Raw genomic sequence first — 72,089 nt, forward strand, 5'->3', positions numbered from 1 at the left:
CCCGCCACACTCAACTGGATCAAGAGTTCGTGGGGCATCATCAAGCTGAACGTGTGCTAAACACGGAGGTGTCGTACGTTCGGTGCTAGGATCGGTTGGATCGCAAAGACATTCGACTACATCAACCGCGTTAATAAACGCTTCCACTTCCGGTCTACGAGGGTACGTGGACACACTCTCCCGCTTGTTGCTATGCTTCTCCTAGATAGATCTTGCGTGATCATAGAATTTTTTGAAATACTACATCCCCAACAGTGGCATCAGAGCTAGGTCTATGCGTAGATGATATGCACAAGTAGAACACAATGAGTTGTGGGCGATAATCGTCATACTGCTTACCAGCATGTCATACTTTGATTCGGCGGTATTGTGAGATGAAGCAGCCCGGACCGACATTACGCGTACGCTTACGCGAGACTGGTTTCACCGTTACGAGCACTCGTTGCTTAAAGGTGACCGGCGGGTGTCTCTCTCTCTCTCTCAGTTTAGTTGAATCGAGTGTGGCTACGCCCGGTCCTTGTGAAGGTTAAAACAACACACTTGACGAAAAATCGTTGTGGTTTTGTATGCGTAGGTAAGAACGGTTCTTGCTAAGCTCGTAGCAGCCATGTAAAACTTGCAACAACAAGGTAGAGGATGTCTAACTTGTTTTTGTAGGGCATGTTGTGATGTGATATGGTCAAGACATGATGAGATATACGTTATTGTATGAGATGATCATGTTTTGTAACTTATCGGCAACCGGCAGGAGCCTTATGGTTGTCTCTTTATTGTATGAACTGCGAAGGCCATCTAATTGCTTTACTTTATCACTATGAGTTAGCGATAGCAGTAGTAGCAATAGTTGGCGAGACGACCACGACGCTACGATGAAGATCACGGTGTCAAGCCGGTGACGATGGAGATCATGACGATGCTTTGGAGATGGAGATCAAAAGCACAAGATGATGATGGCCATATCATGTCACATATTTTGATTGCATGCGATGTTTATCTTATTATGCTTCTTATTTTGCTTAGTACGATGGTAGCATTATAAGATGATCCTTTACAAAAATTACAAGGTACAAGTATTCTCCCTGAGTATGCACCGTTGCGAAAGTTCGTCGTGCCGAGACACCACGTGATGATCGGGTGTGATAAGCTCTACGTTCAAATACAACAGGTGTAAGACAGTTTTGCACATGCAGAATACTCGGGTTAAACTTGACGAACCGAGCATGTACAGACATGGCCTCGGAACACTAGAGACCAAAAGGTCGAGCGTGAATCATATACTAGATGTGATCAACATAAGATGTTCACCATTGAAAACTACTCCATCTCACGTGATGATCGGACATGGTTTAGTTGATTTGGATCACGTGATCATTTAGATGACCAAAGGGATGTCTATCTATGTGGGAGTTCTTTATTAATATGATTAATTGAACTTTAATTTATCATGAACTTAGTCCTGATAGTTTTTGCATATCTATGTTGTTGTAGATAAATGGCCCGTGCTACCGTTCCCTTGAATTTTAATGCGTTCCTAGAGAAAGCTAAGTTGAAAGATGATGGTAGCAACTACACGGACTGGGTCCGTAACTTGAGGGTTATCCTCATTGCTGCACAGAAGAATTATGTCCTGGAAGCACCACTAGGTGACAGGCCTGCTGCAGGAGCAACTCCGGACGTTATGAACGTCTGGCAAGCTCGTTCTGATGACTATTCGATAGTTTAGTGTGCCATGCTTTACGTCTTAGAATCGGGACTTCAAAGACGTTTTGAACATCATGGATCATATGAGATGTTCCAAGAGTTGAAGTTAATATTTCAAGCAAATGCCCGAACTGAGAGATATGAAGTCTCCAATAAGTTCTATAGCTGCAAGATGGAGGAGAACAGTTCTATCAGTGAACACTTACTCAGAATGTCTGGGTACTACAATCACATGACTCAACTTGGTTGCAAAGTTGACGAAGATAGTGTTATTAATAGAGTTCTTCAATCACTGCCACCAAGCTATAAAGGCTTCGTGATGAACTATAATATGCAAGGGATGCTAAAGACAATTCCCAAGCTCTTTGCTATGCTCAAAGCTGCGGAGGTAGAAATCAAAAAGGAGCATCAAGTGTTGATGGTTAACAAGACCACTAGTTTCAAGAAAAGGGGCAAGGGAAAGAAGGGGAACTTCAAGAAGAATAGCAAGCCAGTTGCTAATCCCGCGAAGAAACCCAAGTCCGGAGCCAAGCTTGAAACTGAGTGCTTCTATTGCAAAGGGACTGGACACTGGAAGCAAAACTGCCCCAAGTATTTGGCGAATAAGAAGGATGGCAAAGTGAACAAAGGTATATCTGATATAAATGTTATTGATGTGTACCATACTAATGCTCATAGTAGCACCTGGGTATTTGATACTGGTTCGGTTGCTAATATTTGTAACTCAAAACAGGGGCTACGTATTAAACGAAGATTAGCTAGGGACGAGGTGACGATGTGCGTGGGAAATGGTTCCAAAGTCGATGTGATCGCCGTCGGCACGCTACCTCTACATCTACCTTCGGGATTAGTTTTAGAACTAAATAATTTTTATTTGGTGCCAGCTTGAGCATGAACGTTATATCTGGATCTTGTTTGTTGCGAGACGGTTATTCATTTAAATCAGAGAATAATGGTTGTTCTATTTATATGAGTAATATCTTTTATGGTCATGCACCCTTGAAGAGTGGTCTATTCTTGTTGGATCTCAATCGTAGTGATACACATATTCATAATATTGAAGCCAAAAGATGCAAAGTTGATAATGATAGTGCAAATTTGTGGCACTGCCGTTTAGGTCATATTGGTGTAAAGCGCATGAAGAAACTCCATGCTGATGGACTTTTGGAATCACTTGATTATGAATCACTTGGTGCTTCCAAACCATGCCTCATGGGCAAAATGACTAAAACTCCGATCTCCGGAACAATGGAGCGAGCAACAGATTTGTTGGAAATCATACATACTGATGTATGCAGACCGATGAGTGTTGAGGCTTGATAACCCACAAGTATAGGGGATCACAACAGTTTTTGATAAGTAAGAGTGTCGAACCCAACGAGGAGATAAAGGTAGAACAAATATTCCCTCAAGTTCTATCGACCACCGATAAACTCTATGCACGCTTGACGTTCGCTTTTCCTAGAACAAGTATGAAACTAGAAGTACTTTCTAGGTGTTGTTGGATAAGTTTGCAAGAATATAAAGAGCACGAAAATAAAAGCTAGGGGCTGTTTAGGTAAAGACACAACTAAATTAGTTTTAGTAAAGAGTTCGTTGTCACGAGAAAGTTATTTGTCCCTAGGCAATCGATAACTAGACCGGTAATCATTATTGCAATTTTATTTGAGGGAGAGGCATAAGCTAACATACTTTCTCTACTTGGATCATATGCACTTATGATTGGAAGTCTAGCAAGCATCCGCAACTACTAAAGATCACTAAGGTAAAACCCAACCATAGCATTAAAGCATCAAGTCCCCTTTATCCCATACACAAACAACCTACTTACTCGGGTCTGTGCTTCTGTCACTCACGCCACCCACCATAAGCAAATCATGAACATATTGCAAACCCTACAGCGGGAATCCCTCACGCTTGCGCGACACGGAGAGCACCATAGGACAGCACCAATAATATAACATGCAACTCAAACCAATCTTGATCATCAAATAGCCCATAGGACAAAACGGATCTACTCAAACATCATAGCATAGCCATACATCATTGGGAAATAATATATAGCGTTGAGCACCATGTTTAAGTAGAGACTATAGCGGGTAAGAGAGAGGTTACACCGCTGCATAGAGGGGGGAAGAGTTGGTGATGATGGCGGTGAAGTTGTTGGTGAAGATTGCGGTGATGATGATGGCCACGGCGGCGTTCCGGCGCCACCGGAAGAGAAGGGGAGAGGGGGCCCCTTCGTCTTCTTCTTCCTTGACCTCCTCCCTAGATGGGAGAAGGGTTTCTCCTCTGGTCCTTGGCCTCCATGGCGTGGGAGGGGCGAGAGCCCCTCCGAGATTGAATCTATCTCTCCGTTTCTCTCTGTTTCTGCGTTCTATTCTGCTGCCTTTTCACCGTTTCTTTTATATCCGGAGATCCGTAACTCCGATTGGACTGAAACCTTCGCCGTGGTTTTTTTTCCCAAAAATTAGCTTTCTTGCGGCCGAAGAAGGGCATCAACCACCTTAGGGTGGCCCACGAGGGTGGGGGGCGCGCCCTCCTGGTACGGGCGCGGGCCCCTGCCTCGTGGCCACCTCGGACACCGTTTCACGTTGATCTTTCTCCCAGATTTTCCAAATATTCCAAAAATAAGCTCTATCCGTTTTTATCCCGTTTGGACTCCGTTTGATATGGATATTCTGCGAAACCAAAAACATGCAACAGACAGGAACTAGCACTGGGCACTGGATCAATATGTTAGTCCCAAAAATAGTATAAAAAGTTGCCAAAAAGTTTATGAAAGTTGAATAATATTGGCATGGAATAATAAAAAATTATAGATACAACGGAGACGTATCAACATCCCCAAGCTTAATTCCTACTCGTCCTCGAGTGGGTAAACGATAAAAAAATAATTTTTGATGTGGAATGCTACCTAGCATAATCTTGATCGTATGTCTAATCATGGCATGAATATTAAGACACGAGTGATTCAAAGCAATAGTATATCATTTGACATAAAAACAGTAATACTTCAGGCCTACTAATAAAGCAATCATGTCTTTTCAAAATAACAAGGCCAAATAAAGTTATCCCTACAAAATCATATAGTCTGGCTATGTTCCATCTTCACCACACAAAATATTCACATCATGCACAACCCCGATGACAAGACAAACAATTGTTTCATACTTTTGATGTTCTCAAACCTTTTCAACTTTCACGCAATACATGAGCGTGAGCCATGGACATGGCACTATAGGTGGAATAAAATATGATGGTGGAGGTTGTATGGAGAAGACAAAAAAAGGAGAAAGTCTCACATCAACTAGGCGTATCAACGGGTTATGGAGATGCCCATTAATAGATATCAATGTGAGTGAGTAGGGATTGCCATGCAACAGATGCACTAAGAGCTATAAGTGTATGAAAGCTCAAACTGAAACTAAGTGGGTGTGCATCCAACTTGCTTGCTCATGAAGACCTAGGGCATTTGAGGAAGCCCATCATCGGAATATACAAGCCAAGTTCTATAATGAAAATTCCCACTAGTATATGAAAGTGATAACTTGAGAGACTCTCTATATGAAGGATCATGGTGCTACTCTGAAGCACAAGTGTGGTAAAAGGATAGTAACATCGCCCCTTCTCTCTTTTTCTCTCATTATTTTATTTTATTTTTTTGGTGGGCTTCTTTGGCCTCTTTTATTTTTCATAAAGTCCGGAGTCTCATCCCGACTTATGGGGGAATCATAGTCTCCATCATTCTTTCCTCACTGGGGCAATGCTCTAATAATGATGATCATCACACTTTTATTTACTTACAACTCAATATTACAACTCAATATCTAGAACAAAGATATGACTCTATATGAATGCCTCCGGCGGTGTACCGGGATGTGCAATGATCTAGTGTAGCAATGACATCAAAAAACGGACAAGCCATGAAAACATCATGCTAGCTATCTTACGATCATGCAAAGCAATACGACAATAAATGCTCAAGTCATGTATATGATGACGATGGAAGTTGCATGGCAATATATCTCGGAATGGCTATGGAAATGCCATAATAGGTAGGTATGGTGGCTGTTTTGAGGAAGGTATATGGTGGTTTATGTGTGATAGAGCGTATCGTATCACGGGGTTTGGATGCACCGGCGAAGTTTGCACCAACTCTCGAGGTGAGAAAGGGTAATGCACGGTACCGAAGAGGCTAGCAATGATGGAAGGTTGAGAGTGTGTATAATCCATGGACTCAACATTAGTCATAAAGAACTCACATACTTATTGCAAAAATCTATTAGTCATCGAAACAAAGTACTACGCGCATGCTCCTAGGGGGATAGATTGGTAGGAAAAGACCATCACTCGTCCCCGACCGCCACTCATAAGGAAGACAATCAATAAATAAATCATGCTCCGACTTCATCACATAACGGTTCACCATACGTGCATGCTACGGGAATCACAAACTTCAACACAAGTATTTCTACAATCCACAACTACCCACTAGCGTGACTCCAATATCACCATCTTTATATCGCAAAACTATTGCAAGGAATCAAACATATCATATTCAGCGATCACAAGTTTATGTAGGATTTTATGACTAACCATGTGAATGACCAGTTCCTGTCATCTCTCTAAATAGATATAAGTGAAGCAAGAGAGTTTAATTCTTTCTACAAAAGATATTCCAAAGCTCTAACAAATATAAGTGAAGCAAAAGAGCATTCTACAAATGGCGGCTGTCTAAGTGAAGAGAAACAGGCAATCCAACTTCAAATGATATAAGTGAAGCACATGAAGCATTCTATAAAGCCATACTCAAAAGATATAAGTGAAGTGCAATGAGTATTCTATAAATCAACCAAGGACCATCTCATACCAGCATGGTTCATAAAAGAAAAATTGAAAACTAAATGCAAAAGACGCTCCAAGATTTGCACATATCACATGAACGAAACGAATCCGAAAACATACCGATACTTGTTGAAGAAAGAGGGGATGCCTTCCGGGGCATCCCCAAGCTTAGACGCTTGAGTCTCCTTGAATACTTACTTGGGGTGTCTCGGGCATCCCCAAGCTTGAGCTATTGCCTCTCTTCCTTCTTCTCACATCGAAACCTTCTCGATCATCGAACACTTCATCCACACAAAACTTCAACAGAAAACTCGGTAAGATCCGTTAGTATAATAAAGCAAATCACCACTCTAAGTACTGTTGCAAACCAATTCATATTTTATTTTTGCATTGTGTCTACTATAATATAACTTTTTCATGGCTTAATCCACTGATATAAATTGATAGTTTCATCAAAACAAGCAAACTATGCATCAAAAACAGAATCTGTCTAAAACAGAACAGTCTGTAACAATCTGAAAATTCGCCATACTTCTGATATTGTAAAAATTCTGCCACAATGAGGAAAATTAACAATTTGTACAGCAAGACAGTGCAAAAAGAATCAGAACCATTTGACGTTCCAGTAAAAAATTAAAATTCGCGCACTACAGCCAACGTTTCTGTCCTGCACCGTACAAACCAACAAGCATTGTAAACATCCTAAAGGCAAACCTTGGCACATTATTTTTATAATACAATGGAATTGTACAAGGGGATAATTATTTTTATTGAAAATTTTCTGTAATTAAGATTCACAAAGTTCCCATGGGCATGAACAAAGTTCAAGGACGTCCCCCACTTTCACAATGCTCGTCTCTCTCACTTTCACTTTTCTTTTTGAAAAAGTTTTGGGTTCCCCTCTTTATTTTTGTTGTTTTTAAACTATAAGAAAGCACTCAACAGAAATAAATGACTCTCTAAAACTTCCGGGTTGTCTCCCTGGCAGCGCTTTCTTTAAAGCCATTAAGCTAGGCATATAGTGCTCAAGTAATGAATCCACCCGGATCCCAAGGTATATCAAAGCCAATTTTAATTAGCAATGATTTATAATTTAGTAGTGAGCACAAAGCAACATATATCATGTAATGACGAAGTCTAACTCTCTTCCTATGCATCGGCATGTCATAAAAGAACAATTCATGCACATATAGTAAAGGCCAATGCATAGTATAAACAGTTTCTTGCAATTTTATCGTGTTGGAAACGTAGAGAGGTGGAGATATAGTTCCTCTCTCATAATAATTGCAAGTAGGAGCATCAAGCACATGCATATTATATCTATCAAAATCATCATGTGTAGTAGTAAAAGGCAACCCATAAATATAATCCTTAATAAGCACAAACTTCTCCGATATAGTGTAGTCGGGAGAATTAAAAAAGGTAATAGGACTATCATGCGTGGGTGCAATAGCAACAATTTCATGTTTAACATAAGGAACTATAGCAAGTTCATCTCCATAAGCATAATTCACATTGGCATCTTGGCCAAAAGCATAGCAAGCATCATCAAAAAGGGATATTTCAAAAGAATCATAGGGATCATAACAGTCATCCTTCGGTAAGCACGAAGGGAAATTAAACAATGTATGAGTTGGAGGGTTACTCTCATTAGAAGGTGGGCATGGGTAGATAATCCTCTCTTCCTCCTTTTGTTCTTCGCTCTCCTCATCATCTTTTTCATCCAATGAGCTCACAGTTTCGTCAATTTCTTCTTCCATAGACCCCTGCAAAATATTAGTCTCTTCTTGGACAGCGGAGACTTTCGCAATAAGTGCATTAATATAGGCATTATATTCATAATTATCATAGAAATATTTTAGGATAGCTAAATTTTCAGGCCTATAAACATCATCATCAAAAGCTTCATACTTTTCAAACATAGATTCAATTTCATAAGCACCCTTAAAAGCAACAAATTCTTCTATTTGTTCCACATCATAGAAATCATATATACCTCTAGCATAAGAAGCCGAGGTTTCATTATCATTAAATTTTCATAGAAAGGGAAGGTGTGGAGCATTCATCCTAGAGCAACAATTATAATCATAATTCAAGCATACTTGCCGAGCAAAACACTTCAATATATAAATTTGATCCCATAATAGTTTCCCTTTTTGTGTCAAGTGATAATCCCTAAAGTATTCACGTTGATCTAATGTTACTCCCATTATCAAATTGAATGAGGTTTTCTCAGGATTATCAAAGTGGTACATAATATTTTTCACATATTGAGCATCGAGGGTTTTAGGAGGTTCCCCATCTCCATGAGTAGCAAGTACACCTAATTTTTTTGGTATTTCGTGTTCCATATCCATAACTAAAGATAGAGAACAACTAAGAACAGAAAATAAAAATTACTTAGTGATAAAGCAAACAAGCACACACGAGAATATTCACCCCACGCTATGACTCCCTGGCAACAGCGCCAAAAAAAGGTCTTGATAACCCACAAGTATAGGGGATCACAACAGTTTTCGATAAGTAAGAGTGACGAACCCAACGAGGAGCTAAAGGTAGAACATAAATTCCCTCAAGTTCTATCGACCACCGATACAACTCTGCGCACGCTTGACGTTCGCTTTACCTAGAACAAGTATGAAACTAGAAGTACTTTGTAGGTGTTGTTAGATAAGTTTGCAAGAATATAAAGAGCACGAAAATAAAAGCTAGGGGCTGTTTAGGTAAAGAAACAACTAAATTAGTTTTAGTAAAGAGTTTGTTGTCACGAGAAAGTTATTTGTCCCTAGGCAATCGATAACTAGACTGGTAATCATTATTGAAATTTTATTTTAGGGAGAGGCATAAGGTAACATACTTTCTCTAGTTGGATCATATGCACTTATGACTGGAACTCTAGCAAGCATCCGCAACTACTAAAGATCATTAAGGTAAAACCCAACCATAGCATTAAAGCATCAAGTCCCCTTTATCCCATACGCAAACAACCTACTTACTCGGGTCTGTGCTTCTGTCACTCACGCCACCCACCATAAGCAAATCATGAACATATTGCAAACCCTACAGCGGGAATCCCTCACGCTTGCGCGACACGGAGAGCACCATAGGACCTCACCAATAATAAAACATGCAACTAAAACCAATCTTGATCATCAAATAGCCCATAGGACAAAACGGATCTACTCAAACATCATAGGATAGCCATACATCATTGGGAAATAATATATAGCGTTGAGCACCATGTTTAAGTAGAGATTACAGCGGGTAAGAGAGAGGTTACACCGCTGCATAGAGGGGGGAAGAGTTGGTGATGATGGCGGTGAAGTTGTTGGTGAAGATTGCGGTGATGATGATGGCCACGGCGGTGTTCCGGCGCCACCGGAAGAGAAGGGGAGAGGGGGCCCCTTCGTCTTCTTCTTCCTTGACCTCCTCCCTAGATGGGAGAAGGGTTTCCCCTCTGGTTCTTGGCCTCCATGGCATGGGAGGGGCGAGAGCCCCTCCGAGATTGGATCTATCTCTCTGTTTCTGCGTTCTGTTCTGCTGCCTTTTCACCGTTTCTTTTATATCCGGAGATCCGTAACTCCGATTGGACTAAAACCTTCGCCGTGATTTTTTTCTCCAAAAATTAGATTTCTTGCGGCCGAATAAGGGCATCAACCGCCTTACGGGTGGCCCACGAGGGTGGGGGGCGCGCCCTCCTGGTACGGGCGTGGGCCCCTGCCTCGTGGCCACCTCGGACACCGTTTCGCGTTGATCTTTCTCCCAGATTTTCCAAATATTCCAAAAATAAGCTCCGTTCGTTTTTATCCCGTTTGGACTCCGTTTGATATGGATATTCTGCGAAACCAAAAACATGCAACAGACAGGAACTGGCACTGAGCACTGGATCAATATGTTAGTCCCAAAAATAGTATAAAAAGTTGCCAAAAAGTATATGAAAGTTGAATAATAATGGCATGGAACAATCAAAAATTATAGATACGACGGAGATGTATCAAGGCTCGCGGCGGGTGTCGTTATTTTCTGACCTTCACTGATGATTTGAGCAGATATGGGTATATCTTCTTGATGAAGCACAAGTCTGAAACATTTGAAAAGTTCAAAGAATTTCAGAGTGAAGTAGAGAATCATCGTAACAAGAAAATAAAGTTTCTACTATGTGATCGCGGAGGTGAATATTTGAGTTACGAGTTTGGTCTTCATTTGAAACAATGTGGAATAGTTCCACAGCTCACGCCACCTGAAACACCATAGCGTAATGGCGTGTCTTAGGCCTGGGCGTTCGGTAGAAACCGAAATTTCGGTTTCTGTTGTTCGGTTTTTTCATCAATTCGGTTTACAGATATGGTAACCGAATTTGGTACTAAAATTGTGCTAACTGAAATTTTGGTTAACCAAAAGTTCGGTTCGGTTTTCGGTGTTAACCGAATTCTGTACCATGTTCAGAAATTCCAGTTTCAGTTTTATAACATTTTTTGATAGCATGCATATTGTAAAGAAAAAAATTGGCAACATATTAACACAACCAACGAAGTTCCAGCATATCTCATAAGTGCAAGAAAGGAATCAGCAAAATAGCATAACAGTAGGACAAGTTCATGCATAAAAGCATAACAGTAGGACAAAGTAGTAAGTGCATAATAGCATATATCACAAGTGCGTCTACTAAAATTCCAAGACAGGGCAAACTGATAAGTTCTCCACAATAATGAAGTGCAGCACACAACCAATCAAAATCAAAGTCTACTTATTACACTTTAAAACAAGGCAAACAACCAAATTTTGAAATGCCACCAAAAAGTGCACTGCAGATGTGCTCCAGTTCCTAAGTTGGAGTCTTCAAGAGAAGCCAGCAACCAGCCCAGCACCCAACAGGCCAACAGTAGGACTCCCACTCTCAGCAAGCCACCAAGCAACATGTCGGTCCCTGTAGCCACAGTAGGAAAAATTACAAGTTATAATTAGAAATGAACAGCCAGGAAAACAAAATTTACAGGAGCATCTTTAACTTCTAACATACATAAATATTAATATGAACAGGATATGTATTTATAATACAAAAAATGAGTACAGAGCTAAGAACATGAACAGGAGCATCCTTCTTGTAAAATGAACAGAGATGTAGTGAAACATGTGCATGATGAAGAGGATTTCTACAAAGTGAAACATGTGCAACCTAAGAGCATCTCTTGCAACTCACTCAACAACATTTAAGTAGAGGATGGAGGCGGGCAAGATGACCCAGCCCCAGATGGCTTGCAAACAGACTTGCTACTGCTTGCCTTCGACGCAAATGAATTTGTACTACCAAACTCTTCAATTAATTCTGGAAAAGAATGAAATAAACATATAATAAGCATAGGAAGTCAGAAAGAAAGAAAAATATATGGAAAACAATCACAACATGTTACCCTTTTCCAGGATTAACAATTCCTCTTCATCTTCTTCAATGTCGATAGTAATAGCACCCCTTAGCCAATCTTGGGTACAAACAAGAGCTTGGACCATGAATGGTGTAAGTGAGGTTCTAAACTCATTTAGGATGCGTCCACTTGTGCTAAATGCTGACTCGGATGCAACCATTGATACCGGAACAACTAACACATCACGGGCCATTCTTGCCAATATTGGGAATCTAGCAGCATTGTTCTTCCACCATTTTAGAGTGTCAAAATCATCCCTATTAACTTCATTCTCTTCATGCAAGTATTTCTCCAATTCAGATTTGCTCATGCTAGTTTCACCACCATCACCAATTCTCAACTTTTTATTTATCTGAGACACCAATTTCCTTCCTTCCCTTTTTTGAGTTGGTTCAGATTGTGGAGCACCCACATGCTTACTTGCATCACTTGGTGCATACTTAGCTTTGTACTCTTCAAACAAAGCATGCACAAATGTTTTCGCCGTTTCCCAAGCTTTGCCTCCATTTAACTCACCATACATTTCTTCAATTGCTAGTTTTGTGAAATTTGATAGCTTGAATCTAGGATCAAGAACAGCTGCAGCAAATACAAACATGTTCACATTCTCCTCTTCCTTCTTCTTTCCTTTCCCTTTCCCCTTCCCCTCGTCATTCTCCTTCTCCACCTCCTCATGCCAACATCCCCAATACTTATCATACTTTTCTTGCATTTTCTTGGCCATTATTTTGCACAAAATATCATCACTATCAGCCCACTCTTCCAACACAACATTAACTTCAGCAATATCCATGACAAATTGATTCACGGTCACATGGAGTGTGGCGGAAACACTAAGAGTTAGCTCATAAAAATGTCCAAGAAATTCAGCCATTTTCCTAGCATTCTCCCAATCACAATCAACAGGAATACCAGGAGCTTTCTCACTCATTAAATCCAATGTATAGAGTGGATCTTCTTCCTCATACCTTGCAAACACTTTCTCAAAGTTGATTGTAGTTTTTAACATTATGTATGTGGAATTCCATCTAGTGCATACATCCAAAAACAAGAATGCCTCGCTGTCCAACTTTTATAATGCAGCAAGCTCTTTAAATCTTGTAATTCTAGATGGCCCATGTCTTATATATCTAACCGCAGCTCGCACACGCTTAACTGATTCATCCAACTCCTTTAAACCGTCAGTGACAATCAGATTTATAATATGGGCAGCACATCTCATATGCAAATATTTACCTTCAGCTATGCTATTTCCAGTTTTGATCATTTTCTTCCTTATTTAACCTACACCACCATCATTCGCGCTAGCATTATCAACAGTTATTGTCATAACTTTGTTTATCCCCACTCCATCAAGCATTGCTCTAAGGCCTTTCCAATATCATCTCCCTTATGACCTTTTACTAAGAAAAAACTAATGATCTTCTTGTGCAAATTCCATTGAGGGTCAATAAAATGTGCCGTGACTGTCATATAACAATCTTGTGTTTGAGAAGTCCAACCATCAGTAGTGAGACACGTTCTTTGACATGATTTTTTGAAAAAAAGTTTTAGCTTTGCTCTCTGTTCAAAATAAAGCTTGACAACATCCCGAGTGCATGTTCTTCTAGAAGGCATATTGAATCGTGGACATGCAATTGACATCACTTCTCTAAAACCAGTTTTTTTAGTAAATGCAAAGGGAAGCTCATCTACTATAATCATCTTAGCAATAGCTCTCCTTAGTGCTTCAGGATCAGATTTATGCACTGTAGGACTTTCCCCTTGGATTATTTGCAAAGTACCTTGATTCTTATTCCTATCACTATGAGGATTAAACTTGCAAGTACCAAAATGACTTTTTAAGGCAGATGTACCGTTAGTCCCTGGAACAGCCTTGATATCACGATTGCAATACTTGCACTTTCCAAACTTGCGAAGACCATCAACTAGTACCTCAGAAAAGTGATCCCACATTGGTGATCTTTTTTTCATCTGCCTTCTTGTAGGCCGTTCATCCATCTCCTTCTTTCTCTTTTCCCACTCCTAAATCTTTCTTTCTTCTTCCTCATAAACTTGCATCTCCTCTTCAGTAAACTCATCACCAAGCCCACCAGGTTCAACCATCTAAAAACAATAACATAATTAGAATTCTTGTGATCAATCATCTATACTAATTACTTGCAAGAAGAATTAAACAAGATGTCCAAAATACAAGTTACCAAAATGCATCTACTAAAATCAGTATGTACAGTGTGAGTGCACTAAGTACTACTAGATGGCTGAGAATTTCCAGTTGAAAAATAGCAGGTTCAGCAACAATTTATACGAGTTCATTCCCACACTAAGATGGGAGGAATACTAATGGCAAAACAATGTCTTCATTGCAAAAACTGCAGCAGTAAGAGACTACTAGTACACAATATTTATACAAGTTCATTTCCATGCTGAATATTACAAGCAGACAGTCAGACACTAGAATTCAGACTAAAAGACACATGAATATTTCCATTTACAGTCAGACACATGCTGAATATTTCCATGCTGAATATTACAAGTTCATTTCCATGGTGAATATTTATACAAGTTCATTTACATGCTGAATATTAGTCGCATGAATCTAACAGACTAAAAGACACCGGACAACTATATGTAGCAGAATTAGGCATCTACTCACAAGATTGGAAGAATTAAACAACAATTGCATCCAAGTTTACCATCTACGCATCTACTCACAAAGAATGAAACAGAAATTGGAGACAAAAGATGGGACACTGGGCATATTACATTGACTGAATGTTCCGTTTCTCCCGTGGAAGACGTGGTGACGAACTGGAGAAGACACCCCCGAGATGCTGTCGAGGTCGATGAGGTGGACCGGCGGTCGCCGTTGAGTTGGAGAGGTGAAACGACGGATGGGCGACGCCGCGACGGCCGATCCTTGTCTCCCTGCTCCTCTGATCCTCTCCTCTCCTTCCTTCGTGCAGATGCGGCGTAGTCCCCAGCGACGGCGTCGGGGGTGGCGGGCGGGGGAGAAGATGTGGTGGCGCCGGCGACGTCTCAGCCGCTCAGATGAGTAGCGGCGGCGGCCGGCGGCTGAGTAGGTAGGGGCATAGGGCAGGGCCGCAGGGGATTAGGTTTTCAGTTTTCTAGTCGGGGGGGGGGGGGGTGGGGAGACGTGGGGATGGTTGGCTCTTGGCTACTTGGCTTGGTGGTGGGGAGACGTGGGCTACGGGGGGCTGGTGGGTGGGGTGGGCTTGTATTGGGCCAGGGGCGACGAGTGGAGTGGACTGGGATTCGGCCATCTCGGTTAACCGATAAATATACCGAACCGACCGAATTTAGTTCGGTTAGTAGCCCAGCTAACCGAATTTTCCTGTACATAATAAAAAAACCGAAAATTCGGTTTATTTGGTTTCGGTTTCGATTCAGTTTTCGGTTGGTCGGTTTTTATGCCCAGCCCTAGCGTGTCTAAATGTCGTAACCATACTTTATTAGATATGGTGCGATCTATGATGTCTCTTACCGATTTACCACTATCATTTTGGGGTTATGCTTTAGAGACAACTGCATTCACGTTAAATAGGGCACCATCTAAGTCTGTTGAGACGACACCTTATGAACTGTGGTTTGGCAAGAAACCCAAGTTGTCGTTTCTTAAAGTTTGGGGCTGCGATGCTTATGTGAAAAAGCTTCAACCTGATAAGCTCGAACCCAAGTCAGAGAAATGTGTCTTCATAGGATACCCAAAGGAAACTGTGGGGTACGCCTTCTATCACAGATCCAAAGGCAAGATATTCGTTGCTAAGAATGGGCCCTTTCTAGAGAAGGAGTTTCTCTAGAAAGAAGTGAGTGGGAGGAAAGTGGAACTTGATGAGGTAATTGTACCTTCTCCCGAATTGGAAAGTAGTACATCACTGAAACTAGTTCCAGTGATTCCTGCACCAATCAGCGAGGAAGCTAATGATGATGATCATGAGACTTCAGATCAAGTTACTACTGAACCTCGTAGGTCAACCAGAGTGTGTTTCGCACCAGAGTGGTATGGTAACCCGGTTCTGGAAGTCATGTTACTAGACCATGATGAACCTACGAACTATGAGGAAGCGATGATGAGCCCAGATTCCGCAAAATGGCTTAAGGCCATGAAATCTGAGATGGGATCCATGTATGAGAACAAAGTGTGGACTTTGGTTGACTTGCCTAATGATCGGCAAGCCATTTAAAATAAATGGGTTTTTAAGAGGAAGACTGACGCTAATGGTAATGTTACTGTCTACAAAGCTCGACTTGTTGCGAAAGGTTTTCGACAAGTTCAAGGAGTTGACTACGATGAGACTTTCTCACTCGTAGCGATGCTTAAGTCTATCCGAATCATGTTAGCAATTCCCGCATTTTATGATTATGAAATCTGGCAAATGGATGTCAAAACTGCATTCCTTAATGGATACCTCAAAGAGGAGTTGTATATGATGCAACCAGAAGGTTTTGTCGATCCTAAAGGTGCTAACAAAGTGTGCAAGCTCCAGCGATCCATCTATGGACTAGTGCAAGCATCTCAGAGTTGGAATATATGCTTTGATGAGGTATCAAAGCATATGGTTTTATACAGACTTTTGGAGAAGCCTGTATTTACAAGAAAGTGAGTGGGAGCTTTGTAGCATTTCTGATATTATATGTGGATGGCATATTGTTGATTGGAAATGATATAGAATTTCTGGATGGCATAAAAGGATACTTGAATAAGAATTTTTCAATGAAAGACCTCGGTGAAGCTGCTTATATATTGGGCATCAAGATCTATAGAGATAGATCAAGACACTTAATTGGACTTTCACAAAGCACATACCTTGATAAAGTTTTGAAGAAGTTCAAAATGGATCAGTCAAATAAAGGGTTCTTGCCTGTGTTACAGGGTGTGAAGTTGAGTAAGACTCAATGTCCGACCACTTTAGAAGATAGAGAGAAAATGAAAGTCATTCCCTATGCCTCAGCCATAGGATCTATCATGTATGCAATGTTGTGTACCAGACCTGATGTGTGCCTTGCTATAAGTTTAGCAGGGAGGTACCAAAGTAATCCAGGAATGGATCACTGGACAGCGGTCAAAAACATCCTAAAGTACCTGAAAAGGACAAAGGATATGTTTCTCGTTTATGCAGGTGACAAAGAGCTTGTCGTAAACGGTTACATCGATTCAAGCTTTGGCACTAATCCGGATGACTCTAAGTCACAAACCGTATATGTATTTTTGTTGAACGGTGGAGCTGTCAGTTGGTGCAGTTCCAAGCAGAGCGTCGTGGCGGGATCTACGTGTGAAGTGGAGTACATAGCTGCTTCGAAAGCAGCAAATGAAGGAGTCTGGATGAAGGAGTTCATATCCGATCTAGGTGTAATACCTAGTGCATCGGGTCCAATGAAAATCTTTTGTGACAACACTGGAGCAATAGCCTTGGCGAAGGAATCCAGGTTTCACAAGAGAACCAAGCACATCAAGAAACGCTTCAATTCCATCCACGATCAAGTCAAGGAGGGAGACATACAAATCTGCAAGATACATACGGATATGAATGTCGCAGACCCGTTGACTAAACCTCTTCCACGAGCAAAACATGATCAGCACCAAGACTCCATGGGTGTTAGAATAATTACTATGTAATCTAGATTATTGACTCTATTGCAAGTGGGAGACTCAAGGAAATATGCCCTAGAGGCAATAATAAAGTTGTTATTTATATTTCCTTATACATCATGATAAATGTGATTTATTCATGCTAGAATTGTATTAACCGGAAACTTGATACATGTGTGAATACATAGACGAAACAGAGTGTCCCTATTATGCCTCTACTAGACTAGCTCGTTAATCAAAGATGGTTATGTTTCCTAACCATAGACATGAGTTATCATTTGATTAACAAGATCACATCATTAGGAGAATGATGTGATGGACAAGACCCATCCGTTATCTTAGCAATATGATCGTTTAGTTTTTCTGCTATTGCTTTCTTCATGACTTATACATGTTCCTATGAGTATGAGATTATGCAACTCCCGAATACCAGAGGAACACCTTGTGTGCTATCAAACATCACAACGTAACTGGGTGATTATAAAGATGCTCTACAGGTGTCTCTGAAGGTGTTTGTGGTGTTGGCATAGATCGAGAATAGGATTTGTCACTCCGAGTGTCGGAGAGGTATCTTTGGGCCCTCTTGGTAATACACATCATATTAAGCCTTGCAAGCGAACGACTAATGAGTTAGTCACGAGATGATGTATTACAGAATGAGTAAAGAGACTTGCTGGTGATGAGATTGTACTAGGTATGATGATACCGACGATCGTATCTCGGGCAAGTAATATACCGATGACAAAGGGAACACCGTATGTTGTTATGCGGTTTGACCGATAAAGATCTTCATAGAATATGTGGGAACCAAAATGAGCATCCAGGTTCCGCAATTGGTTATTGACTGGAGATGAGTCTCGGTCATGTCTACATAGTTCTCGAACCCGTAGGGTCCGCATGCTTAATGTTCGATGACAATCGGTATTATGAGTTTATGTGTTTTGATGCAACAAAGGTAGTTCGGAGTCCCGGATGTGATCACAGACATGACAAGGAGTCTCGAAATGGTCAAGACATAAATAATGATATATTGGAAGGTTATATTCGGACACCGGAAGGATTCCGGGGGTCACCGGATAAATACCGGAGTACCGGAGGTTACCGGAACCCCTCGGGGAGTATATGGGCCTTATTGGGATTTAGGGGGGAGAGAGAGAGACTGCCTAGGGCTGGGCCGCGCGCCCCCAATCCTAGTCCGAATTGGACTAAGGGGGAGGGGCGGTGCCCCCTCCTTCCTTCTCTTTCTCTCCTTCCCTTCCCCCCTTCTCCTACTCCTACTAGGAAAGGGGAGTCCTACTCCCACTAGGAGTAGGACTCCCCCTTGGCGCGCCTCCTCCTCCTAGGCCTGCCGCATCCTCCCTCTCCCTCCTTTATATACGTGGGGAGGGCACCTCTTGGACACAGATCAATTGTTCCTAACCATGTGCAGTACCCCCCCTCCACAGTTACACACCTCGGTCATATTATTGCAGTGCTTAGGCAAAGCCCTGCGCCGGTAACTTCATCATCACCGTCACCACGCCGTCGTGCTGACGAAACTCTCCCGCAACACTCAACTGGATCAAGAGTTCATGGGATGTCATCGAGCTGAACGTGTGCTAAACGCGGAGGTGCCGTACGTTCGGTGCTAGGATCGGTTGGATCGCGAAGACGTTCGACTACATCAACCGCGTTACTAAATGCTTCCGCTTCCGGTCTACGAGGGTACGTGGACACACTCTCCCGCTCGTTGCCATGCTTCTCCTAGATAGATCTTGCGTGATCGTAGGAAAATTTTGAAATACTACGTTCCCCAACACGCACCACCGCCATCGCCCACCACCCACAAGCTCCACGCAGCCCCAAGGTTCCCAAAGCGGCACCTTCAAGAAGGGAACGACGTCGTGAGCGCCGTCGCCGCCCAACAAAGTTAGGGCTTTCACCCAAGAGACCTAGGGGAAGGGTAAGTGAGGGGATCACTCCATACCGGAGCCTCCAAGGAGGCGAACGGCGCCCTCCGGCGTCGCCGTCGACACGGCCGACCATGCCCGAACTAGATCGCCGCCACTAGGAGCGCCTCCTTGATACGTCTCCAATGTATCTATAATTTTTGATTGTTCCATGCTATTTTATTATCAATCTTGGATGTTTTATAATCATTTTATATCATTTTTTGTACTAACCTATTTACATAGTGCCAAGTGCCAGTTCTGTTTTTTGCATGCTTTTTACATCACAGGAAATCAATATCGAACGGATCCCAAACACCGCGAAACTTTTTGGAGATTTTTTTGGGCCAGAAGGAACACTATGGGCCCTGGTGGCACCTGGGGGTAGTTCCGAGGAGAGGACAACCCACCAGGGCGTGCCAGGAGGCACAGGCGCGCCCTGGTGGGTTGTGCCCACCTCGGGTGCCCCCCGAACCACCTCTTTGCTCGATAAATACCCCAATTTTCCAGAAACCATAGGGGATTTGATGAAATGTTCATCCAGCCACCGCAGAGTCCAGAAACACCAGATCCAATCTAGACACCATCACGGAGGGGTTCACCACTTCCATTGGTGCCTCTCCGATGATGCGTGAGTAGTTCCTTGTAGACCTTCGGGTCTGTAGTTAGTAGCTAGATGGATTTCTCTATCGTTCTTGATTCTCAATACAATGGTCTCTTGGAGATCCATATGATGTAACTCCTTTTGCGGTGTGTTTGTTGGGATCCGATGAACTTTCAGTTTATGATCAGATCTATCTTCTTATATCCATGAAAGTTATTTGAGTTTCTTTGATATCTTATATGCATGATTGCTTATAGACTCGCATTTCTTCTCCGATGTTGGGTTTTATTTAGTCAACTTGATCTATTTATCTTGCAATGGGAAGAGGTGTCCGGTAGTGGGTTCGACCTTACGGTGCTTGATCCCAGTGACAGAAGGGGAACCGACACGTATGTATCATTGCCACTAAGGATAAAACGACGAGATCCATATCTAACGCCATAGATAAACGGATCTTTTCTACATCATGTCATCGTTCTTAATGCATTACTCCGTTTTTCCATGAACTTAATACACTAGTTGTATGCTGGATAGCGGTCGATGTGTGCAGTAATAGTAGTAGATGCAGGCAGGAGTCGGTCTACTAATCTTGGACGTGATGCCTATGTAATGATCATTGCCTGGATATCGTCATGATTATTTGAAGTTCTATCAATTGCCCAATAGTAATTTGTTGACGCACCAATGCTATTTTTCTCGAGAGAAGCCACTAGTGAAACCTACGGCCCCCGGGTCTTCTTTCTCATATATTTTCCTTTGCGATCTATTTGCCTTTGCTTTTATTTTCAGATCTACTAAACCAAAAACCCAAAAATACCTTGCTACAATTTATCTTATTTATCAACCAATCTGCCAATATTTATATCTCTCACGTTCGTTACCCGAAAGGGATTGACAACCCCTTTAACACGTCGGGTTGTGAGGTGTTGTTATTTGTGTGCAGGTGCTGTTTACGTTGTGTTGCTTGGTTCTCCTATTGGTTCGATAACCTTGGTTTCACATCTGAGGGAAATACCTACCGCCGCTGTGCTGCATCATCCCTTCCTCTTTGGGGAAATACCGACGTAGCTTTAAGCGACATCACTCCTGTACAGAACCGGCGACCAAAGGAAGTGTGGCCCGGCCAGGCTGGCCCGCACACCGAATAGGGGAGGAGGGGAGGCGCCATATCGCGTGCACTAGCCACCGCAGAAGCCGCCGGCGGCCGCCAACGACCACCGGATTCCGCCGCCCGCGCGACCGGGACGCCAGATCCACCGCCCGCACGGCTGCTAGCCGGCCGTGCCTTGCCAATGGAGCCACCGCTCCAGATCCAGGGTTCCCCACATAGAGGCAGGGCAACCGAGGCCCTGCCGCCACCATCCTTGGCGCCCCGAGCTTGCCCGACGGCTGCCTCAGGCGGCGGCAAGGAAGGGGAGAGGTGGGTGAGGAGGAGGGGCGGCTAGGGTTGGGAATTCGTAATGACTTCAATAGACTATTTTTAAGTATGAATGGATTAAGATAAAATAGTATGAACCAACATATGATATGTGCAGTGTGCATAAAAAATTGGACTACATTGCTTGTGAAAAGAATATTAATTTTTCAAGATTCTTTGAAGCTCTACAAAGTACTCAGAATCAGAATGTCCTAAGAACCAAAATGCCAATCATCATTTTGCAAGAAAGATCAATCTAGTAGGCCAAACCAAACTGATAATTCGAAGAGACTTGCAAAGATAACCAATCATACATAAAGGAATCTAGAGGAGATTCAAATATTATTCATAGATAATCTTGATCATAAACCCACAATTCATCGGATCTTGACAAACACACTGCAAAAGAAGATTACATCAAATAGATCTCCAAGAGAATAGAGGAGAACTTTGTATTGAGATCCCAAGAGAGAGAAGAAGCCATCTAGCTAATAACTATGGACCCGAAGGTCTGAGGTAAACTACTCACACATCATCGGAGAGGCTATGGTGTTGATGTAGAAGCCCTCCATGATCAATGCCCCCTTCGGCGGAGCGTCGGAAAAGGCCCCAAGATGGGATCTCACGGGTACAGAGAGTTGCGACGGTGGAAATAGGGTTTTGGCTCCTGTTCTGATGTTTCCAGGGTATATGACTATATATAGGCGAAAGAGGTTGGTCAGGAGAGCTATGAGGGGCCGACAAGGGTGGGGGTGCGCCCAGGGGGGGGCAGGCGCACCTCCCTGCCTCGTGGCCTCCTCGTTGATTGCTTGATGTCCACTCCAAGTCCTCTGGATCATGATTGTTCCAAAAATCACGCCCCCGAAGGTTTCATTCCGTTTGGACTCCGTTTGATATTCCTTTCCTTTGAAACACTGAAATAGGCAAAAAAATAACAATTTGTGTTGGGCCTCCGGTTAATAGGTTAGTCCCCAAAATAATATAAAAGTGTATAATAAAGCCCATTGAACATCCAAAACAGATAATATAATAGCATGGAGCAATAAAAAATTATAGATACGTTGGAGACGTATCAAGCATCCCCAAGCTTAATTCCTCCTCGTCCTCGAGTAGGTAAATGATAAAAACAGAATTTTTGATGTGGAATGCTTCTTAGCATAATTTTCAATGTAATTATTTTTATTGTGGCATGAATATTTAGATCTGAAAGATTGAAGATAAAAGCTTAATGTTGACATAAAAACAATAATACTTCAAACATGCTAACCAAGCAATTATGTCTTATCAAAATAACATAGCCCAAGAAAGCTTATCCCTACAAAATCATATAGTTAGGCCATGCTTCAATTTCATCTCACAAAACGTTCTCATCATGCATGACCTCGATGACAAGCCGAGCAATTGGTTCATACTTTTTTACGCGCTTCAGCCTTTTCAACCCTTACGCAATACATGAGCGCAAGCCATGGATATAGCACTATGGGTGGAATAAAGTATAATGATGGGGGTTATGCGAGAAGACAAAAAGGTAGAAAGTCTCACATTGACGCGGCTAATTAATAGGCTATGGAGATGCCCATCAATTGACGTCAATGAGAGGAGTAGGGATTGGCATGCAACGGATGCACTAGAGCTATAAATATATGAAAGCTCAACCAAAGAAACTAAGTGGGTGTGCATCCAACTTGCTTGCTCACGAAGACCTAGGGCATTTTGAGGAAGCCCATCATTGGAATATACAAGCCAAGTTCTATAATGAAAAATTCCCACTAGTATATGAAAGTGACAACATAGGATACTCTCTATCATGAAGATCACGGTGCTGCTTTGAAGCACAAGTGTGGAAAAAGGATAGTAACATTGTCCCTTCTCTCTTTTCACTACACCATGCACCAAAATTCCCTACCGGCGTGTGTTGGGAAAAAGTCACCATTGCCGACCGACAATATGTCAGAAAAATTTCTAACGGACTGTGGGTCAGGAAACATCTGTTCAGTTACACACTGTTGGTCAGGAATGCTATAACATATATCATCAAACAGTCGGTCGGGAAATCCTTTATGTCCCATGGACTATCGGTCGGTAAATAATGCCGACCGACATTCTGAAGCTAACTGGGCCTCGCGCGGGTACGGCCAAATTTTAGCGCAAATAAACGGCCCAACCCGCGAACATTTTACCCCCAAAACCCAATCTCCTTCGTTCCCCTCGCACGTGCACATACAGGACAACCAAATCCCTAGCTCGATCTATTCGTTCCCCACGCACCCTGCCAGTGCTCCCGCCGGTCGATCCCACGCTGTCCCACTGCCGCCCCATGCCGTCCCACCGCCGCCCCACGTCGCCCTTCCTCTGTAGCACCGCTCCACCATCGCCCCACGCCGCCCTCCCTCTACGGCGCCGCTCCACCGCCGCCCTCCCTCTGTAGCGCCGCCCCACGCCGTCCTGCCCCGTCAACGTCGCCCAACGCCGTCCTGTCTCTCCACCGCCGGCCCCATGCCCTAGTTCTCTCTCTCTCTAGGCGCCTCTCTCCAACCAGCAGTAGGCGTGTGAGCATCTTGGGAAGCGGAAAGCCACCCTCCCTGGACTGACCTCCCCCATCTCCACCATCCAGCTCTCAAAGATACGCAGCGGCAGCGGCAATGGTCGATGTGGCTGAGGTACAACTCTTCCCTCTCTGTCTTTACCTCCCTCCCCCCTTCCCCCTCTCTCTTTAGGCTTTGTTGTGAGAGTGGGCTGGTGGGGAACAGGGAGCTCCGGCAGTAGGGAACGGCTACACCTCTTGCTTTTCTTCTCCAGTTTGATGTGTACTGCAGCTAGTCTGATTGTGAGATACTATGCAGGCAGAAAATGTGCTAATCAATGAACAAAGTAGAAGCTTGGTGGTAGCAATATGAACTAATTCTAGAAGTTGAGCTGTTGTGTGCAAATTTTGTTTTTTTTCATTGCAGTTCTGGCCTTTAATTCCACTATCCCGATAGAAAGGAATTTGTAGTCATCGGTATCGAGTTTTCTTGTCTAGATGATCTGAAGACAAATGAAGAAGAGTTTAGCTATAAAGTTAATACACAAAAAGAGCGCTGAGGAGCTAAATATTGTCATGCATATGGATTGACCTTGCCAACAGTATGTATTACTTCATTAAAAAGCATCATCTTTACTTTTAGGATCATGTTTCCTTTTAAAACATGCAACTCGGACATACATCCAAAAAACTGGAGTCTCTGAAAACATACAACTTAACTGACCTAATGTTATACCTAAATTTTAGTAACATAAATTTTAAACTTGAGTTTCTCTTTTGTTTACTGAAGTAGATTTTGAAGTGAAAGAAAACATGGCAGAGAGCTGTAAATATATAAAGCACATCATCTCAAAAGTTGTAGTCTACTTGTTCATCTGTCTTGTTTTTTCTACAGGTAACATAGAGGAGCACTGCTGGTAACATTGAGCCGACAAAGAGAAGATGTAGAATATTTGCTGCAACCACTAGGTGAGTTTCTCTTCCACACTCGAGTCCAGAGGCTCTCCATATGTGTGGATGTCATGAATATGTAGAGATGCCTCCTCATGTTTGACACTGACTTTTATATTGTCTAATTATTTTGGTTATTAGGATTCTTGCTGCCAACGACTCAGCTTCCAGCAGCGGTGCAGCGATCCCCCTCCCGTGCTTGTCGCTGCATCCTCCACCAGTTGGTGAGTCAACCACAGCTTTGATCCATTTTATTTATGGTCGTATCTGCCTTTATTGTGTGTACTACCACTGAATTGGTTCTATGATTCTTTGTTTCTTTTCTGCGCCATTTATTTACAGTACTTAAATTGATTCCTTGCATTCTCTAGTTTTGATATTATTTGTTCAGGATTTAGTGTTGACTTGGTAGTAACCAGTTGTGAAGCTAAGATACCATGGATAAAGGTTGGATGAATGGGCCTCTATGCATTTAATAAATCATCGGTTGAGAATAAAATCTTATGTCCTTGCAAAAACTATGTGAACTCGTACTGGAGAGACGAGTCTGAAGTCCGTGAGCACCTGGTATGCGAGGGATTTGTAGATGGCTACAAACAGTGGATGTTTCATGGAGAACGTGTCTCTTCTTCTTCCATTCCTCCAAATCTAGATGAGGGTGACGATAGGGATGAGGGCGATGAGATATCTGATTTGCTAAGAGATCTTGCTGCTGGTTTGGATAAAGGGGGAGATCTTGAAGATGATAGTGGTTTAGATCAGGATGATTCTTTTCTAGAATCTCTCCACAAACTTGAAGCTGATTCTAGACAAGAGCTATATCCAGGCTGTAAGAATTTCTCAAAGCTTCGTTTCCTAGTGAGACTTCTTCACAACAAACTGCTTGGAGGGTGGTCTGATAGAAGTTATGATCTGCTGTTAGATCTACTAAAAGATGCTTACGCTCAGTCCGCAATACCCAAAAACTCCAATGAAGCTAAAAAAACTAGTCAAATGCCTAGGACTTGGGTATGTTAATATCCATGCATGTGAAAATGATTGCATTCTATTTTGGAAGAACAATGCCAATTCATGCCCAGAATGTAAGGCTTCAAGATGGAAATCTGAAAGGAAGAGTGCAGATGGGAAACATGTCCACAAGGTTCCTAAGAAGGTTCTTCGTTACTTCCCAATAAAGAAGAGGCTTCAAAGGTTGTTTGTGTGTTCCAGAACTGTGGCTCTCACAAGATGGCATGCAGAAGAGCGCACACAAAATGGCTTGATTAGGCATCCTAAAGATTCCCTCCTTTGGAAAGATTTTGATGAAAAAAAATAAAGAGTTTGCAAAAGACAGCAGAAATCTTAAGCTTGTAGTATGTGCCGATGGTTTTAATCCATTTAGATCCATGAATCTCAGCTATAACATTTGGCCAGTATTATTTATTCCTTATAACTTTCCACCCTAGATGATTATGAAGCAATCAAATTTCATCCTATCACTGTTGATTCCTGGCAGAAATTCTCCTGGTAGTGATATTGATGTCTATCTTGAGCCACTAGTTTATGATATGGCAGATATGTTTCTTGATGGTGTTAGGACCTATCATGCTTCAACTGGAGAGTATTTTCAGTTGCATGCTGCCATAATATGCACAATTATGGATAAACCGGGTCTTGGGTCTTTGGTTGCATGTGCTTCCTTTGGAGAAGGAGCTTGCCCTGAATGCCACTCTCAATTATGTTCTCTTAGGCTAAAAAATGGTAGCAAGACTTGCTATATGGGGCATCGTAGGTTCTTACGTGGAGATCACCCCTTGAGGTATGATACATGCACATTTGGTGACATAGAATGTGGGATAGCACCCGTTCCACTTTCCGGTAGGCAAATCTTAGAGCTGACAGAAAATATGCAAACCAAGTTTGGGAAGGATCCTATAACAAAGAAGCCTAGAACTAAGAAACGCAAGAACGGGGATCCACTGATCATTTGGAAAAGAAAGTCTATTTGGTTTAAACTACCATATTGGAAGGATTTGAAGATGCATCATAACTTTGATATCATGCACATAGAAAAAAATGTGTGTGAGAACATAGTTAACACTTTGTTGGCAGTCAATGGAAAAACCAAGGATAATATTAATTCTCGATATGACCTTCAAGCACTCAATATTAGAAAGGATCTTCAACCTATTGATCTTGATGATGATGAAGTTTTTTTTCCTCCGGCACCTTACACAATGGAATCTGATCAGCAGAGGACATTTTGCAAAGTATTTAAAAATGCCATGTTTCCTAATGGTTATGCATCTAACATACGCCGTAATGTGCATGTTAAGGAGAAAAGGATAACTGGGCTAAAGAGCCATGACAACCATGTCCTTTTGCAAGACTTGCTGCCACTTGCAGTGAGAAGAACATTACCAGAAAGAGTGAGTGCGGTACTGATTTGTGTGAGCACATTTTTCAAGCGAATGTACTCATAGGTTATTCGCATAAGTGACATGCAAGGTTGCAGCATGAAATAGCTGAGACCTTGAGCCTTTTTGAGGCCATATTCCTCCCATCATTTTTTGATATTATGGTGCATTTGATGGTTCATCTTCCAGCACAAGCAATGATAGCTGGTCCAGTACATTTTCGCAGCATGTGGGCTGTAGAGAGGTATATAGGAAAGCTCAAGGGACATGTCCACACCAGAAGTCATGTGGAAGGATCAATTGCAGAGGGCTATTTGTTTGATGAGAGCTGGACATTTTGCTCACACTATTTGGATGATGAGAGTCAGTTGAATCGAGCTAGGAATGATGGAGGTTTGGATATGGAAGTTGATGATACAACTCCTTTCTTCCACAACATTGGTCAAGGGCTGGCTGGCAAGTGCATGGTGATGTTAGATAACTAAACTTGGCTGCAAGCCCACAGATACGTCTTGTTCAATTATGACAACATAGAACCATACCTAGAGTAAGATATCCCTACTATGTATTGCTATTAGGTTATTTCTCTCCTCCTTGTCAATTGATAAATATAACCTATATGCAGCAAACATATGGATTACCTTTCTTCTATTGGTGTTCGAAGTCATCGAGAAGTCAAGCGTGTGCATTACGAGACCTTTCATGAGTTGTTTAAATTGCACGTAAGTGGGCATGTGACTGTCAACCTATAAGACATATAATTCCATCCCATTGTAGAGTAACAATAGCATTTCACAATCACAGGTGACAGAAATGGGCGATGAAGCACCTCATGAGATAAAAATATTAGCTAAAGAGCCAAACTTGGTTGCTATGAAGTATAGTAGCTACACTATAAATGGGGTAGACTTTCATACACAATCATATGATGAGGGCCGCTCATTTCAGAGTAGTGGAGTAGCTCTTGTTGCACAAACCACATCCTTTGCAAAAGGAAAAGGTGACAATATTAGTGTAAGAAACAAGACCTATTATGGCATTATAAAGGAAATTCTTGAGTTGAATTATCAACATAAAGGGAAAGTAGTGTTGTTCAAATGTGACTGGGTTGATAATCATGGAGAAGATGAATGGGTGCAAATTGATCAGTTTGGAATCACTTCTGTGAATTTCAAGCATTTGTTCAATACCGGTGAGAAAATATCAGACGAGCCCTTCATATTAGACACACAAGCAACTCAAGTTTACTATGTTGAAGATCCCATTGATGCTGAGTGGTCTACTGTTGTTGTTCCATCATTATATGACATAGAAGAATCTAAAGATGACAACGGTAATGTTTTACGTGTGACGTTGCCTGATCCATGTGCTGCTATACGTGTGAGTGTTGCGGATGGATGCATTGGTTCTGCTAGGACAGATATAGATAGAATAGTTCTTAAAGCACGTGATATTGAAAAAAAGTAAGTGTTGTGTATGATCCTCTAATGTTTTGTATTTTCAGCGATGTACTCACATAGTGTGTCTTTTGCAGGAGGAAAAATGGCAAGCGCAAACGGAAGAGCTAAAGATGGTGGGGTCATGGAGGAACAACTGAAAGCGGTAGAGTATGAACTACCGAGAAGCAAGTGTTGGGTTTTGTAGTAATTTCAAAAAAATTCCTACGCTCAGGCAAGATCGTAGTGATGCATAGCAACGAGAGGAGAGAGTATGATCTACGTACCCTTGTAGATCGACAACGGAAGCGTTTGGTTGATGTAGTCGTACGTCTCCACGGCCCGACCGATCAAGCACCGAAACTGCGGCACCTCCGAGTTCTAGCACACGTTCAGCTCGATGACGATCCCCGGACTCCGATCCAGCAAAGTGTCGGGGAAGAGTTCCGTCAGCATGACGGCGTGGTGACGATCTTGATGTACTACTGCAGCAGGGCTTCGCATAAGCACCGCTACAATATTATCGAGGACTATGGTGGAAGGGGGCACCGCACACGGCTAAGAATATGATCACGTGGATCAAATTGTCTCTCTGGGGTGCCCCTGCCTCCGTATATAAAGGCTCAAGGGGGGTGCGGTCGGCCTAGGAGAGGCACGCCAGGAGGAGTCCTACTCCCTCTGGGAGTAGGATCCCCCCCCCCCCAATCCTAGTTGGAATAGGATTCGCGGAGGGGGGAAAAGAGAGAGGGGGGCTGGCCCCATCTCCTTGTCCTATTCGGACCAAGGGAGGGGAGGGGCACGCGGACCATCTTGGGATGCTCCTTCTCTTTTCCACTAAGGCCCACTTAGGCCCATATAGCTCCCGGGGGGTTCCGGTAACCTCCCGGTACTCCGGAAAAATCCCGATTTCACCCGGAACACTTCCGATATCCAAACATAGGCTTGCAATATATCAATCTTTATGTCTCGACCATTTCGAGACTCCTCGTCATGTCCGTGATCACATCCGGGAGTCCGAACAACCTTCGGTACATCAAATGCATAAACTCATAATATAACTGTCATCGTAACCTTAAGCGTGCGGACCCTACGGGTTCGAGAACAATGTAGACATGACCGAGACACGTCTCCGGTCAATAACCAATAGCGGAACCTGGATGCTCATATTGGCTCCTACATATTCTACGAAGATCTTTTATCGGTCAGACCGCACAACAACATACGTTGTTCCCTTTGTCATCGGTATGTTACTTGCCTGAGATTCGATCGTCGGTATCCCATACCTAGTTCAATCTCGTTACTGGCAAGTCTCTTTACTCGTTCTGTAATACATCATCCCGCAACTAACTCATTAGTTGCAATGCTTGCAAGGCTTAAGTGATGGCATTACCGAGAGGGCCCAGAGATACCTCTCCGACAATCGGAGTGACAAATCCTAATCTTGAAATACGCCAACCCAACATGTACCTTTGGAGACACCTGTAGAGCTCCTTTATAATCACCCAGTTACGTTGTGACGTTTGGTAGCACACAAAGTGTTCCTCTGGCAAACGGGAGTTGCATAATCTCATAGTCATAGGAACATGTATAAGTCATGAAGAAAGCAATAGCAACATACTAAACGATCAGGTGCTAAGCTAATGGAATGGGTCATGTCAATCAGATCATTCAACTAATGATGTGATCCTGTTAATCAAATGACAACTCTTTGTCCATGGTTAGGAAACATAACCATCTTTGATTAACAAGCTAGTCTAGTAGAGGCATACTAGTGACACTCTGTTTGTCTATGTATTCACACATGTATTATGTTTCCGGTTAATACAATTTCTAGCATGAATAATAAACTTTTATCATGATATAAGGAAATAAATAATAACTTTATTATTGCCTCTAGGGCATATTTCTTTCAGTCTCCCACTTGCACTAGAGTCAATAATCTAGATTACATAGTAATGATTCTAACACCCATGGAGCCTTGGTGCTGATCATGTTTTGCTCGTGGAAGAGGCTTTGTCAACGGGTCTGCAACATTCAGATCCGTATGTATCTTGCAAATCCCTATGTCTCCCACCTGGACTAGATCCCGGATGGAATTCAAGCGTCTCTTGATGTGCTTGGTTCTCTTGTGAAATCTGGATTCCTTCGCCAAGGCAATTGCACCAGTATTGTCACAAAAGATTTTTCATTGGACCCGATGCACTAGGTACGACACCTAGATCGGATATGAACTCCTTCATCCAGAATCCTTCATTTGCTGCTTCCGAAGCAGCTATGTATTCCGCTTCACACGTAGATCCCGCCACGACGCTTTGTTTAGAACTGCACCAACTGACAGCTCCACCATTTAATGTAAACACATATCCGGTTTGCGATTTAGAATCGTCCGGATCAGTGTCAAAGCTTGCATCAATGTAACCGTTTACGATGAGCTCTTTGTCACCTCCATATACGAGAAACATATCCTGAGTCCTTTTCAGGTACTTCAGGATGTTCTTGACCGCTGTCCAGTGATCCACTCCTGGATTACTTTGGTACCTCCCTGCTAGACTTATAGCAAGGCACACATCAGGTCTGGTACACAGAATTGCATACATGATATAGCCTATGGCTGAAGCATAGGGAACATCTTGCATCTCCTCTCTATCTTCTGCAGTGGTCGGGCATTGAGTCCGACTCAACTTCACACCTTGTAACACAGGCAAGAACCCTTTCTTTGCTTGATCCATTTTGAACTTTTTCAAAATCTTGTCAAGGTATGTGCTTTGTGAAAGTCCAATTAAGCGTCTTGATCTATCTCTATAGATCTTTATGCCTAATATGTAAGCAGCTTCACCGAGGTCTTTCATTGAAAAACTTTTATTCAAGTATCCCTTTATGCTATCCAGAAATTCTATATCATTTCCGATCAGTAATATGTCATCCACATATAATATCAGAAATGCTACAGAGCTCCCACTCAGTTTCTTGTAAATACAGGCTTCTCCAAAAGTCTGTATAAAACCAAATGCTTTGATCACACTATCAAAGCGTTTATTCCAACTCCGAGAGGCTTGCACCAGTCCATAAATGGATCGCTGGAGCTTGCACACTTTGTTAGCTCCCTTTGGATCGACAAAACCCTCCGGTTGCATCATATACAACTCTTCTTCCAGAAATCCATTTAGGAATGCAGTTTTGACATCCATCTGCCAAATTTCATAATCATAAAATGCGGCAATTGCTAACATGATTCGGACAAACTTAAGCATCGCTACGGGTGAGAAGGTCTCATCGTAGTCAATCCCTTGAACTTGCTGAAACCCTTTTGCGACAAGTCGAGCTTTGTAGACAGTAATATTACCATCGGCGTCAGTCTTCTTCTTGAAGATCCATTTATTCTCAATTGCTTGCCGATCATTGGGCAAGTCAACCAAAGTCCATACTTTGTTCTCATACATGGATCCCATCTCAGATTTCATGGCTTCAAGCCATTTTGCGGAATCTGGGCTCACCATCGCTTCTTCATAGTTCGTAGGTTCATCATGATCTAGTAGCATGACTTCCAGAACAGGATTACCGTACCACTCTGGTGCGGATCTTACTCTGGTTGATCTACGAGGTTCAGTAGTATCTTGTTCTGAAGTTTCATGATCATTATCATTAGCTTCCTCACTAATTGGTGTAGGTGTCACAGAAACAGTTTTCTGTGATGCACTACTTTCCAATAAGGGAGCAGGTACAGTTACCTCGTCAAGTTCTACTTTCCTCCCACTCACTTCTTTCGAGAGAAACTCCTTCTCTAGAAAGTTTCTGAACTTAGCAACAAAAGTCTTGCCTTCGGATCTGTGATAGAAGGTGTATCCAATAGTCTCCTTTGGATATCCTATGAAGACACATTTCTCCGATTTGGGTTCGAGCTTATCAGGTTGAAGCTTTTTCACATAAGCATCGCAGCCCCAAACTTTCAGAAACGACAACTTTGGCTTCTTGCCAAACCATAGTTCATAAGGTGTCGTCTCAACGGATTTTGATGGTGCCCTATTTAACGTGAATGCGGCCGTCTCCAAAGCATAACCCCAAAACGATAGCGGTAAATCAGTAAGAGACATCATAGATCGCACCATATCTAGTAAAGTACGATTACGACGTTCGGACACACCATTACGCTGTGGTGTTCCGGGTGGCGTGAGTTGCGAAACTATTCCGCATTGTTTCAAATGTACACCAAACTCGTAACTCAAATATTCTCCTCCACGATCAGATCATAGAAACTTTATTTTCTTGTTACGATGATTTTCAACTTCACTCTGAAATTCTTTGAACTTTTCAAATGTCTCAGACTTATGTTTCATTAAGTAGATATACCCATATCTGCTTAAGTCATCTGTGAAGGTGAGAAAATAACGATATCCGCCACGAGCCTCAATATTCATCGGACCACATACATCTGTATGTATGATTTCCAACAAATCTGTTGCTCTCTCCATAGTACCGGAGAACGGTGTTTTAGTCATCTTGCCCATGAGGCACGGTTCGCAAGTACCAAGTGATTCATAATCAAGTGGTTCCAAAAGTCCATCAGTATGGAGTTTCTTCATGCGCTTTACACCGATATGACCTAAACGGCAGTGCCACAAATAAGTTGCACTATCATTATCAACTCTGCATCTTTTGGTTTCAACATTATGAATATGTGTGTTACTACTATCGAGATTTAATAAGAACAGACCACTCTTCAAGGGTGCATGACCATAAAAGATATTACTCATATAAATAGAACAACCATTATTCTCTGATTTAAATGAATAACCGTCTCGCATCAAACAAGATCCAGATATAATGTTCATGCTTAACACTGGCACCAAATAACAATTATTTAGGTCTAATATTAATCCCGAAGGTAGATGTAGAGGTAGCGTGCCGACTGCGATCACATCGACTTTGGAACCGTTTCCCACGCGCATCGTCACCTCATCCTTAGCCAATCTTCGCTTAATCCGTAGTCCCTATTTCGAGTTGCAAATATTAGCAACAGAACTAGTATCAAATACCCAGGTGCTATTGCGAGCATTAGTAAGGTACACATCAATAACATGTATATCACATATACCTTTGTTCACCTTGCCATCCTTCTTATCTGCCAAATACTTGGGGCAGTTCCGCTTCCAGTAACCAGTCTGCTTGCAGTAGAAGCACTCAGTTTCAGGCTTAGGTCCAGACTTGGGTTTCTTCTCTTGAGCAGCAACTTGCTTGCTGTTCTTCTTGAAGTTCCCCTTCTTCTTTCCTTTGCCCTTTTTCTTGAAACTAGTGGTCTTGTTGACCATCAACACTTGATGCTCCTTTTTGATTTCTACCTCCGCAGCTTTTAGCATTGCGAAGAGCTCGGGAATAGTCTTATTCATCCCTTGCATATTATAGTTCATCACAAAGCTCTTGTAGCTTGGTGGCAGTGATTGGAGAATTCAGTCAATGACGCAATCATCTGGAAGATGAACTCCCATTTGAATCAAGTGATTATTATACCCAGACATTTTGAGTATATGCTCACTGACAGAACTGTTCTCCTCCATCTTGCAGCTATAGAACTTATTGGAGACTCCATATCTCTCAATCCGGGCATTTGCTTGAAATATTAACTTCAACTCCTGGAACATCTCATATGCTCCATGACGTTCAAAACGTCGTTGAAGTCCCGGTTCTAAGCCGTAAAGCATGGCACACTGAACTATCGAGTAGTCATCAGCTTTGCTCTGCCAGACGTTCACAACATCTGGTGTTGCTCCAGCAGCAGGCCTGGCACCCAGCGGTGCTTCCAGGACGTAATTCTTCTGTGCAGCAATGAGGATAATCCTCAAGTTATGGACCCAGTCCATGTAATTGCTACCATCATCTTTCAACTTTGCTTTCTCAAGGAACACATTAAAATTCAACGGAACAACAGCACGGGCCATTTATCTACAATCATACATAAACAAGCAAGATACTATCAGGTACTAAGTTCATGATAAATTTAGGTTCAATTAATCATATTACTTAAAGAACTCCCACTTAGATAGATATCCCTCTAATCCTCTAAGTGATTATGTGATCCAAATCAACTAAACCATGTCCGATCATCACGTGAGATGGAGTAGTTTCATTGGTGAACATCACTATGTTGATCATATCTACTATATGATTCACGCTCGACCTTTCGGTCTCCGTGTTCCGAGGCCATATCTGTATATGCTTGGCTCGTCAAGTATAACCTGAGTATTCCGCGTGTGCAACTGTTTTGCACCCGTTGTATTTGAACGTAGAGCCTATCACACCCGATCATCACGTGGTGTCTCAGCACGAAGAACTTTCGCAATGGTGCATACTCAGGGAGAACACTTCTTGATAATTTAGTGAGAGATCATCTTATAATGCTACCGTCAATCAAAGCAAGATAAGATTCATAAAAGATAAACATCACATGCAATCAATATAAGTGATATGATATGGCCGTCATCATCTTGTGCTTGTGATCTCCATCTCCGAAGCACCGTCATGATCACCATCGTCACCGGCGCGACACCTTGATCTCCATCGTAGCATCGTTGTCGTCTCGCCAATCTTATGCTTCCACGACTATCGCTACCGCTTAGTGATAAAGTAAAGCATTACAGCGCGATTGCATTGCATACAATAAAGCGACAACCATATGGCTCCTGCCAGTTGCCGATAACTCGGTTACAAAACATGATCATCTCATACAATAAAATTTAGCATCATGTCTTGACCATATCACATCACAACATGCCCTGCAAAAACAAGTTAGATGTCCTCTACTTTGTTGTTGCATGTTTTACGTGGCTGCTACGGGCTTAAGCAAGAACCAATCTTACCTACGCATCAAAGCCACAACGATAGTTTGTCAAGTTGGTGCTGTTTTAACCTTCGCAAGGACCGGGCGTAGCCACACTTGGTTCAACTAAAGTTGGAGAAACTGTCACCCGCAAGCCACCTATGTGCAAAGCACGTCGGGAGAACCGGTCTCGCGTAAGCGTACGCGTAATGTCGGTCCGGGCCGCTTCGTCCAACAATACCGCCGAACCAAAGTATGTCATGCTGGTAAGCAGTATGACTTATATCGCCCACAACTCACTTGTGTTCTACTCGTGCATATAACATCAACATATAAAACCTAGGCTCGGATGCCACTGTTGGGTTTCGTAGTAATTTCAAAAAATTTCCTACGCTCACGCAAGATCATAGTGATGCATAGCAACGAGAGGAGAGAGTATGATCTACGTACCCTTGTAGATCAACAACGGAAGCGTTTGGTTGATGTAGTCGTACGTCTCCACGGCCCGACCGATCAAGCACCGAAACTACGGCACCTCCGAGTTCTAGCACACGTTCAGCTCGATGACGATCCCCGGACTCCGATCCAGCAAAGTGTCGGGGAAGAGTTCCATCAGCACGACGGCGTGGTGACGATCTTGATGTACTACTGCGGCAGGGCTTCACCTAAGCACCGCTACAATATTATCGAGGACTATGGTGGAAGGGGGCACCGCACACGGCTAAGAATATGATCACGTGGATCAACTTGTCTCTCTGGGGTGCCCCTGCCTCCGTATATAAAGGCTCAAGGGGGGGGTGCGGCCGGCCTAGGAGAGGCGCGCCAGGAGGAGTCCTACTCTCTCTGGGAGTAGGATTCCCCCCCCCCCCCCAAATCCTAGTTGGAATAGGATTCGCGGAGGGGGGAAAAGAGAGAGGGGGGCCGGCCCCCTCTCCTTGTCCTATTCGGACCAAGGGAGGGGAGGGGCGCGCGGCCCATCTTGGGCTGCTCCTTCTCTTTTCCACTAAGGCCCACTTAGGCCCATATAGCTCCCGGGGGGTTCCGGTAACCTCCCGGTACTCCGGAAAAATCCCGATTTCACCCGGAACACTTCCGATATCCAAACATAGGCTTCCAATATATCAATCTTTATGTCTCGACCATTTCGAGACTCCTCGTCATGTCCGTGATCACATCCGGGACTCCGAACAACCTTCAATACATCAAAATGCATAAACTCATAATATAACTGTCATCGTAACCTTAAGCGTGCGGACCGTACGGGTTCGAGAACAATGTAGACATGACCGAGACACGTCTCCGGTCAATAACCAATAGCGGAACCTGGATGCTCATATTGGCTCCTACATATTCTACGAAGATCTTTTATCGGTCAGACCGCACAACAACATACGTTGTTCGCTTTGTCATCGGTATGTTACTTGCCCGAGATTCGATCGTCGGTATCCCATACCTAGTTCAATCTCGTTACCGGCAAGTCTCTTTACTCGTTCTATAATACATCATCCCGCAACTAACTCATTAGTTGCAATGCTTGCAAGGCTTAAGTGATGTGCATTACCAGAGGGCCCAGAGATACCTCTCCGACAATCAGAGTGACAAATCCTAATCTCGAAATACGCCAACCCAACATGTACCTTTGGAGACACCTGTAGAGCTCCTTTATAATCACCCAGTTACGTTGTGACGTTTGGTAGCACACAAAGTGTTCCTCTGGAAAACGGGAGTTGCATAATCTCATAGTCATAGGAACATGTATAAGTCATGAAGAAAGCAATAGCAACATACTAAACGATCGGGTGCTAAGCTAATGGAATGGATCATGTCAATCAGATCATTCAACTAATGATGTGATCCTGTTAATCAAATGACAACTCTTCATCCATGGTTAGGAAACATAACCATCTTTGATTAACAAGCTAGTCTAGTAGAGGCATACTAGTGACACTCTGTTTTTCTATGTATTCACACATGTATTATGTTTCCGGTTAATACAATTTCTAGCATGAATAATAAACTTTTATCATGATATAAGGAAATAAATAATGAATTTATTATTGCCTCTAGGGCATATTTCCTTCAGCAAGACCATTGAACAGGATGATAAACGGCTAGCAGCGGTATGAACAACAAGAGCTTCTATGAAGGAAGATATGGAAGCGAACCAAGCCCCCAAAAAGAAAAGAAAGGTATGTAGCTTCCATCGCATTCATGTTCTACCTGAAGGAAGCAAATGTAGCTTGCAACACTAGCCTATATATCTATGCAGGCACCCTCCAGCGCACCTGTAAGCGCGAATGAAGGACGTGTTTTGAGGTCTAGGGTATCAAAAGATCAAGATCATGTTGATCCTGAGCATCAGCCTTCCAAAGGTAGCCTAATGTCACTTGCTAGAATTGTTCATATTCTAACCTAATGTCACTTGCTAGAATTGTTCATATTCTAACCTAATGTCACTTGCTAGAATTGTTGTATGACTATGTTAATTTTCTTGCATGAAGAGATTACTCATGAGCTTGATGGTGATGGTAGTCAAAAGAAAGGTGGAAGAAAATTACTCGAAAGGCTAACATATATGCAAGGCTGAATCAACCCAAAATCCATATTCCACTTAATGGGGATGGACAGCCTGTTGGGCCAGATGCAACCGAATTTGCTAATTTCATTGGTACTTTGGTGAGGAAGCATATACCACCTGCAGAGTTAGATTGGCGAGATGTTGATGTAGAGAAAAAGTTGTTAGTGTGGGAGACCTTGAAGGTAGAAATGAGCATAATTTATAACTTACACACTCTTTTTTAAAGCCATCTAACTGAGTGTCCTGTTTTCTCTCATTTTAATAGGCATTTTATGAGCTGGACTCAACTGCTTTGAGCTTTGTTATCAACACTTCACACATAAAATGGAAGGATTGGAAGTCAGATTTAAAGAGGTACAAGTTTGATGCTACACTCACTGATGCACAACTTATGAAAAGACGTGACAGCAGAATTAGTGAAGCTGACTGGAAGACCCTTATTACTTATTGGAGATCTTCTGCATTTGAAGTAAGTCATCCTGCTAATCAAAACTGTAGTATATCTTTGCAGCACACTCTGTAATGGACATAGATAAACAAATATGCATGTAATGATTTGATACGTCTCCAACATATCTACTTTTCCAAACACTTTTGCCCTTGTTTTGGACTCTAACTTGCATGATTTGAATGAAACTAACCCGGACTGACGCTGTTTTCAGCAGAACTGCCATGATGTTGTTTTATGTGTAGAAAAGAAAAGTTCTCGGAATGACCTGGAAATCCACGGAGGCACTTTTTGGAATTAATAAGAATTTCTGGGCGAAAGAAATAACCAAGGGGGCCAGGGCCTGTCCACGAGACAGGGCCCCCCCTATAGGGCGCGCCCCCTATCTCGTGGGCCCCCTGGACCTCCACCGACCTCAACCCCAACTCAATATATTCACGTTCGGGGAGAAAAAAATCAAGGAGAAAGTTTCATCGTGTTTTACGACACGGAGTCGCCGCCAAGCCCTAATCTCTCTCGGGAGGGATGATCTGGAGTCCGTTCGGGGCTCCAGAGAGGGGGACTCGTTGCCGTCGTCATCATCAACCATCTTCCATCACCAATTTCATGATGCTCACCGCCGTGCGTGAGTAATTCCATCGTAGGCTTGCTGGACGGTGATGGGTTGGATGAGATTTACCATGTAATCAAGTTAGTTTTGTTAGGGTTTGATCCCTAGTATCCACTATGTTCTGAGATTGATGTTGCTATGACTTTGCTATGCTTAATGCTTGTCACTAGGGCCCGAGTGCCATGATTTCAGATCTGAACCTATTATGTTTTCATGAATATATGTGAGTTCTTGATCCTATCTTGCAAGTCTATTGTCACCTACTATGTGTTATGATCCGGCAACCCCGAAGTGATAATAATCGGGACCACTCCTGGTGATGACCATAGTTTGAGGAGTTCATGTATTCACTATGTGCTAATGCTTTGTTCCGGTTCTCTATTAAAAGGAGGCCTTAATATCCCTTAGTTTCCAATAGGACCCCACTGCCACGGGAGGGTAGGACAAAAGATGTCATGCAAGTTCTTTTCCATAAGCACGTATGACTATATACGGAATACATGCCTACATTACATTGATGAATTGGAGCTAGTTCTGTGTCACCCTATGTTATAGCTATTACATGAGGAATCGCATCCAGCATAATTATCCATCACTGATCCATTGCCTACGAGCTTTTCACATATTGTTCTTCGCTTATTTACTTTTCATTTGCTACTGTTACAACTACTACAAAAACCCCAAAACAATTATCTTTACTTCTGCTACCGTTACCTTTATTATCATACCACTTTTGCTATTAAATACTTTGCTGCAGATACTAAGTTATCCAGGTGTGGCTGAATTGACAACTCAACTGCTAATACTCAAGAATATTCTTTGGCTCCCCTTGTGTTGAATAAATAAATTTGGGTTGAATACTTTACCCTCGAAAGCTGTTGCGATCCCCTACACTTGTGGGTTATCAATACTAATTTCTGGCGCCGTTGCCGGGGATCATAGCTCTATTCTCTGAGTCACTTGGGATTTATATCTGTTGATCACTATGAAGAACTTGAAAGACGACAGAACTACTATTTTGCCCTCAACTACGAGGGGAGGTAAGGAACTGCCATCTAGCTCTGCACAAGATTCTCCTTCCGTTATTAGTAAACTTGCGACACCTAAACCTGCTACTGCTATGAATTCTGATATGTCGCATGTTATTTATGATGCCACTTCTACTATGGATGATGAAACTACTTCTGTGCGTGATACTACTTTGCTATTAGGTGAATTTCTTGATGAACAACTTGCTAGAGTTAGGGGGAATGAAATTACTGAAGATCCTATTATTGATGATAGTGATGATGAAGGTTCTCCCAATGATTATGTATTGCCTGTTGTTCCTAATGGTTATGTTATGAATGAAGAAGCTGCTAGGGAAATCTTTGCTTGCAATGATAGATATGATCTTAAGAAATTATTAGCTAAATGGAAGCAACAGTCTCTTAATGCTAGAATGAAACCCGATCCTGCTTTTGCTACTTCACCTATCTGTGTTACTGATAAGGATTATGAATTCTCTGTTGATCCTAAAATTATTACTTTAGTTGAATCTGATCCTTTTTATGGCCCTGAATCTGAAACTGTTGTGGCACATCTTACCAAGTTAAATGACATAGCCACCCTGTTTACTCATGATGAGAAGTCTCGCTATTATTATATCCTTAAGATATTTCCGTTCTCATTAAAGGGTGATGCTAAGACTTGGTACAATTCTCTTGCTCCTGGTTGTGTGCGTAGTCCCCAGGATATGATTTATTACTTCTCTACTAAATATTTCCCTGCTCATAAGAAACAAGCTGCCTTGCGGGAAATATATAATTTTGTGCAAATTAAAGAAGAGAGTCTCCCACAAGCTTGGGGGAGGCTTCTCCGATTACTTAATGCTTTGCCTGATCATCCTCTCAAGAAAAATGAAATACTTGATATCTTTTATAATGGACTAACCGATGCTTCCAAGGACTACTTGGATAGTTGTGCTGGTTATGTTTTCAGGGAAAGAACAGTCAACGAAGCTGAAATACTATTGAATAATATGTTGACTAATGAAAATAATGGGACTCTTCCTGAGCCAATTCCTGAACCTATTGAGCCAACTCCTGAGCCGATTCCTAAACCCACTCCGAAGAAGAGAGGTGTTTTATTTCTCAGTCCTGAAGATATGCAACAGGCAAAGAAATCAATGAAAGAAAAAGGTATTAAAGCTGAAGATGTTAAGAATTTACCACCTATTGAAGAAATACATGATCTTAATGTACCGCCTGTTGAAGAACCACATTGTCTTGATAACCCGACACAGGTAGTAAAGGTAAATTCTCTCTATAGATATGATAAAGTTGAAATCCCCTCTACTAAATTTCATAGCCCATGTTTAGATGAATTTGATAACTTTATGGCTAGACAAGAAAGTTTTAATGCTTATCTTGGTAGAGAGTTAAATAATAATGCTTTCGAGATAGGACGCGTGTGCGATAATCTGGCTAGAGTTAAAGATGAACTCAAACTCGTTAGCAAATATGCTTCTATGGTTGCTACTCAAGCTGAGAAAGTACTTAAAGCTCAAAATGATTTGCTTGATGAATTAAATAATAAAAATGACTTTGCTGTTAGGGTGGCTACTAGAACTGGTAGAATGACTCAGGAACCTTTGTATCCTGAAGGCCACCCTAGGAGAATCGAGCAAGATTCTCAAAGAAATAATTTAGAGGCACCTAGTTCTTCTAAAAAGAAGAAAAAGAAAAACAATAGAACTTTGCATGCTTCAAGTGAACCTACTGTAGACACACCTAAGAATCCCAATGATATTTATATCTGTGATGCTGAAACACAATCAGGTGATGAACATGAACCTAGTGATAATGTTAATGATAATGTTCATGTTGATGCTCAACCTAGCAAAAACGATGAAGTAGAGATTGAACCTGCTGTTGATCTTGGTGACCCACAATCAAAGAATCAATGTTATGATAAGAGATATTTTGTTGCTAGGAAGCACGGTAGAGAAAGAGAACCATGGGTTCAGAAACCCATTCCCTTTCCTCCTAAACCATCCAAAACAAAGGATGATGAGGACTTTGAACGCTTTGCTGAAAATGATTAGACCTATTTTCTTACGTATGCGCTTAACTGATATGCTCAATGTAAATCCTTATGCTAAGTATATGAAGGATATCATTACAAATAAAAGAAAGATACCGAAAGCTGAAATTTCCACCATGCTTGCTAATTACACTTTTAAGGGTGGAGTACCAAAGAAACTTGGAGATCCGGGTGTACCAACTATACCATGCTCTATTAAAAGAAATTATGTTAGAACTGCTTTATGTGATCTTGGAGCCAGTGTTAGTGTTATGCCTCTCTCTTTATATCGTAGACTTGAATTTAATAAGTTGACACCTACTGAAATATCTTTGCAAATGGCTGATAAATCAACTGCTATACCTGTCGGTATTTGTGAGGATGTGCCTGTTGTAGTTGCAAATGTCACTATCTTAACAGACTTTGTTATTCTTCATATTCCCGAGGACGATAGTATGTCTATTATCCTTGGTAGACCTTTTCTTAATACTGTAGGGGCTGTTATTGATTGCAAGAAAGGAAATGTCACTTTTCATGTTAATGGTAATGAGTATACGGTACACTTTCCGAGGAAACAATCTCAAGTTCATAGCATCAATTCTATTGGAAAAGTTCCAACTATCATTATTGGAGGTTTTGAATTTCCTCTCCCTACTATCAAGAAAAAGTATGATATTCTTATTGTTGGGGATTTTCATATCCCCGTTGAGGTAACTTAGTGTCATTCGAAATTTCTCCGATTCCGTGTTATTCGGAATGAGTTTGTTAACAAGACTTGATCAACATTGTTAGTGGATTCATTTTGATGATCATGAGATGGATGAAACTAGAAGGCACAACCTTCTGTACCCTCTTTTTAATTTCTGTTATTTAGAATAAATAAAGCAAAAATAGTATTATCTGTCTGTTTTCTGAATTATCCATGCATTAAAAAATATCCTGAAAATAAAAGTGCTCCAAATGCCCTGCAAATTCAGTATGATTTTTTCTGGAATATTTGAGGATTTTAGGCACTGAAATCACTACAGGAGGGGCAAGCACCAGGCCACGAGAGTGGAGGGCGCCTCCCCTATAGGGCGCGCCCCCCTGTCTCGTGGGCCCCTGGTGCCCCCCTCCACTTATGCCAGCACCCACACACTTCATCTTCTACCCAAAAAAATCCCCATCCAGCTCAAGAACGAGTTCTAGCTCATTTTGCTGCGATTTTCGATCTCCTTGCTCAAAGCCCCATTTACAAAACTATTTTGGGAGATTGTTGCTTGGTATGTGACTCCTCCATTTGTCCAATTAGTTTTTGTTCTAGTGCTTTATTCATTGCAAATTTTTGCTGCATAGGTGACCATGTTCTTGAGCTTGCATGTTAAATTTTTGAGGTCCCAAGTAATTCTAATGCATGATATAGGCTCTAGGCACTTGTAGGAGTAGTTGCTATCAATCTTGTTTAGTTTTATTCACTTTTATTTTGAAGTTCCTAAAATTTTAGAAATTTTCAGAAAAAGAATTATGTTTAGAAGAATGTACCAAGGTGGTTCCTTGGCAAAGAAAGGGCCAAGGATTGCTATACGTGAGCAAGATGTTGAATTGCCGAGGGACGTGGATGTACGAGCTTGTGAGTGGCCATCCGATGATTTTATGGTCGAAGCATGCTTCAAGGAGGAATTTGACGCGTATGTGCGTAATGCCGAGCTGGAGGACTTCTTACAAGATAAGTGTCCGCAGTACTATCAGTTGACTGATTCCTTTGTGCGGAGGTTCCAATATAACTGTGCATGTAATTCTCCTAGTGTCATGTTTGATATTTATGATACATCTTATACCATGGATTCAGAGGATTTTACAACGGCCTGCAAACTCCCGCAGTGGGGTAATATTAATGATCCTCACAAATCTGAATTTAGAGATTTTCTTGCTAGTATTACTATGGGAGAATCTAGGGACATAGCACAAGCTACCATAGTGAGCATTCATTTTCCTGCTATGCATTATTTTGCTCTCTTTATTGGTAGATGCATTAATGGTAATGGCGAAGCATGTCACATGTGTGTCCCTGATCTGTGTGTCCTCAAGAGTATTGTGTTAGGTTATAAAGGTTATAACTTGGGGGCAATAGTTGTACGTAGGTTGCAGAATAATAGTAGAAAGGGAAATTTATTTGGAGGAATTTATGCAACCCGTGTGGCTAATTATCTTAATATAGCCCCACGAGAGGGGCATATGGTTTTACCTCCTGTTTATTTGGATAAATAAGCTATGTTCAATCATCAATTTCTTGCGAGGAATGAACAATTCCTCCATTATCGACTAATCTATGACAGACGCAACGTCGTCCCTGTTACTCTTCCTGCTCCCTACCTTTTTGATTATCAGGCAAAAGGAAGATATGTTGTCACCAGGGAGGAAGCAGCTAAACACGAGAGGGGAGCGGAGGCAGCTCGCCAACGTGCTGCAGCTCAGGAGGCGGTTGCCGCTGCATCTCCATACAACCCCAGTTTCACTTATGGATATCAGCCAGGCGGTCCTTGGTATTAGACCAACTTAGGCCAAAAGCCTAAGCTTGGGGGAGTGCGTATTTCTCACCGACTTTACATTCATGTTCACACACTAGTCGTCAGTGCTCATACTCTTTCATTGTATTATCCATGTTAGTTTAATTTTCTTTTTCTAGTTTTCTTCTTGTGTGTTTGATAAATCTTAAGAAAAAACCAAAAAAATTAGTTAGTTTAATTCCATGCGTGTAGTAGTATTAAAATGAAAACCCAAAAAGATTTCTTATTCTTCTTCTTACTTGTTGGGAGCTTTCCCGTGTAAATAGTTTTATTTTATTTCTTTCTTTTGAGGGTCGAGAAGACTATATTGAAAATGTTTAGTGGCTCTCATATGCATGATTGTTTATTTAACTTAGAGCCCATATTATCCTGTCTTCTCTCTTGAGTTGAATGCTTGCAGACTCCAGCTCAGTCCAATGCACGTGCACTCTTATTATTTTACACATCGTTCGGTTGTGCAAGTGAAAGGCAATAATGACGATACATGATGGACTTATTGGGATGAGAAAAGCTAGTATGAACTCGACCTCTCTTGTTCTTGTAAATATGATGAGTTCATCATTTCTGAGTCAGCTTATTATGAAGTAAACATATTTGCAATGACATTTAGATATTATAGTTGCTTGTGCCATGCTTGATTAGCTATGAGTTATAATGGTTTACCTTGCGTGCCAACATGCTATTAGAATGATTATGATGTGATATGATGGGATGTTATCCTCCTTTGAATGAATTGAGTGACTCGACTTGGCACATGTTCACGCATGTAGTTGAATCAAATCAACATAGCATTCATGATATTTATGTTCATGGTGGATTATATCCTACCCATGCTTGTATTCGGTGTGAATTAATTTTAATGCATGTTTACGACTGTTGTCGCTCTCTCAGTTGGTCGCTTCCCAGTATTTTGCTAACCTTCACTTGTACTAAGTAGGAATTCTACTTGTGCATCCAACTCCTTAAACCCCAAAGTTATTCCATATGAGTCCACCATACCTTCCTGTATGTGGTATTTACCTGCCGTTCCAAGTAAATTTGTATGTGCCAAACTCCAAACCTTCAAATGAAATTTTGTTTTGTATGCTCGAGCAACTCATGTTACAACTAGGGCTGCCTATATCTTCCATGCTAGGTGGGTTATTCTCAAGAGGAGTGGACTCCGCTCCTCATTCACGAGAAAGGGCCGGTAACCGGGATGCCCAGTCCCATGATATAAAAAGAGCAAAGCAAATCAAAATAATTAAACAAAACTCCCCAGGGTTGTTGTTAGTTGGAGGCACTCGTTGTTTCGAGCAAGCCATGGATTGATGCTTGTTGGTGGTTGGGGGAGTATAAACCTTTACCATTCTGTTTGGGAACTACCTATAATGCATGTAGTATGGAAGATACATCCATCTCATAGTTGTTGCGTTGACAGTGAAAGTATGCCGCTCAAAATGTTATTCAATCTCTATTTTAAAATCGAGCTCTGGCACCTCTACAAATCCCTGCTTCCCTCTGCGAAGGGCCTATCCATTTACTTTTATGTTGAGTCATCACCCTTCTTATTAAAAAGCACCCGCTGGAGAGCACACTGTCATTTGCATTCATTACTATTGGTTTATATTGGGTATGACTTGACTGGATCTCTTTTACCATGAATTACAATGTTATTCAGTCCTTGATCTTTAAAGGTGCTCTGCATTTATGTTTTGCGGTCTCAGAAATGGCTAGCGAGATACCATTTGTTATATCATGTTATGATTATTTTGAGAAAGTGTTGTCATCCGAGTTTTATTATTATGGCTCGCTAGCTGATTATGCTATTGATATGAGTAATTGTGAGACCTAAGTGTTATTGTGAGTATGGTTAGTTCATAATATTTGCTGAAACTTGAATGCTGGCTTTTCATGTTTACAACAACAAGAGCAAATAGAGTTTGTAAAAGTTTTCCTTAATCACTTTCAATTTATCAACTGAATTGCTTGAGGACAAGCAAAGGTTTAAGCTTGGGGGAGTTGATACGTCTCCAACGTATCTACTTTTCCAAACACTTTTGCCCTTGTTTTGGACTCTAACTTGCATGATTTGAACGAAACTAACCCGGCTGACGCTGTTTTCAGCAGAACTGTCATGATGTTGTTTTATGTGTAGAAAAGAAAAGTTCTTGGAATGACCTGGAAATCCACGGAGGCACTTTTTGGAATTAATAAGAATTTCTGGGCGAAAGAAATACACCAGGGGGCCCAGGGCCTGTCCACGAGACAGGGGGCGCGCCCCCCCTATAGGGCGCGCCCCCCTATCTCATGGCCCCCCTGGACCTCCACCGACCTCAACTCCAACTCCATATATTCACGTTCGGGGAGAAAAAAAATCAAGGAGAAAGTTCCATCGCGTTTTACGACAGGGAGCCGCCGCCAAGCCCTAATTTCTCTCGGGAGGGCTGATCCGGAGTCCGTTCGGCGCTCCGGAGAGGGGGATTCATCGCCGTCGTTATCATCAACCATCCTCCATCACCAATTTCATGATTCTCACCGTCGTGCGTGAGTAATTCCATCGTAGGCTTGCTGGATGGTGATGGGTTGGATGAGATTTACCTTGTAATCAAGTTAGTTTTGTTAGGGTTTGATCCCTAGTATCCACTATGTTTTGAGATTGATGTTGCTATGACTTTGCTATGCTTAATGCTTGTCACTAGGGCCCGAGTGCCATAATTTCAGATCTGAACCTATTGTGTTTTCATGAATATATGTGTGTTCTTGATCCTATCTTGTAAGTCTATAGTCACCTATTATGTGTTATGATCCGACAACCCCGAAGTGACAATAATCGGGATACTTCTCGGTGATGACCGTAGTTTGAGGAGTTCATGTATTCACTATGTGCTAATGCTTTGTTCCGGTTCTCTATTAAAATGAGGCCTTAATACCCCTTAGTTTCCGCTAGGACCCTGCTGCCACGGGAGAGTAGGACAAAAGATGTCATGCAAGTTCTTTTCCATAAGCACGTATGACTATTTATGGAATACATGCCTACATTACATTGATGAATTGGAGCTAGTTCTGTGTCACCCTATGTTATACCTATTACATGAGGAATCGCATCCGGCATAATTATCATCACTTATCCATTGCCTACGAGCTTTTCACATATTGTTCTTCGCTTATTTACTTTTCCGTTGCTACTGTTGCAACTACTACAAAAACCCAAAAACAATTATCTTTACTTTTGCTACCATTACCTTTATTATCATACCACTTTTGCTACTAAATACTTTGCTGCAGATACTAAGTTATCCAGGTGTGGTTGAATTGACAACTCAACTGCTAATACTCAAGAATATTCTTTGGCTCCCCTTGTGTCGAATCAATAAATTTGGGTTGAATACTTTACCCTCGAAAGCTGTTGCAATACCCTACACTTGTGGGTTATCATGATTCTCAAAACACAAACAATATGTGTGATAAACCTCCTTTACTTTTTGCTTGTAGTCTCATAGTGCTATCGCCAAAAAGAATCGTGCCAATGCAGTACCTCATACATCTGGCAGCAAGAGTCATGCCCGTGTTGCCAATGAAATGGTAAAAACAATTACCCCAATTATAAATGATATGCCACTGTGATTCAGTGACTAATGCATATTGAAATAAATAAATGATTGTAGGCTGTCAAACTTGGGCATGATCCTCAGAGAGATGAAGTTTATATCGAAACACATACATGCAAGAAAGGGGAAAGGAAACAGAGTTATGTGCCGCAGGCAGAAACAACAATTGTAAGTCTCTTTTGCCATGCTTTTTCAATATTGCTTAGAAATTGTAGAAGTAGAATTCACAGAGCTCGTAAATATCATTTTGCAGAAAGAACTCATAGAGAATGCTGAAAGGCACCCTGAATGGAAGGAAAAGAGCATTCAAGAAGGTGATCTGTTTGCACGCGTATGTGGAATGAAGGAGCCCAGGGGTCGTGTCCGTGTATTAGGTCTAGGTCCAACACCTCAAGATTTGGGCACACCGAGTACACGGGGTAAATTGAGCACAAGAGTTCTAGTTGAAATGCAAGGGCGTTGAGAAGCTGAAAATCGCTATAACATGCTCCAGGGGCATGTGCAACAAATGGAAGTAAGAATGAACCGAATGGAATTGATGTTAGCTTCACAAGGAAGGCATAATCTGGAAACTCCTAGCTCGCAGCATGGTTCCAATTCTTGACAAGTAATGAACTATTTCCACATCCTTTCAATGCATCATTAATCCATCTTGCATGCACTGACTCTATTTCCATATTGTTGTCTGGTAGAACTCTGAAGCTGAAGCTGAGGAACATAATGATGCTGAAGAAGATGTTGAACAGGATGATGAAGAGCCATTTGTTCAAAGAAGAGTTGTTGCAAAGCCCCCCTGCAAGAAGCTCATCAACCTATGAAGATGAAAGCCTTGTAATCTTCACATCCTTACCTATATATTTAAATTTTGTTTTGTTTTCATGTTTCTAAAATAATCATTGATTCAGATTGGTATGGATGTGCTTCTATATGCATGGACTGGTCCTGAAACTCCTGTTGCCAAGGCAACAATTATCTCAGTTGACCCAGACACTATTGTGGGCGGAGAGACCCTTGGACCAGGAACTTATGAGGTTCTTGTCAATGTTGCTATTAGAAGAGATGTTACGTTGCCTTATGAATATGACGGTTTACAAATTATTGCTGATGCTATCACAAGGTCCATTGCATGGCCATCTAGCAAGGTAATCGCCAACAATATGTGTTTTGTCCACTTATCTCAAATTGTTTGATATGTGATACTGACTCATGATCACTTTGTTGGGTTTCGTAGTAATTTCAAAAAAAATTCCTACGCTCACGCAAGATCATGGTGATGCATAGCAACAAGAGGGGAGAGTATGATCTACGTACCCTTGTAGATCGACAACGGAAGCGTTTGGTTGATGTAGTCGTACGTCTTCACGGCCCGACCGATCAAGCACCGAAACTACGGCACCTCCGAGTTCTAGCACACGTTCAGCTCGATGACGATCCCCGGACTCCGATCCAGCAAAGTGTTGGGGAAGAGTTCCGTCAGCACGACGGCGTGGTGACGATCTTGATGTACTACTGCAGCAGGGCTTCGCCTAAGCACCGCTACAATATTATCGAGGACTATGGTGGAAGGGGGCACCGCACACGGCTAAGAATATGATCACGTGGATCAACTTGTGTTTTTCTGGGGTGCCCCTGCCTCCGTATATAAAGGCTCAAGGGGGGGGTGCGGCCGGCCTAGGAGAGGCGCGCCAGGAGGACTCCTACTCCCTCTGGGAGTAGGATTCCCCCCCCCCCAATCCTAGTTGGAATAGGATTCGCGGAGGGGGGAAAAGAGAGAGGGGGGCCAGCCCCCTCTCCTTGTCCTATTCGGACCAAGGGAGGGGAGGGGCGCGCGGCCCATCTTGGGCTGCTCCTTCTCTTTTCCACTAAGGCCCACTTAGGCCCATATAGCTCCCGGGGGGTTCCGGTACCTCCCGGTACTCTGGTAAAATCCCGATTTCACCCGGAACACTTCCGATATCCAAACATAGGCTTCCAATATATCAATCTTTATGTCTCGACCATTTCGAGACTCCTCGTCATGTCCGTGATCACATCTGGGACTCCAAACAACCTTCGGTACATCAAAATGCATAAACTCATAATATAACTGTCATCGTAACCTTAAGCGTGCGGACCCTACGGGTTCGAGAACAATGTAGACATGACCGAGACACGTCTCCGGTCAATAACCAAGAGCGGGACCTGGATGCCCATATTGGCTCCTACATTTTCTACGAAGATCTTTATCGGTCAGACCGCATAACAACATACGTTGTTCCCTTTGTCATCGGTATGTTACTTGCCCGAGATTCGATCGTCGGTATCTCAATACCTAGTTCAATCTCGTTACCGGCAAGTCTCTTTATTCGTTCCGTAATACATCATCCCGCAACTAACTCATTAGTTGCAATGCTTGCAAGGCTTCAGTGATGAGTATTATCGAGAGGGCCCAGAGATACCTCTTCGACAATCGGAGTGACAAATCCTAATCTCGAAATACGCCAACCCAACATGTACCTTTGGAGACACCTGTAGAGCACATTTATAATCACCCAGTTACGTTGTGACGTTTGGTAGCACACGAAGTGTTCCTCCGGCAAACGGGAGTTGCATAATCTCATAGTCATAGGAACATGTATAAGTCATGAAGAAAGCAATAGCAACATACTAAACGATCAGGTGCTAAGCTAATGGAATGGGTCATGTCAATCAGATCATTCACCTAATGATGTGATCCCGTTAATCAAATAACAACTCTTTGTCCATGGTTAGGAAACATATCCATCTTTGATTAACGAGCTAGTCAAGTAGAGGCATACTAGTGACACTCTGTTTGTCTATGTATTCACACATGTATTATGTTTCCGGTTAATACAATTCTAGCATGAATAATAAACATTTATCATGAAATAAGGAAATAAATAATAACTTTATTATTGCCTCTAGGGCATATTTCCTTCAGTCTCCCACTTGCACTAGAGTCAGTAATCTAGATCACATCACCATGTGATTAACATCGATAGTTCACATCATCATGTGATTAACACCCATAGTTCACATCGCCATGTGACCAACACCCAAAGGGTTTACTAGATTCAGTAATCTAGTTCACATCGCTATGTGATTAACACCCAAAGAGTACTAAGGTGTGATCATGTTTTGCTTGTGAGAGAATCTTAGTCAACGGGTCTGCCACATTCAGATCCGCATGTATTTTGCAAATTTCTATGTCAACAATGCTCTGCATGGAGCTACTCTAGCTAATTGCTCCCACTTTCAATATGTATCTAGACCGAGACTTAGAGTCATCTAGATTAGTGTCAAAACTTGCATCGACATAACCCTTTACGACGAACCTTTTGTCACCTCCGTAATCGAGAAACATGTCCTTATTCCAGTAAGGATAATTTTGACCGCTGTCCATTGATCTACTCCTAGATCACTATTGTACTCTCTCTCTTAACACAGTGTATGGTATACAATAGATCTGGTACACAGCATGGCATATTTTATAGAACCTATGACTGAGGCATAGGGAATGACTTTCATTCTCTTTCTATCTTCTGCTGTGGTCGGGCTTTGAGTCTTACTCAACTTCACACCTCGTAACACAGGCAAGAACTCTTTCTTTGACTGCTCCATTTTGAACTACTTCAAAATCTTGTCAAGGTTTGTACTTATTGAAAAAACTTATCAAGCGTCTTGATCTATCTCTATAGATCTTGATGCTCAATATGTAAGCAACTTCACCGAGGTCTTTATTTGAAAAACTCCTTTCAAACACTCCTTTATGCTTTGCAGAATAATTCTACATTATTTCCGATCAACAATATGTCATTCACATATACTTATCAGAAATGCCGTAGTGCTCCCACTCACTTTCTTGTAAATACAGGCTTCACCGCAAGTCTGTATAAAACTATATGCTTTGATCAACTTATCAAAGCGTATATTCCAACTCCGAGATGCTTACACCAGTCCATAGATGGATCGCTGGAGTTTGCACATTTTGTTAACACCTTTAGGATTGACAAAAACTTCTAGTTGCATCATATACAACTCTTCTTTAAGAAATCCATTAAGGATTGCAGTTTTGTTATCCATTTGCCAGATTTCATAAAATGCGGCAATTGCTAACATGATTCGAACAGATTTAAGCATAGATACGAGTGAGAAAGTCTCATCGTAGTCAACACCTTGAACTTGTCGAAAACCTTTTGCGACAATTCTAGCTTTGTAGATAGTAACACTACTATCAGCGTCCGTCTTCCTCTTGAAGATCCATTTATTCTCAATTGCTTGCCGATCATCGGGAAAGTCAACCAAAGTCCATACTTTGTTCTCATACATGGATCCCATCTCATATTTCATGGCCTCAAGCCATTTTGCGGAATCTGGGCTCATCATCGCTTCCTCATAGTTCGCAAGTTCGTCATGGTCTAGTAACATGACTTCCAAAACAGGATTACAGTACCACTCTGGTGCGGATCTCACTCTGGTTTACCTGCGATATTCGGTAGTAACTTGATCTGAAGTTACATGATCATCATCATTAGCTTCCTCACTAATTGGTGTAGTAGTCACAGGAACAGATTTCTGTGATGAACTACTTTCCAATAAGGGAGAAGGTACAATTACCTTATCAAGTTTTTTTTACTTTCCTCCCACTCACTTCTTTCGAGAGAAACTCCTTCTCTAGAAAGTTTCTGAATTTAGCAACAAAAGTCTTGCCTTCGGATCTGTGATAGAAGGTGTATCCAATAGTTTCCTTTGGATATCCTATGAAGATTTACTTCTCCGATTTGGGTTCGAGCTTATCATGTTGAAACTTTTTCACATAAGCATCGCAGTCCCAAACTTTAAGAAACGACAGCTTAGGTTTCTTGCCAAACCATAGTTCATATGGTGTCGTCTCAACGGATTTAGATGGTGCCCTATTTAACGTGAATGTAGCTGTCTCTAATGCATAACCCCAAAACGATAGTGGTAGATCGGTAAGAGACATCATAGATTGCACTATATCCAATAAAGTACGGTTATGACGTTCGGACACACCATTACACTGTGGTGTTCCAGGTGGCGTGAGTAGTGAAACTATTTCACATTGTTTCAACTGAAGACCAAACTCGTAATTCAAATACTCTTCTCCACGATCAGATCGTAGAAACTTTATTTTCTTGTTACGATGATTTTCCACTTCACTCTGAAATTCTTTGAACTTTTCAAATGTTTCAGACTTATGTTTCATCAAGTAGATATACCCATATCTGCTCAAATCATCTGTGAAGTTCGGAAAATAACGATACTTGCCGTGAGCCTTAACACTCATCGGACCGCATACATCAGTATGTTTTATTTCCAATAAGTCAGTTGCTCGCTCCGGAGAACGGAGTCTTAGTCATCTTGCCCATGAGGCATGGTACGCAAGCATCAAGTGATTCATAATCAAGTGATTCCAAAATCCCATCAGCATGGAGTTTCTTCATGCGCTTTACACCAATATGACCTAAACGGCAGTGCTACAAATAAGTTGCACTATCATTATTAACTTTGCATCTTTTGGCTTCAATATTATGAATATGTGTATCACTACAATCGAGATCCAACAAACCATTTTCGTTGGTGTGTATGACCATAGAAGGTTTTATTCATGTAAACAGAACAACAATTGTTCTCTAACTTAAATGAATAACCGTATTGCAATAAACATGATCAAATCATATTCATGCTCAACGCAAACACCAAATAACACTTATTCAGGTTCAACACTAATCCCGAAAGTATAGGAAGTGTGCGATGATGATCATATCAATCTTGGAACCACTTCCAACACACATCGTCACTTCACCCTTAACTAGTCTCTGTTTATTCTGCAACTCCCGTTTTGAGTTACTAATCTTAGCAACTGAACTAGTATCAAATACTGAGGGGTTGCTATAAACACTAGTAAAGTACACATCAAAAACATGTATATCAAATATACTTATGTTCACTTTGCCATCCTTCTTATCTGCCAATTACTTGGGGTAGTTCCACTTCCATCGACCAATCCCTTTGCAGTAGAAACACTTAGTCTTAGGCTTACGACCAGACTTGGGCTTCTTCACTTGAGCAGCAACTTGCTTGCTGTTCTTCTTGAAGTTCCCCTTCTTCCCTCTGCCCTTTTCTTGAAACTAGTGGTCTTGTCTACCATCAACACTTGATGTTTTTCTCGATTTCTACCTTCGTCAATTTCCGCATTACGAAGAGCTTGGGAATCGTTTTCGTTATCCCTTGCATATCATAGTTCATCATGAAGTTCTACTAACTTGGTGATGGTGACTAGAGAATTCTGTCAATCACTATCTTATCTGGAAGATTAACTCCCACTTGATTCAAGCGATTGTAGTACCCAGACAATTTGAGCACATGCTCACTAGTTGAGCGATTCTCCTCTCCATCTTTTAGCTATAGGACTTGTTGGAGACTTCATATCTCTCAACTCGGGTATTTGCTTGAAATATTAACTTCAACTCCTGGAACATCTCATATGGTCCATGTCGTTCAAAATGTCTTTGAAGTCCCGATTCTAAGCCGTTAAGCATGGTGCACTAAACTATCAAGTAGTCATCATATTGAGCTAGCCAAACGTTCATAACGTCTGCATCTGCTCCTGCAATAGGTCTGTCACCTAGCGGTGCATCAAGGACATAATTCTTCTGTGCAGCAATGAGGATAAACCTCAGATCACGGATCCAATCCGCATCATTGCTACTAACATCTTTCAACACAATTTTCTCTAGGAACATATCAAAATAAACACAGGGAAGCAACAACGCGAGCTATTGATCTACAACATAATTTGCAAAATACTACCAGGACTAAGTTCATGATAAATTTAAGTTCAATTAATCATATTACTTAACAACTCCCACTTAGATAGACATCCCTCTAATCCTCTAAGTGATTACGTGATCCAAATCAACTAAACCATGTCCGATCATCACGTGAGATGGAGTAGTTTCATTGGTGAACATCACTATGTTGATCATATCTACTATATGATTCACGCTCGACCTTTCGGTCTCCGTGTTCCGAGGCCATATCTGTATATGCTTGGCTCATCAAGTATAGCCTTAGTATTCTGCGTGTGCAACTGTTTTGCACCCATTGTATTTGAACATAGAGCCTATCACACCCGATCATGACGTGGTGCCTCAGCACGAAGAACTTTCGCAACGGTGCATACTCAGGAAGAACACTTCTTGATAATTAGTGAGAGATCATCTTATAATGCTACCGTCAATATAAGATGCATAAAAGATAAACATCACATGCAATCAAAATATGTGACATGATATGGCCATCATCATCTTGTGCCTTTGATCTCCATCTCCAAAGCATCGTCATGATTTCCATCGTCACCGGCATGACACCATGATCTCCATCATCTTGATCTATATCAATATGTCGTCACATGGTCATCTCGCCAACTATTGCTCTTGCAACTATTGCTATCGCATAGCGATAAAGTAAAGCAATTATTTGGCGCTTGCATCTTATGCAATAAAGAGACAACCATAAGGCTTTTGCCAGTTGCCGATAACTTCAACAAAACATGATCATCTCATACAACAACTTATATCTCATCACGTTTTGACCATATCACATCACAACATGCCCTGCAAAAACAAGTTAGACGTCCTCTACTTTATTGTTGCAAGTTTTACGTGGCTGCTACGGGCTTAAGCAAGAACCAATCTTACCTACGGATCAAAACCACAACGATAGTTTGTCAAGTTGGTGCTGTTTTAACCTTCGCAAGGACCGGGCGTAGCCACACTTGGTTCAACTAAAGTTGGAGAAACAGTCACCCGCAAGCCACCTATGTGCAAAGCATGTCGGGAGAACCGGTCTCGCGTAAGCGTACGCGTAATGTCGGTCCGGGCCGCTTCATCCAACAATTCCGCCGAACCAAAGTATGACATGCTAGTAGGCAGTATGACTTATATCGCCCACAACTCACTTGTGTTCTACTCGTGCATATAACATCAAACCATAAAACCTAGGCTCGGATGCCACTGTTGGGTTTCGGAGTAATTTCAAAAAAAATTCCTACACTCACGCAAGATCATGGTGATGCATAGCAACAAGAGGGGAGAGTATGATCTACGTACCCTTGTAGATCGACAACGGAAGCGTTTGGTTGATGTAGTCGTATGTCTTCACGGCCCGACCGATCAAGCATCGAAACTACGGCACCTCCGAGTTCTAGCACACGTTCAGCTCGATGATGATCCCCGGACTCCGATCTAGCAAAGTGTCGGGGAAGAGTTCCGTCAGCACGACGGCGTGGTGACGATCTTGATGTACTACTGCAGCAGGGCTTCGCCTAAGCACCGCTACAATATTATCGAGGACTATGGTGGAAGGGGGCACCGCACACGGCTAAGAATATGATCACGTGGATCAACTTGTGTTTTTCTGGGGTGCCCCTGCCTCCGTATATAAAGGCTCAAGGGGGGTGCGGCTGGCCTAGGAGAGGCGCGCCAGGAGGAGTCCTACTCCCTCTGGGAGTAGGATCCCCCCCCCCCCCCAATCCTAGTTGGAATAGGATTCGCGGAGGGGGGAAAAGAGAGAGGGGGGCCGGCCCCCTCTCCTTGTCCTATTCGGACCAAGGGAGGGGAGGGGTGCGCAGCCCATCTTGGGCTGCTCCTTCTCTTTTCCACTAAGGCCCACTTAGGCCCATATAGCTCCCGGGGGGTTCCGTTAACCTCCCGGTCCTCCGGTAAAATCCCGATTTCACCCGGAACACTTCCGATATCCAAACATAGGCTTCCAATATATCAATCTTTATGTCTCGACCATTTCGAGACTCCTCGTCATGTCCGTGATCACATCCGGGACTCCGAACAACCTTCGGTACATCAAAATGCATAAACTCATAATATAACTGTCATCGTAACCTTAAGCGTGCGTACCCTACGGGTTCGAGAACAATGTAGACATGACCGAGACACGTCTCCGGTCAATAACCAATAGCGGGACCTGGATGCCCATATTGGCTCCTACATATTCTACGAAGATCTTTATCGGTCAGACCGCATAACAACATACGTTGTTCCCTTTGTCATTGGTATGTTACTTGCCCGAGATTTGATCGTCGGTATCTCAATACCTAGTTCAATCTCGTTACCGGCAAGTCTCTTTATTCGTTCCGTAATACATCATCCCGCAACTAAATCATTAGTTGCAATGCTTGCAAGGCTTCAGTGATGTGTATTACCGAGAGGGCCCAGAGATAACTCTCCGACAATCGGAGTGACAAATCCTAATCTCGAAATACGCCAATCCAACATGTACCTTTGGGACACCTGTAGAGCACCTTTATAATCACCCAGTTACGTTGTGACGTTTGGTAGCACACAAAGTGTTCCTCCGGCAAACGAGAGTTGCATAATCTCATAGTCATAGGAACATGTATAAGTCATGAAGAAAGCAATAGCAACATACTAAACGATCAGGTGCTAAGCTAATGGAATGGGTCATGTCAATCAGATCATTCACCTAATGATGTGATCCCGTTAATCAAATATCAACTCTTTGTCCATGGTTAGGAAACATAACCATCTTTGATTAACGAGCTAGTCAAGTAGAGGCATACTAGTGACACTCTGTTTGTCTATGTATTCACACATGTATTATGTTTCCGGTTAATACAATTCTAGCATGAATAATAAACATTTATCATGAAATAAGGAAATAAATAATAACTTTATTATTGCCTCTAGGGCATATTTCCTTCACACTTTGCTAGATGAAACCCTATAAACCAGGGGCATCTTCCTCATCCTGCCGCTAAGGTATTTTTGAATCCCGAGCCAGTATTTATTTTTTAGCTACAAAACCAGGGACCAAAATGAACTTAACCAGAACCTTGTATCTTCTTCTTCTTACATGGTGATGGTATACAATTGTTTTGGTTATTCTCTCCATCTAAAGTTTGGCTAAGTTAATGTATAGTTCCTAGCTTACATGGTTTAGCAGAATTACAAGGAAATAATAATGTTATGCAAAAGTTGGATTTGGTATAGTTCTACTTGCCACATGCCTAGAGGAGCTGGCTGGCACAAATTTCTAGTTGCTCTCCAGCACCAACCAAACTAGCCTGTAGTGCTCTGCACGGTAAAGCATGTCTTTTGAACTAAAACTGGGAGTCTGGACATGCTGAACTGTTGCCTTATGTCTAGATGATGGAAATTTAACTTAACTCTGTTGCCTTGTGTTTCTCCCAGTACACCTCTGTATTGCTCCTATTTCCTGAAACATACTACATGGTCCCGTTGCATCGATGCTTTATTATGTCAAATGCAACAAAGATCTAATTAGCACATGTTGTGGCATTATTCTTAACTTGCCCTATTTTTTGTAACAATAAAATCCCCCAGTTTTTTATTGCCAATTGCATAGTGCTTTATAAAATTATCATTATTGCCATTATCTCTGAATGCAAGCTCACCGGGGACATTTTTATTCTTTGTAGGAAAGACATACAAAAGGGTCAGGAAGTAACCAGGAAGATGCCAGTTTGCATCAGCTATAGATTTTCTGTAATGGAGCAAAAACAATGTGTCTTTTAGGTCTCATTATGTAAACCTATATGGCATCTTGTCATCTGGGTATTTATCTTGTCATCTGGGTATTTTGTGTAATGGATAAAACAATGAATCTCGGACATGCATCTATCATTTTGTAAACCTATCGGGTGATTCGGTCACAAAACCATAAATGTTTCCTTCACTCTTGAGAAGTAATTATTATGTTATTCTTCTTTGGTCCATAAATGTTTTTTCTTTCTCCTTTTTTTTCTTGGGCCTTCTCTTTTTTTCTTTGGCCTCTTTTTTTATTTAGTCCGGAATCTCATCCTGACTTGTGGGGGAATCATAGTCTCCATCATCCTTTCCTCACATGGGACAATGCTCTAATAATGATGATCATCACACTTTTATTACTTACAACTCAAGAATTACAACTCAATAGTTAGAACAAAATATGACTATGTGAATGCCTCTGGCGGTGTACCAGGATATGGAATGAATCAAGAGTGACATGTATGAAAAAATATGAATGGTGGCTTTGCCACAAATACGATGTCAACTACATGATCATGCAAAGCAATATGACAATCATGGAGCATGTCATAATAAACGGAACGGTGGAAAGTTGCATGGCAATATAACTCGGAATGGCTATGGAAATGCCATGATAGGTAGGTATGGTGGATATTTTGAGGAAGATATAAGGAGGTTTATGTGTGATAGAGCGTATCATATCACGGGGTTTGGATGCACCGGCAAAGTTTGCACCAACTCTCAAGGCGAGAAAGGGAAATGCACGGTACCGTAGAGGCTAGAAAATTGTGGAAGGTTGAGAGTGCGTATAATCCATGGACTCACATTAGTCATAAAGAACTCATATACTTATTGCAAAAGTTTATTAGCCCTCAAAGCAAAGTACTACTACGCATGCCCCTAGAGGGATAGATTGGTAGGAAAAGACCACCGCTCGTCCCCGATCGCCACTCATAAGGAAAGCAATAAAAGAACACCTTATGTGTCAAAATTGTCACACAACTTTTACCATACGTGCATGCTACGGGACTTGCTAACCTTAACACAAGTATTTCTCAACTTCACAATTACTCAACTAGCACACTATAATATTACCACCTTTATATCTCAAAACACTTATCAAGTATCAAACTTCTCATGATATTCAATGAACTCAATATGGATGTTTTTATTATGCTCATCTTGGATGTCTATCACATTCGGATTAATTTCACAATTAAAGTAAATTACCATGATATTTAAGACTCTCTAAATAATATAAGTAAAGCATGAGAGATCAATAATTTCTATAAAATAAAACCACCATAGTGCTCTAAAAGATATAAGAGAAGCACAAGAGCAAAAACTATATAGCTCAAAAGATATAAGTGAAGCACATAGAGTATTCTAACAAATTCCGAATCATGTTTGTCTCTCTCAAAAGGTGTATTCAGCGAGGATGATTGTGGTAAACTAAAAATCGAAGACTCAAATTATACAAGACACTCCAAGCAAAACACATATCATGTGGTGAATAAAAATATAGCCCCAAATAAAGTTACCGATGGACGAAGACAAAATAGGGGATGCCTTTCGGGGCATCCCCAAGCTTAAGCTTTTGGTCCTTGGGCATCCCCAATCTTAGTCTCTTGCCAATCCTTGTTCCATAATCTATCAAATCTTTACCCAAAACTTGAAAACTTCACAACACAAAACTTAACAGAAAATCTCGTGAGCTCCGTCAGCGAAAGAAAACAAAACACCACTTAAAGGTACTGTAATGAACTCATTATTTATTTATACTGGTGTTAAACCTACTGTATTACAACTTTTATATGGTTCATAAACTCCATTACTAGCCATAGATTCATCAAAATAAGCAAACAACACGCGAAAAACAGAATCTGTCAAAAACAGAACAATCTGTAGTAATCTGTAACTAACTTGAACTTCTGGAACTCAACAAATTCTAAATTAAATTGATGGACGTGAGTAATTTATCTATTAATCATCTGCAAAAAGAATCAACTAAATAGCACTCTCCAGTAAAAAGTTGTAACTAATCTCGTGAGCGCTAAAGTTTCTGTTTTTTACAGCAAGAGCGCAAAGACTTTCCCCAAGTCATGCCAAAGGTTCTACTTTGCACAAACACTAATTAAAACACAAAACCACATCTAACAGAAGCTAGATGGATTATTTATTGAATAACAACAAGTAAAAATATTCGGGTGTCTCCCATAGATAATTTTAATGATGCTCACATGAAAGACAAGAATTGAAGCGCAAAGAGAGCATCATAAAACACGTGACAAACACATCTAAGTCTACCATACTTCCTATGCATAGGCATATTATAAGCAAACAAATTTTCAAGGCAAGCAAAAACTAGCATATGCGAGGAAGAAGAAAGTGACAATAGCAATCTCAACATAACGAGAGGTAATTTAGTGACATGAAAATTTCTACAATCATATTTTCCTCTCTCATAATAATTACATGTGGGATCATAAGCAAATTCAACAAAATAGCTATCACATAAAATATTCTCAACACGATCCACATGCATGCAAAGTTGACACTCTTCCAAAAGAGTGGGATTAAAATTAACTAAAGTCATGAGCTCTCCAAACCCACTTTCAATATTATTGCAAACATTATTATCAATCTCATATTTATCATGGGGCTTAAATAAATTTTCAAGACCATGAGAGGAATCACCCCAATCATGATCATTGCAACAAATAGTAGTCATAGCAAAACTAGCATCCCCAAGCTTTGGGTTTTGCATATCATTAACACAATTGACATTAATATAATTTATAATAACATCATTGCAATCATGCTTTTCATTTAAAGATCTATCATGAATCACTTCATAAAGCACTTCATCACAATTTTCATATTCATGGATTTCAAGCAAAACCTTATAAAGATAATCTAGTGCACCCAAATCACTAGGAATTGGTTCATCATAATTGGATCTCTTAAAAAGATTGGCAAGCGGATGAGGATCCATAGATCTTAGGTTCTCTGTTTAGCAATAAATATACAACTATTCCAACCAAACGAGCAAACGAGCCAAGTAAGACATCAAGGCAAATGAAAAGACAAACGGAAAGTGAGGGCGAATAAGACGGCAAGGGTGAAGTGGGGGAGAGGAAAACGAGAGGCAAATGACAAATAATGTAATGCGAGGGATAAGAATTTGTGATGGGTACTTGGTATGTCTTGACTTGTGCATAGACTCCCCGACAACGGCGCCAGAAATCCTTCTTGCTACCTCTTGAGCACTGCGTTGGTTTTCCCTTGAAGTGGAAAGGGTGATGCAGCAGAGTAGCTTAAGTATTTCCCTTAGTTTTTGAGAAGCAAGGTATCAATCCAGTAGGAGGCCACGCTCAAGTCCCTTGTACCTACACAAACAAATAAGAACCTTGCAACCAATGCGATAAAGGGGTTGTCAATCACTTCATGGCCACTTGCAAAAGTGAGATCTGATAGAGATGATAAGATAATATTTTTGGTATTTTTATGATAAAGATTAAAAGTAAAGATTGCAAAATAAATGGCAAAAGAAATAGCTTGTTGACGGGAGATTAATATGATGGAAAATAGACCCGGGGGCCATAGGTTTCACTAGTGGCTTCTCTCAAGATAGCATAAGTATTACAGTGGGTGAACAAATTACTGTCGAGCAATTGATAGAATTGAGCATAGTTATGAGAATATCTAGGTATGATCATGTATATAGGCATCACGTCCGTGACAAGTAGACCGACTCCTGCCTGCATCTACTACTATTACTCCACACATCGACCGCTATCCAGCATGCATCTAGAGTATTAAGTTCATAAGAACGGAGTAACGCATTAGGTAAGATGACATGATGTAGAGGGATAAACTCAAGCAATATGATATAAACCCCATCTTTTTATCCTCGATGGCAACAATACAATACGTGTCGTTTCCCCTACTGTCACTGGGATCGAGCACCGCAAGATTGAACCCAAAGCTAAGCACTTCTCCCATTGCAAGAAAGATCAATCTAGTAGGCAAAACCAAACTGATAATTCGAAGAGACTTGCAAAGATAACCAATCATACATAAAAGAATTCAGAGGAGATTCAAATATTGTTACAATTCATCGGATCTCGACAAACACACCGCAAAAGAAGATTACATCGAATAGATCTCCAAGAGAATCAAGGAGAACTTTGTATTGAGATCCAAAGAGAGAGAAGAAGCCATCTAGCTAATAACTATGGGCCCAAAGGTCTGAGGTAAACTACTGACACATCATCGGAGAGGCTATGGTGTTGATGTAGAAGCCCTCCGTGATCAATGCCCCCTCCGACGGAGCACCGGAAAAGGCCCCAAGATGGGATCTCGCGGGTACAGAGAGTTGCGGCGGTGGAAATAGGGTTTTGGCTCCTGTTCTGATGTTTCCAGGGTATATGTGTATATATAGGCGAAAGAGGTCGGTTAGAAGAGCTACGAGGGGCCCATGAGTGTGGGGGGCGTGCCCAGGGGGCAGGCACACCTCCCTGCCTCGTGGCCACCTTGTTGATTGCTTGACGTCCACTCCAAGTCCTCTAGATCACGTTTGTTCCAAAAATCACGTTCCCGAAGGTTTCATTCCGTTTGGACTCTGTTTGATATTCCTTTCCTTTGAAACACTTGAATAGGCAAAAAAACAGCAATTTGGGTTGGGCCCCCGGTTAATAGGTTAGTCCCAAAAATAATATAAAAGTGTATAATAAAGCCCATTTAACATCCAAAACAGATAATATAATAGCATGGAACAATCGAAAATTATGGATACGTTGGAGACGTATCAGCCTACACCTTCCCCGCTTGGTGCTGGTGCATCTTTTAAGGGGAAGAAATGCGGCATTAAGTGCAAGGTTGCACCTGCAAAGGTCAACAAGGGTGTCAAGAAGCGTCCTCGTCTTAATCCAGAGGACAAGGATGATGCTGATTTCAACGCTGATGATGAGGGTGACGATGATGATGTTAGTCAGGTATGAATGTCTCATGTTTACTGCTTTTGAGAGTATTTGTAGATTTGTTGTAGTTTTTTGTTTTTAGCACTGCCTTGGCGCATATAGTTGACCTTCTGCTTCATATGGACGAATAAATTAGCTGAACTGCTTTGCTTTTATGGTGTTACTGCCTTTTGTGTACATAGTTGGACTTCTGGATATATACATGTAGAAATTAGCTTAACTTACCGGTATACATGTTTTATTACTACCTTGGTATACATGGTTGAACTTCTGCTTTGTAAATTTCCAGCATTTTGAAAGCATGTTAACTTGTGGTCATACATGGTTGTACTGCCTATGTAGATATAGGTGGACTTCTGAAATGTACTGCGTATGTGGGCATTAGTGGAATTTTGGTGTAGCTTGTTTATCTCATTGCTCTGCCTTTTTTCATTGTCATTGTATTTTTTTTAGTATCAGCTTGTGGAGAGGCCTGAGAGGAGGAGGAGTGGAGGCAAAGCCCCCAAAGTAGGTGGCCAAGGAGGAGATGAGGCGAAACGTTTTAACAAGACGGTTCGCTGCTCACTGAAAGAGGTCAAGACGTGTGCGAAAATGCTACAACTTAGGCACCAGACGAGGGTTATCAAGGCTGGTTTTGGATGTGTGTTTGACTTGGAGGTTGATTCGAACATTTCTCGTCCTTTGATGGGCAACATCTACACGAGGATTGACCCTACAACCATGATTCTGGACATGGGTGCGGATAACAAGGTTCTCCGTATTACAAGTGATGCTATTCACCATCTGTTTGGATTCCCTCAGGGTAATCGTACCCCTCCTAGGCCCTCAAATGATGGGTTTGATGATGCTGTTATGAGGCTGAAGGGCAAGCTTGGGTACGCTAGGAGTGACGACATCAAGACAAAGGATCTGTGGAATATCCTCCAGGAACTTGTGAAGGACGAGACGAAGGATGATCATGCTCTGCAGGCGTTTTACCTGATTGTCTTCATGAAGGTGGTTATTCCTGGAACGTCTACACGAGTGTCCATGGAGGCAGCAATGGCTGAGAATCTTGTGTTTGAGGATATGGCAGATATGGACTATTGCCAGTTGGTTGTTGATGATATTTGAAGTGCTGTTGTTAGGTATCAGCAAGGTACGAGCAGAGGAAAAGCTGTCACAGGCTATGCCATCGCGCTGCTTCTTATGTATCTGGACTGCCTCATCATTGGCAAGACGCCTAATGTGGACTTGAGGACCCCTCGCATCAATTTCATGGATCAGGCCAAGCTTCTTGAGCTTGATGCGGCTGACTTGGTCAAGAAGGGTGATGATGACCCAGCCAACTGGGTGTTTGGGAGACTGCCTGTGAGTGTTTATATGCATCATTCTTTCCTGTGTAGTTTAACTTGAACTTCTGGTATTGTCTTGTATATCTTTGTTCCCATGTTCCTTCATTTCATTTCTGACGTGTTGACTTTTGTTTTTGTATGAAGTGGAAGACACAGGCTGAGGTTGTGTTCTTTAGGCATATCGAACGTCCTGTTCTTTCTATGCCTTGTGCCGCTGGCCTAAGGAGTGGAACTTCTCCAAGATTTGAATTCTCCCGGGATGTTAATACTGGTGCCCCCCGTAGATCCAGGAGGTTCTTCTGCCCGTGTGAGTGCTGCAGGTGGCGTGTCTTTCAAGAGTTTTTTTGAGTAGCGAATGTTTCCCATGTTAAGATTGACGGTCTTCTTGAAACTATCTGTGGGGAGTTGGCCCGTGTTCCGTCAACTGTTGAGCGTCTTAGTCGCGTTGATGGGATTCTTCCTCCCGGGCACGGTTTTGATGCTGAGTCTTCAAGGGAGGTTTCGTCAATTGAAGCTAGATATCTTGAAGAGATTCGTCAGAGCATTTCCCACCTCCGGGTTAGCTTTGTGTTGTTCAAGGAAATGCAGGATGCTCGTTGCAAGCCTTTTGAAGATGAGGCAAGTGTTGTTGTGAGACAGATTCAGAGGCAAGATTGTGTTCGTTTGAGTCGTGAAGGAGGTCACGTGGAGCATACCGAAGAGGTTTGTTTATGTTGGCTTTTTGACATTTCTTGCACTAATGTTCATTGTTAGCTTTTCAGTAATTACTATTTTTAGTCACAGGTGACCCTTGTTGATTTCACGTGTCGTAAAGTCTTTCTTTTTAGTACCAGTGTTTCCTAGTTGACCTTCTCTGTTTATAGCAACTGAACTTCATTGGCTATAGCACCTGAACTTCTGTGATTTCAACAACTGGCCCTTTTCCCTTTTGTATTAGAGTAGTTTGATATCTGACCTGCTATGTTTAGTGTATTTGGACTTCCAGTATCTGTCAGTGGTCATGGCTGACCTTCTGTGATTATGTAATGTGAACTTCTGCTGATTAGGTATTTGTGTTCTACATTTTTTTGTAGGCTGTTGATGATGGTGCTAGGGTTGAGGAGGACGTTTCACCTGTGCATGAACCGGCTCCCTCGAGTGATGTATTAGTTGATGAGCTTCATGGCAGTGAAAATAAAGTACCATTTTTCTTGTCCATTTATCTCATTTTTAAATCTTAGTTGTTTGTGCATTTTATCACTATGTGCCCTTTTTGTAATGACTTTCTGTTTTTCGCTGCAGATTGATGATGCTAGTGTTCCTCTAGAGAAGGTTGCAGACAAGTCCTTGTCAGGCACCGGCTGCTCCGACGGGGTGGACCCAACTGAACCTCAGTCGTCCATTGGCGCTGAGGTTTCTGATGCTGAGCAGGGCAAGAAAGCTGAAGTTTCTCATGCTGAGCAGGGCAAGACAGCTGGAGATATCATTTTGGAGAAATATCCCATTGAGGCTGCTGTTGAGGCTGGTGGTAGTGCTGCTGCAGGCCCGGAGAAGTCTCCTGCAACAGAGCCATGAGTTGCTGTTGATGTTGTTCAAACACAACCAACAACTTTTGTTGTTTCAGATTCTCCAGTTGCTCCAGCTGCTGCTGGTGTCCTTCCCGACGACGCTGCAATGTCTACTGGAGTTGATGATGAAGAGACTAAAAGCGATGGCTATGGAGAGGAGGTTGATTATTCCAGCGCTGTCACTGGTCTAGGCAAGAATCCATAAAGAGAGTAGCATGCTCCTCTCTTCTTTCCCCACCCCCGTCCATTTTGTTGTTTGTTTCTATGCGTGTTATCCATGTGAACTGCATGTGTGGTGCAAGTTGAACTTCTGGTTTGTCCTTTTGTCGTGTGGTCTATAAATAAAATTAAGTGAACCTGTTTTTATGTGGGGGAAGGTTTGTAATGCATGGGTTGTTATGTTTTCTGGTGTAGCAGCTGGGATGTGCTTGTGTTTGAATGTTGTGATTGAATGTTGCTATTAATTAAACTGTCATGAATCTATGTTCTTTGAATGTTGCCCTTAATTTCTATTTCTTTTGCTTGGCAGATAGCGACCTTGCTGTCATCCGAAAGAAGGTTGATGACTTTTATTTCAGTGTAACTAGGCTTAAGAATGATCGTTCCAAGAGGTGAGTGCAGCTGGTCAATATTTACATCCATCTACCCCCTGTTAACTGCGTGTGGTTTCGTACCTGAACTTGTTTACTCTATGTTGCTGAACTTCTATTTTGTTTTACTTCCCTAGTGCTGAACTTCTGGCCTTTTTGTACTGCCTGTTGTGATATAGTTGAACTTCTGTGCTTGTATGTGTTATGAATTTCCTGAGTTTCTGATGCTGAACTTGTTTTACTTTCTATTGCTTGTTTTAGATCAATGATTATGTTCCAAAACAAGGAGTGTGAAGCTTCTGTTGAAGATGTCGCAATATCTTTTGCTTCTCACGGAATGCTTCGATCTAATGTGGCTGAGGTTGCACTCTACTGTCTATGTGTGAAGTACCAGGTGTCGGTGTCAAACCGGCGGATCTCGGGTAGGGGGTCCCGGACTGTGCGTCTAGGCGGATGGTAACAGGAGACAAGGGACACGATGTTTTTACCCAGGTTCGGGCCCTCTCGATGGAGGTAAAACCCTACTCCTGCTTGATTGATATTGATGATATGGGTAGTACAAGAGTGGATCTACCACGAGATCAAGGAGGCTAAACCCTAAAAGCTAGCCTATGGTATGATTGTTGTAATGGTTGTTCGTCCTACGGACTAAAACCCTCCGGTTTATATAGACATCGGAGAGGGCTAGGGTTACACAGAGTCGGTTACAATGGTAGGAGATCTCCATATCCGTATCGCCAAGCTTGCCTTCCACGCCAAGGAAAGTCCCATCCGGACACGGGACGAAGTCTTTAATCTTGTATCTTCATAGTCTTGGAGTCCGGCCGATGATGATAGTCCGGCTATCCGGACACCCCCTAGTCCAGGACTCCCTCAGTAGCCCCTGAACCAGGCTTCAATGACGATGAGTCCGGCGCGCATATTGTTCGGCATTGCAAGGCGGGTTCCTCCTCCAAATAATCCATAAAAGATTGTGAACACCAGGATAGTGTCCGGCTCTGCAAAATAAATTCCACATTCCACCGTAGAGAGAATAATACACACACAGGTTCAATCTGCTGACGTATTTTGTGGCATGACGTCACACCACCACCAAGCCTTTACTTGAATCGTTTTTCATTACACCACCTCAGCGCATTTAGTGAAGTGGTTTCCTTGGCACGTCTTGTCGAAGCAGAGATCGTGTTCCCCTTATTCCGGGATTCCCATCAATACGGACATGGGTAACCCAACCGTCCTCGTTGCCATGCCTCCTCTATCGAAGGTGAGTCCCAAACGGTCACGGGGATGGCTCTTAGTATTCTCCTTCTTTATAATGAGACCAAGGCTTGTTTCTTTTCTTCAATCCTCAATCGAATCTACCCCTCGCCCCGAGTTCCAACACCCAGAGCCCTAGATTCGAGCGCTTCGGACCTTCAACAATGTCCGGCTCCGACCTTCAGGGCCGGTGGATGCCCTCCTCCGTCACGGAGGAGGACGTGCAAAAGCTGAGAGAAGCCAAGTACCTGACTTACGAGATCTCGCATAGATTGCCCGTCGAAGGGCAAGTCAATCCCATCCAGAGCCCGGCGAAAGCGTCATGTTTATGTCCCACCTCCCTCGGGGTTTAGGCTTCCCGATGGATCCTTTTGTGAGAGGGCTCATGTTTTACTACGGGTTGGAATTCCATGACCTGGCTCCGGAGTCCATCCTCCACATCTCATCATTCATCGTTGTCTGTGAAGCCTTCCTCCGCACTACTCCCCACTTCAGTTTGTGGCTCAAGACCTTCAACGTGGAGCCGAAGATGATCGAGGGGCGTCAAGTAGAGTGCGGCGGGGCGGTTATAAGCAGAAGGGCCGATGCTCCATGGCCCGAGGGCTCTTTCCAGGAGGAGCTCGGCTTGTGGCAACAGGAGTGGTTCTATATCACCGCTCCTAGGGGCAGCAAGCAGAATCCGCCGCCCATCTTTCGCTCGGGCCCTCCACAGCGGCTGATGTCGTGGGTCAACCAAGGGCTCAACTAGGGGCCGTCAAAGGACGTACCCCTACTGCAGGGCCGGATTCGAGACCTCCAAGAGAGGGAGATCAATCTGGTCATGGTGATGCAGGTTATGCTGATTCGGCGTCTCCTGCCCTGCAAGCGTCGCCCCCTCCGCCTGTGGGAATTCAATCCAGAGGGGCCACGAGCTCTCCAACACTTCATGGGTACGACGCCCGTGGAGATGTATAAATTGTTCTTCGGATCACAAGAGATGTGTCCGGAATTGACCGAGGATTCCGGCCTAAGCTACAATCGCCCAGATGCTCAGGTAAGTGGCCCTGCGTCCAGACACACCGTTTGTTTGCGCCTTCTTGAATTTGCCTTTTAACCCATCGTCTCTTGAATAGGAGTGGATAGCGCAAGCGAAACTGATACGGTGTCCGGCCCCCCTCCCGGAGACCGTGCCGGATCCCGTGCTGGTCAGGATGCTGAAGGTTGCGCCTTCAGAGGAAGGCGAAGGGGAGAACAGGGACACTGCCGCCTCTACCAAGGAGGCTTTTGAGAAAGGGGGGATCGAGAATCCCTCCTTCCAAGGGGAGAAGAGGACCGCTTCCGAAAACCCAGAGGCCAAGGCCTCGAAGCGGGGGAAGAGATCTTCCCCAGAGGGTCCTGCGTCCGGGGAGGCCCCGGCCGCACTATCTCCCCTAAGGAATCAGCCCTCCAGCGAGCCGTAAGTAGAAAAAAGGGGGTTCTGTAATAAGAGACATCCCTATTTTCGCTTCTGAGGATAACCGAAGTTTTTACCTTGTAGTTCAGATCTCCGTCCTTCTCAGATGAGCTCGTCTTCGGGGGACCTTCGTCCGGAGATGATGGAGAGCGAGACGCCTCCATCTGCCGCACCGTCGGATAGGGCGGACGAACCTGAGGTGTCATCATGGAGGGTATCCCCGAGTCTGGCAGGGCCGGAGCGTTCGGCACCAACTGGTGTGCGGCCGGGGGAGCTGAAGGATCTGTTTCAGAGGGTGTCTATCTCAGAAGGTCACCGTACATTGATGAGTATGGTGATTGGAAGAATTTCGTCCGCCGAAGGCGGGTTGCATGATGCCGTCAGGAGTTTGCTGGCGGGGTTTGAGGTACGTAAAAATGACATACCTTTTGACAGTTTTACACATAAAGTGCGCCCTGTATAGATAGTAGCCCCTAAGACTCGGTAGGTTGTCGAGAGCGACAGCGTGCCGAGGATCAAAATCGCAGGTATTGATTTTCGCCTTTCCTATGCAGGTGGCGGATGGTCCGGTGACCAACCGGACTGATGGAGTTGCCGAACTAAAGCGGCAACTTGACGTTGCGGATGCGGACATCGCGCTGGCCAATGAGCGACTTGACGAGTCACAAGGTAGGTTTTTTCTCCGCGGTCACCTAGTAAGGGAGCCGAAGCCCATTCCTTACAACATGTGTGCTTAATGCGGATGGTGCCGCTGCTGTGGAGAGCCTTCGGGCAGAACTTGCTCGAGCCAAGGAGCAGGCCAGAAGGAGTGATGCGGCTGCCTCGAGGGCGGCCGAAGAGCTAGATGCCGAGAGGGCTGCTCACTGCCGAAGCAGGGAGGAGATGGCCGAAATGGCCGTGAAGGTGAAAGATGTTACCGACCGCTATGAGGTTCTTGAAAAAGAACGCCGAGCGGAGCAAGAAGACCTGGCGAAGGCCACCGCCGAAGCCAAGGATGCCCGTTCTGCAATGAGGGCTATAAAGGAGGAGCTGCGCCAGGCCGGAGATATTGTGGCTGGCAAGCCCTTTCTGCTGCGTAGGAGGTTTACAGATCCAAAGTACGCTCAGCTTGGCCAGCTGTGGGGTCCGGAGGATCCTTATATGGACTTAGCGGCGAGTGTGGCAGATGCTATTGTGCACTTCCGAAGTCAAAAGGATCACGAGATGGAAGAGCTTTTTTGGTCTCAATTCCATAGTCCGGAGCGTTCACTTCCGCTGACCGATCGGCTGGCTGAGTGGGCCGAGCTAAATCGATTGTCCGGACTTGCCATGACGGATATCGTGGCTCATGTCTGGCCGGATAGGCCCAAGCCGAAGAGTTATTTCGGCTTATTGCAGCAATTCCTTGGGGCGGTGCCGCATATAAAGGCGATGAAGCGGTCGGCCTGCATAGAGGGTGCGCGGATGGCCCTCGCCCGTGTGAAGACACACTGGACGGAAATGGACGCCACCGTTGTTGCGACCCGGGGTTCGGACGAGAGCCGGTTACCCGCCGAGCACTACTTTGGGGAAGTTCTGCGTGGTGCTCGTGTAATAGAGTCGCAGTGCTCAAAAAATGTCATGTTCAAATGATCTTTATGGTTTTGTAAAATAATGTTTATAATATGAGCGCTTTTTGTACTTGTGCGTTCAAGTATTGAAACATCTCCTGTGCGGCCGTTAATGTATACTTGTGTATAACCTGAAAGATGGCAGTCTTCGGCTTCAGCCCCCACGCACATGGTGCGGGGGTGTTTGCGAAATAGCGCACTTTCACACTTAGTCCAACGTCTTGGTCCTGTGAAGGAGGTGGTAGCGTAGCAAACGAGGCAACCGGACTATAATGCTTTATCAC

General features: G+C 42.5%; 1 protein-coding gene and 2 pseudogenes across 1 annotated transcript; 2 read left to right on the top strand and 1 right to left on the bottom strand.

Moving 5' to 3' along the window:
- Positions 1-11,108: 11,108 nt before the first annotated feature.
- Positions 11,109-15,109, bottom strand: LOC125528952 (zinc finger BED domain-containing protein RICESLEEPER 2-like). Its single transcript, XM_048693373.2, has 4 exons — positions 14,739-15,109; positions 11,961-14,078; positions 11,754-11,875; positions 11,109-11,476 (listed from the first exon to the last, which is right to left on the bottom strand). The coding sequence occupies exons 2-3, from the start codon at positions 12,979-12,981 to the stop codon at positions 11,760-11,762; spliced, it is 1,137 nt and encodes a 378-aa protein (XP_048549330.2). The 5' UTR covers positions 12,982-14,078; positions 14,739-15,109; the 3' UTR covers positions 11,109-11,476; positions 11,754-11,759.
- Positions 15,110-24,869: 9,760 nt separating this feature from the next.
- LOC147992595 (uncharacterized) lies at positions 24,870-28,870 on the top strand (annotated as a pseudogene).
- Positions 28,871-28,945: 75 nt separating this feature from the next.
- On the top strand, positions 28,946-58,305 carry LOC125538755 (uncharacterized; annotated as a pseudogene).
- Positions 58,306-72,089: the final 13,784 nt, after the last annotated feature.

Source organism: Triticum urartu, chromosome 1A (genome assembly GCF_056163025.1).
Source record: "Triticum urartu cultivar PI428250 chromosome 1A, HENAU_Tu73, whole genome shotgun sequence".
NCBI classification, from domain to species: Eukaryota; Viridiplantae; Streptophyta; class Magnoliopsida; order Poales; family Poaceae; genus Triticum; species Triticum urartu.

Coding starts and splice junctions, on each gene's coding strand:
- LOC125528952 (XM_048693373.2), bottom strand. CDS start 12,981: ATGTTAAAAACTACAATCAACTTTGAGAAAGTGTTTGCAAGGTATGAG. Junction 11,876..11,960: donor ATTGTTAATCCTGGAAAAGG/GTAACATGTTGT, acceptor ATTCTTTTCCAG/AATTAATTGAAGAGTTTGGT.